The 60,948-nt window shown below is 51.9% G+C and overlaps 1 protein-coding gene across 1 annotated transcript; it reads left to right on the top strand.

The window, feature by feature from the left end:
* Positions 1-234: 234 nt before the first annotated feature.
* On the top strand, positions 235-42,183 carry LOC144728065 (insulin-like growth factor 1). The gene is made up of 4 exons (XM_078607348.1): positions 235-394; positions 35,871-35,997; positions 40,262-40,425; positions 41,820-42,183. Exons 1-4 carry the CDS (start codon positions 344-346, stop codon positions 42,054-42,056), a joined length of 579 nt encoding a protein of 192 aa, XP_078463474.1. The 5' UTR covers positions 235-343; the 3' UTR covers positions 42,057-42,183.
* The last annotated feature ends 18,765 nt before the right edge of the window (positions 42,184-60,948 follow it).

The following is a 60,948-nucleotide window of genomic DNA, read 5'->3' as shown; positions in this document are numbered from 1 at the left end:
GTCGTCTAAACTTCCCTTGAAACCCCCCCCCAACCCACTACCCCCCCTAGCACCACTCCCCTCCCACAGCCACGTCAACCCCTCCCTCAAACCATCCTCACCCTCTCTGGCCCAACTCAGTAAGCCCAACCCTCCCCCCTCCTGCTGCTGCTGCTGCAAGCACCCCCCCTACCCCCCCCCCCCCTTGGTGCACGGGGATAAAACGCGATGCCAAACTTAGATCCGCCTCTCTCTCCCCCCCGCGCTGAAAGTCCGCAAGGAGAGGGAGCAACGGCGCGTCTTCGCCGTTCTTAGCGTCACCGCGATCACGGCAGCGGCAGCAGCAGCACCGCTCGCTCGCACCATGGGCCTCCTCCACTCAAGCCGCCAGCCGCGTCCGCACCACCTCAGCCAGGTGAGGACAGGTGACACCCCCACCACCCACCCAACTCCCCGTGACCCACCACGACCTAAACCCCAGCCGCCTTCCTGCCTTAGTCTCGCTCTCTCTTCTTTTTTTTTTACGATGCAGAGGGAATAAGAAGATGCTCGGTGTAGTCGGCACTTTGCTTCGTTCATCATTTCGGGTTTTTTTTTTCAATGCTTTGCTTTATGTGCCCCCCCCCCCCCTTTCACAAGAGATTTCACGCTCTGCTCTCTCTCGCTCTCTCTCGCTCTCTCTCCCGTCCGACACGGGAGTGTCTCCAAGAGCGGTCTCCGTCTTCTTGCAACGGAGACGGCTCCCTCCAACGAGGAGGAGTTCAGATAAAGAGGCATTGAAGGGTGGCCTCGGGGGGGCGGTGGGGGTGGTGATGGGGGGGGGGGGTCTTCGTGCTATGAGAAAACTTTTCTTGTTGTTAGTTTTGCGCCATGAACGCATCTGCTCACCGGGTCCCCTTCGGTAGTGAAGGACCCGCTGTGTATCACGCAGACCCCAAGAGGGACCCCCTTTGCACCGGGCTCCTTCTAAAACGGGGCAACATTCTCCTGCCCCCCCCCCCATCCTTTTTAACGGGGGGGGGGGGTCACCGACCAACGCCCCCCCCCCCCCTCCCCACACCTCCGAGTGGAACATTGTGCGATCCTTTATCAATCCACTGCTTGACCAAGCCCTGCCCCCCTCCTACCCCCTTCCATCCCCCAAGACCCCGTGCCAGTTACTGCAGGGGTTGTGTTGTGTGTGTGTGACCAAGACCATACTTTAGCACTCTGGTCAGTGTGAGTTGGTGAATGGGCAGGGTGGAGGTGGAGAAGGGGTAGAAGGGCACGGGCACCCACTCCTACATCGCTCGCCCCCTAGACGTGGGTCCTCGCTCTGTGTCGTGAGCCTCCCACGAGCGCCAAGCGACGGCACCGGCGCGAGACACGTGGGCTGCGCGCTCTGTTGGGAATCTTCACATCATCAGATTGTGCTTCTGCCGAAGAGGCATGCACACAAACAAAAATTAACCCGTAAAAACAAAGTTTTTCACTATAAATCCTTTTTATGCGTGGCATCGGTTTTATTTTATTATTCATTTCTGTTTTTCTTGAGTAAGAGTTTCATTTTTATCACATTGGTATTTTTAATTAAATATGAAAAACATTTTTTCCTAAAAAGTGGAAAATTTAGGAATTTGTTTTTCACGAAAATAAATTGTCACGCACAACGAGTCTGTGTGCAAAATGTCAGCTCGATTGGATCACGGGAAGTGGGTTAAAAAACGACCGAAAGATTTGCACGGTCGTAAGCGCGCAAGCAAGCAAGTAAACGTAATATAAAGGATTTAAAAACGATATCGTTGAGCTTGAGCCTATTAAATGTGGGGTAGCGGGTGTGTCCACGGGTGGCTAGGAGATGTTAACTGCCTCGCCTGGTATACAGGAGGTCGTGCGTGGGTACGATCCCGACACTGACGCCTGCTGGATATTTTGAGTTTGCGTCTCTTTCTCTCTCTCCCCGTGGTCGCGTGGATTTTTCTCAGGGTCCTCCGGTTTGTCCCTCCGCATTTAGAATCGACACGCGGTTTCGAGTTTTTATCCGCTGTAAATGTTCACTTGATAACGATAATCCCACTTTGTTGAGCCATCATTTGTGATGGTCAAGTCGCTTCTGAAAAAAAAGACCGACTTTATAGCAGCTCAGCGCGGCCTTACTTGGCAAGATAAATAACTCGTTTTTAGTTGGTAATTACAGCAGCCCCGCCGTGTGTGACGGCGTATTAAGGTTATTAAGGAAGTCTTCCCATTGATAACAAGAATGTTCGCGTGCCGCGGTTCGTTCTGACGAGGGGGTCGCCTTATCGGAGACTCGATCAGTCGGTCCGGGTCATGGGTCTTCTCTGTAAATAGTTGCCCTACCAGATCGATACTGCGCCGCGCGCGCGAGTGTGTGTGTGTACGTGTGCGCGTGTGTGTTGTGTGGATCAAACTGGTCCAAGGCAAGATCTGTAAGGCAAGATTATAAAGCCCTCTTACGCGTGGTTTCACATCAGCACGCGTACACGCGTTGACTTCTCAAGACGAGGTGTACAATGTGCTGTCACCATGAGTTTCCACCTGCTCATGTGAAGACCAAGAAGAAAACAACCTCCCCCCCCCCCCCCCCATTGATCTGATGGTATAACACAAATAACAACTTACGACCCCTTTCGCAAGACAACCCCTCCAAGCCGTGTCAAACTATGTGTTAGTTGACCATACTTCACCACGCTGGTCAATGCGAGTTCATGTACCCTAGACGGGAGAGGTGGGCGAGGAGGAGGAGTGCAAATAACCGGCTGCGATATCACAACACGCCCCTGGCGTTTATTCATCCGTGGCCGACGATCCAACTCGGCCGAGCCGCTTTCCGACACTTGCAGTGACGCTAACCGTTGCGCCACCGCTCCGAACCCACCACCGGTGTCCATTGCCTCCCCCTAAGTAGGCAGTACCCGGGCGCCCGATGCTCTCCCCCCCCCCCGCAACTGGCAGGAGCTGCCCGAGGGAGCAAAGCGGAGTTTGTCCCGCACGTGGTGAACCTCTCGCTTCCCGCTGAGACCCGGCGTCTGTCCGCTCCGCGCGTACGAGCTCCGTTACGCTGCAACTTGTTCCGTGCCCGCCGCCGCACCAAGCCGAAACCGCGTGCCGCTCGTCCAGAGCCGCTCGCGTCTCGCTCGCTGCGGTAAAGGAAACGTTTTGTCTCGAGGTTCATGGAATTCATAGTTTATCTGTTCCTCCACCAAAAATGCCCCGAACCCCTCTACCCCACCCTCCCCCCCCCCTCTCTCCTTACTCCCCCCCCCGCCCGCCCGCCCGCCCGCCCGCCGCGTTCATACGAACAGCGGCACAATATCAACACGAACCGATTTCTCTCCAACAATATTTGTGCGAACAGCGGTCGTCCTCCTCCCTTCTGCAGACTCCGTTAAACGTGGGAGAAACCCTCTTGCATTTCATGCCTTTTTCCCCCGTGTTAGTATCAAATGAATAACAATCATTTTTTGCAGCACCACCTCCCCCCTCCCCTTCGTCAATTTCACTGCTGGACGAGGGACTCCCCCGACCACGCAGCGTAGGTCACATGCCGGAAGTGGGGGTATAGGGGGGCGAGGAGGGGGGGCTGATGGAGGGGGGGGGGTTGTTTGACCATACTTCACCACGCTGGTCAGTGCGTGTTCGGTGAACGAGAGGAGCAGGGGGACATCTTTCAGCGAGAGCTCGCCACTCGCAGGATTTGCCGTCGCCCAGGAATCTAACTCGGGTGGGCGGGTGTGTAACCCAGTGCGCTAATCACTGCGCCACTACTCCTTCCTTCCTGCTCATGATTATTTTACTTAAATTCAGAACGACATCGCCGCCGTCCGCTTCTTCCTGCCTTCCCAAGACACCGCAGAGCCTCGTGAGAGACCCAACGCAGAAGATCCCTCTGGGTTCGATCTTCCACGAAGCTGACGGTCCACCCTAAACCGCATCCACTGCACAAAACCATGGCAGATGCTGCACGAATGGAACATGAAGACAGCTCTCCAGTCGTAGGGGTGGTGCGACTCTGGTCATCCAGGACAGACCGTGGTAGTGCAACGTGTAAAGACGCTATAATTTCCCCAATCTACAAATACGAAGGAGACATCACAGCGATGATGATGACAATGCACTCCGCTGGTTATCTGGGCTTGACTACTTGAATGTGAAATTGTAGTTGCTGCTCTGCATCTACATCAGCCGCATGGAAGAAGAACGTGGACTCAGCACTGCACCATAGACTCAACACTGAAGTCCATAGACTCAGCACTGCTCATGACTCAGCACTGAAGTCCATAGACTCATCACTGCTCATAGACTCATCACTGCTCATAGACTCAACACTGCTCATAGACTCATCACTGCCCATAGACTCAGCACTGAAGTCCATAGACTCAGCACTGCCCATAGACTCAGCACTGCCCATAGACTCAACACTGAAGTCCATAGACTCAACACTGCTCATAGATTCATCACTGCTCATAGACTCAACACTGCTCATAGACTCATCACTGCCCATAGACTCAGCACTGAAGTCCATAGACTCAGCACTGCCCATAGACTCAGCACTGCCCATAGACTCAACACTGAAGTCCATAGACTCAACACTGAAGTCCATAGACTCAGCACTGCCCATAGACGCAGCACTGCCCATAGACTCAACACTGAAGTCCATAGACTCAGCACTGAAGTCCATAGACTCAGCACTACCCATATAGACTCAGCACTGACCGCAGTGCAACGTATAACGACGCAACAAAGCCCCGATCCACAAATACGAGGGAGACATCACAGCCGATGATGATGATGACGATTCACTACTCCTGCGCTACTGCTCCTGACGCGGTTGGCTGGGCTTGAGCCACCACCTGAAATGTGAAATTGTCGTGTGTTGCCCTCCAACTACATCGTCAGCCGTACGACAAGAATACGACGAAGAAGAAAACCCAAGAAGACCGCAGAGGCAAAGTTCTCCGTACGCGCCCTCTGTGCAATGCCCCCCGTGTCTGGGCGAACCGATGTGTAAAATGTACAACGCCCTTTTGTAAAAACGTTGGAGGGAAAAAAAAGCCACGTTTTGTATGGAAGTCTCGGTCCGCGGACTTTTTTTTTTAGCCTTTAATCCCACCCAGCCCAGTCGCGAACGCACACACACACACACCACCGGCTCTCATACCATTCCGCTGTCTGCAAAACCGCCGAGATTTGCATACAGCTGTACACCGCGCGGTTGTTTCAGTTTTATTATGAAGTCGCCTGCGAGCTAGGAAGCTCTGCAAGTCGGGGTTACATAAATTGAAAAAAAAAACTCACACGGACCGTGACAGACGCAGCAACAACGTCAGAGGAAGAAGAATTAATGATTGAGGCAAATTATGTTTTTTTATTTTAAAAGGTAAGAAATCATAGAATTTCAAATATAATATTTGTCTTTTAGAAGTTTTGAGCCAATTAAGGAATTTAAAAAAAAGGGCAAGATTCGCGCACAAAAAGTGGCAGTGGTGAAGCACACCGTGTCCCAAGAAACACTAAACGTAGAAAGCACAAAGACAAAGATCTCCCATATAGCCTTAGCAGACTGAAGGGGCAAGTGCTGTTAGCGAACACCTATTAAGGCCGCAACGGTGCACGAGGGGGTGGGTGACCAGCACCACGCCCGACCGCCTTTATCTCCCCGGTGGCGATGTTTACACACCGCACCAGGTACTTATTTGAGGCTGAGTCGACCTACGGGAGGCCCAGGACCGGTTCAGATAATCGTCACTGATGTTGGCCGTGAGCGGGAATCGAACCCGGGTCGCCGGGTTCATAGCGCAGCGCGCTAACCGCTACAGTGCACACACACCGCACACACACACCGCACACATACACACTCCGCGCATACACACACTGCACATACACACACCGCACACACACGCACACACGCACACACCGCACTCACACACACACACACCGTACTCACACACACCTCACACAAACACACACCGCACACGCACACACACACTGCACACACACACGCACACACACCGCACACACGCACACCACACACACACACCGCACACACACACCGCACACACACCGCACACACACACCGCACACATACACACACCGCGCACACACACACTGCACATACACACACCGCACACACACGCACACACGCACACACCGCACTCACACACACACCGTACTCACACACACCTCACACAAACACACACCGCACACGCACACACACACTGCACACACACACGCACACACACCGCACACACACACACCGCACACACACACCGCACACACACACCGCACACACACCGCACACACACATACGCTGTGTACATTTGGAAACCACTGGAACTACGCACTGTGAAACAATCTCGATCGAAAACTCATTTCTTTAGAACTCCTTTTTGTGTTTGCTGTGTTGTCCTTCCACCCTGCCCCGCACCTCCGATTAACACGGTTGGCTACGTACGGTGCGAAAGAAGTTGAACGTAAACACATACATTACATACTCAACTGTTTCAATAAAAAAAAGGAATAATATCTCTCTCTCTCTCTCAGTTTCTCTAATCTTGTCTCTCCAGTCGTTCGACTGGACTTCTGTGATAAAGAGCTTCACAGCTCATCGGATTCCTCCAGAATGAAGTAAATAATTCTAGATTTGAAGCTTTCGTGACTGCAAGGATTCATATGCTTAGGTTTTTTTCGGTAAAGTCACGTAGGTAAAAAATTTAAATTAATAGAAGTAAAATAAAAAAATAAAATAAAAATCACGACGCTTCGGAGGCAACACAAGCTTCCGTCTTCAGGTGGAACCGTCACAGCACGATAGCTGTATCAAGTAATGTCATTCTGTCCTCTACCCAAGTCACTTCTCACGCAATGCCCTCCTGTGCACGCGCAGCGCTCTGTGCGTGCACTAACACCTAAATCATTATCATAATTACGATCACATGACCCTGTATTAACAAAAGAGCAAAACGAAATTCAACGCATTTGGGAACAATACCGCGTGGCCTCAAACGAAAAAAATATAACATGCGACGTTTCGGGCAATGACCCTTTTGCTTACTGAGCACACAGTAAGGTCGTTGCACGCGCTGCAAAGAAGCGTCGCTTGGCACACCCTCGAGGAGGTGTGGATCCTTACTCCTTTTGTAAAGCCACGCTGGTCAGTAATTATTGGAGGTTGCGTTGACGATTGTTGTCGGCGTTATCCACGCTCTCTGCGTGCGCCGCTTGCAAACGGATCGTCCTTTGCGCTCTTCGATGGGCTTCCCTGCACCAGCGCGGTTCTTGCGCGGAAGAGCCACCAGCATCCTCGGCAAATTTGGCGCTCTGCGGAACACACTTTCCCCTGCCGATAAGAGCCAGGGGGCAAGGTGTCTGTGGCGTTATTATTGATGGCTTAAAGCCAGCCGTTCTTAACTGTTGCTGCACCCTAGCACCCCCGCCCCCCCTTTGATTCTCAACCGTCACAAAATGTGTAACGTGAATAAATACAGAGAGAGGGGTTTGATGAAACAACCATTTGTACTTATGTGTCCGTGCTTAATTTGTGTTTTCGATGATTTACCTTCTAAACAAAACAAATCTGGCCCACGTCTCGCACCCCCAGAAAAGGGCATCTCGCACCACGCATGGGGGTGGCGTGATGCACCCCCAGGTTAAGTAGAAAAAGAAGAACCACTGGCTTAACGCGTTGGTGGAACACGTAGATATTTACGAGAACTTCCAACCTCGCTGGGCTGTGGTGGCCAGCAGATGGCAGTACAGCAAATTGGTTGTTAACCCCGCCTTTAACATGTGTTCTTTCTTCTTCTTCTTATGCGAGCCGAGGTCTTCTCCCGTGTCGTTTTTTTTTCCCGCTTGCAAATAAGTCACTTGTCAACACGAGAACAGCCCGCAGAAGCGGATATCGCAGAACTACGTTTGAGATCCCTTCACGTGACCTCTGATCCACAAAGTGAGGGCGTAGGCACTCTTCCCCGTCCACCCACTCTGCTGTAGACGAATGCTCGTCACGTGACAGTCAAAGTGATGTGCTTGCATTATCAGAGCTGGAATTTTGCCAAATTGAGTGCAGAACAAAATGTTATGTACTGGGATGGGATTTGTTTTCGTGCGGTTACTGGTGACCCGGCTGAGACCATGTATGTATGTTTAACTTCTTTCGCACCGTACGTAGCCAGCCGTGCTAACCATCAACGCACTACAGCTGAGACTGTGGTCTAATCGCAGGCGGCTGCCTGGCTATCAACCTCGGCTCCCAGCAGTGCCAGCTCTGCCCAACCCATCCAGTCCCGTGGCGGGCATCTTTAGAACAGCAGCAAATGAAAGAATATGGAAATAACCATCTAACAAAGAAGGGGGGGGGACTGCCCCGCCAGACAAGGCTGCTGTGAGCCATTCTACAGACGAGACAACCTGCGCTTCTGCGGCCGTCTGGAACGCTCTTCTTCCTTCCGCTATTAGGAAGCCCACTGGGAGCGATGCACTTTTGAAACCATGTCGATTGACTACGTACGGTGCGAAAGAAGTTCAACGTACGCACATACTGCATTGCGCGCTTTCAGATGCGCTCCTGGGGCCGTCTGGAACGCTCTTCCTGTAAGTAGGAAGCCGTTACTGGAGCTACGCACTTTGAAATCTAAATTTGCAAACTATTTTCTTGAGAACTGCTTTTTGTGTTTAGTTTGTTGTCCTTCCCTCGCGCCTCCGATTAGCGCGGTAGGCGACGTACGGCGCGAAGGAAATGACGTATCCAGTGACTCCATTTGATATAGGTGAACACAAACCCTGAGCGGATTTTCACCGGATTCAGTCAAAAGAAATCTAAAATCATGTCCAGCCAGTGGATGTGAACCTCCGCACCCTACAGGCGGCCGTGGTGTTGAAGGCACCAGCGGGGATGTGACAGGAGCGACGAGGGGGGGAGTGGGCGTGAGGTTGTAACGGGGGCGGGCAGATTAAGTCAATGGGGGGAGTTGAGGTTGAGGCTGTGGTGGGGGTGGTTTTCTGTATTTCGGTGCAATTGTCTCGGCAATTGTCTCAGGGGAGCTCGGGAGAGCCGCGTGCCGCGTAAGGCGCGTGGCAGAGGGAGGGCTCACCTGGCAGGCTTGCCCAGGGGCTCAGCGCAGCGTAGCGTGGACGGTGACCGTGCATACGTGGAATCACCGTGGTGGCGGTGGTGGCGGTGGTGATGCTAATTATTATGGGGACGCGCTTGTGCAGCGGTGAGCGCTACTCTGCGCTACGAACGCGGCGGGCCGAGTTCGATTCCCGCTCGAGGCCAACACCGGTGGCGATTGTCTGCACCGGTCCTGGGCCTCCCCTAGGTCGACTCGGCCTCGAATGAGTACTTTGGTGCGGTGTGTAGTAAACATCGCCGCTAGGGGAGACAAAGGCGGCCGGGCGTGGTGTTGGCCACCCACCCCCTCGTGCCGCCGTGCCGGCTTTCGCTGACAAGCACTTGCCCCAACAGTCTGTTGAGGCTATACGAGGGATCTTTGTCTTTTTTTGTTTGTTCTAATAATTATTATTAATATGCAGCCCTTTGTCGAAGCTCTGCGATGACGACGAAGCGTGTCCGCCTTGAGGCCTGTTGACTCGTGCCCACTTCGCCGAGATTTGTCAGAACGGCTCAAATGTCACTCGTTGCGAGCGTGAATTCATATAGCCGTGGTCGCGAATTGAACTCGGGTTGCTGGCTCCGTAGTCGCAGTGCGTTGTCTGCATGGCATCAACAATAGGTGCTCGCTAACACAATAGGCGCTCGCTAACACGGTGTTTTACACAGGTGTGTGGGAGTGTGCTGTGGGGAGCGGTGGTGCAGCGGTTAGCGCTACGCTGCGCTACGAACCTGGCCACCCGGGTTCGATTCCCGCTCACGGCCAACACCGCCAAGTGACGATTATCTGAACTGGCCTTGGGCCTCCTCTAAGTCGACTCAGCCTCAAACTAGCTACCTGTTGCGGTGTGCAAACATCGCCACTGGGGAGACAAAGGCGGCCGGGCGTGGTGTTGGTCACCCACCCCCACGTGTGCCGTGCCGGCTTTCATAGGTGCTCGCTAACAGCACTTGCCCCTACAGTCTATGTACAGGCTACACGGGAGGTCCGTGCCTTTGTCTTTGGGTGGGTGGGTTGGGTGAATCTTCGTCTTTGTCACGAGAGTTCAGTCGGTCCGCACTGCGCTTCCAGTCTCGCCGCTCGGGTTTCTCTCTCTCTCTCACTCTCTCTCTCTCACTCTCTCTCTCTCGCTTCCCTTTGGCAAAACAACGAGAGAGATAGAGGGTGGGAGGGAGAGCAAAAAAAAAACGATTCTCTCGGTCAAAAGAGCAGCAGCGGTGGTCTTGCATTGTGGTCAAATTTCAGAACATGTCGCGCTACTGCTGTTTGTGTAACGCGGTTATCCTGGGGCACAAATGTGCGGGCAATAAAAACAACAGCAGCAGCAGCAACAACGAATCAATGTCGACGATATCGACAAGGCGCAAAGAAAGACGTGAGCATGAAACGACCAGAGAGAAATACGAATTATTTTAATAGTGGTGGGGTGGTGGGGGTGGGATTGTGGTGATTTTGTTAAGGAAGTTTTAACCGCTTGCACTCGAAAGTAATGACCGCAATAAGTATAACCCGTAAAAACAAAGTTTTTCACTATAAATCCTTTAATGCGTGGCGGCTAGAGTCCTCTCGTCCTCTGGCTTGAGATGGCTGCCACCTATGGGTCAGATGATTGCATTGCACCATTAAGCAATTGGTAATTAAATATAATATTTTTGTCCTAAAAAGTGTAAAATTTTGGAAAAACATTTTCACGAGCATTCATTGTCACGCACAACGAGTCTGTGTGGAAAATGTCAGCTCGATTGGATCACGGGAAGTGGGTTAAAAAACGACCGAAAGATTTGCACGGTGATAAGCAAGCAAGCAAGTGAACTTAATATAAAGGATTTAATAAGTATAACCCGCAAAAACAAAGTTTTTCACTATAAATCCTTTATATGCGTGGCAGCGAACTTAATATAAAGGATTTAAAAATATATTCGCCTGTGGAGGACGCGGGGATCGATCCCGCGACCTTTGGCATGGGAAGCGAGGGCGCTACCAACTGCGCTACTCCGCCACGGCCTGTGGAGGGGTTACGCTCTGGGCACTTACACTGTTACGTTCAGCCAAAGCCATGAATGAGTTCTATTTGAATATATGTAAAATCATTTTTTTGCCTAAAAAGTGTACAATTTTGGGAATTTTTTTTCACGAACATTCATTGTCTCGCACAACGAGTCTGTGTGGAAAATGTCAGCTCGATTGGATCACAGGAAGTGGGTTAAAAAACGACCGAAAGATTTGCACGGTCGTAAGCAAGCAAGCAAGCACGCAAGCAAGCGAACTTAATATAAAGGATTTAAAAAGCGTCGAACCTTTATTGTTTTGTGGTTTTCTCGAGACGCGGTCTACGAAAGGTGCGCGCGTTTTACGCGAGCGACGCATTCACGAATACCCCGTGGGGTTTGTGGAGGTGCTGTGTGTTTGTTTGTGTATTTGTGTGTGTTTGTTTGTGTGTTTGTTTGTGTGTTTGTGTGTGTTTGTGTGTGTTTGTGTGTGTTTGTGTGTGACTAATTAATCTGGAGTCATTCTCAATTGCACCTACTTACTGGATGTTTATGCACGCGTGTGTGTGCACGTTGGGTGTGTGTATGTTGTGTGTGTGTATGTTGTGTGTGTGTGTACGCTGTGTGTATGCTGTGTGTACGCTGTGCGTATGTGTGTGTGTACGCTGTGTGTATGTGTGTGTGTATGCTGTGTGCGTGTGTGTGTATGCTGTGTGTGTATGTGTGTGTGTGTATGTGTGTGTGTACGCTGTGTGTGTGTATGTGTGTGTGTACGCTGTGTGTGTGTTTGTGTGTGTGTGTACGCTGTGTGTGTATGTGTGTGTATGCTGTGTGTGTATGTGTGTGTGTGTACGCTGTGTGTATGTGTGTGTGTGCACGCTGTATGTGTTCACGCTGTGTGTGTCTGTGTTGAACTTATTCACACACCGCAGCCGTGCACCGGTTAGCGCGCGGCGCTACGAACCCGGCGACCCGAGTTCGACTCCCGCTCACGGCCAACACCGGCGACGATTATTTGAACCGGTCCCGGGCCTGCCCTAGGTCGACTAGGACTCAAATGAGTACCAGGGTGCGGTGTGCAGTAAACATCGCCACTGGGGAGACAAAGGCGGCCGGACGTGGTGCTGGCCACCCACCCCCTTCGCGTGCCGTGCCGGCCTTCATAGGTGCTGCTCGCTCACAGCACTTGCCCCAGCAGTCTGTTAGAGTGCGTTTGACCATACTTCACCGCTCTGGACAAGTATGCGGTTATGTCACTTTTTTAAAAAGAAAAAAAAAACCGGGACTCTGTCCGGAGATGATTCGGTTTCACCGCGGAACAACTTTGGCGACTTTAAATCCAGAGGCGTACCCAGCACGCCTCTGAGCCCGGCTGATAACGTAACAACAAACCCCAAAAAATTGTTGCGAGAGGGGGGGGTGGTGGTGGTGGTAGGGTGAAGGGGGTTTGTGGGATTTAGCACCCACCCCTCCGATCTCACGCAAACACTGAACGCAGAGGCAGTGACCCGTGCCCCCACACCAGAAGCCGTTGTGCCCGGACTGGATTCCTGTTTTGTTGGCTCGCCGCTCGCTCGCCGCCGCCGTCGTCCGCTGTGGCCACTTCGCACAAATAAATAATGCCGCCCGCGATGTCGTCTCTCTCTGTCTCTCTGTCCCTCTCTGTCTCTCTGTATGTGTCTCTCTCTGTTTCTCTCTCTTAGTCTTTCTATCTGACTCTCTCTGTCTCTCGCTGTCTCTCTGTCTCTCTCTGTCTGTCTCTCTGTATGTGTCTCTCCCTGTCTCTCTGTCTGTCTCTCTATCTGACTCTCTCTGTCTCTCGCTGTCTCTCTATGTCTCTCTCTGTCAATCTGTCTCTCTCTGTCAATCTGTCTCTCTCTCTGTCTATCTGACTCTCTCTCTCTCTGTCTCTCACCCTGTCTCTCTCTGACTCTCTCTCTTTGTCTCTCTATCTGACTCTCTCTGTCTCTCGCTGTCTCTCTGTCTCTCTATTTCTCTCTCTGTCAATCTGTCTCTCTCTCTCTGTCTATCTTACTCTCTCTCTCTCTCTCTGTCTCTCACCCTGTCTCTCTCTGACTCTCTCTCTTTGTCTCTCTATCTGACTCTCTCTGTCTCTCGCTGTCTCTCTGTCTCTCTATTTCTCTCTCTGTCAATCTGTCTCTCTCTCTGTCTATCTGACTCTCTCTCTCTGTCTCTCACCCTGTCTCTCTCTGTCTCTCTCTCGCTGTCTGTCTCTCTGTCTCTCTGTCTGTTTCTCTCGCTGTCTCTCTCTCTCTCTCGCTCTGTCTATTTGACTCTCTCTGTCTCTCGCTGTCTCTCTGTCTCTCTATGTCTCTCTGTCAATCTGTCTCTCTCTGTCTATCTGACTCTCTCTGTCTCTCACCCTGTCTCTCTCTGTCTCTCTGTCTCTCTCTCTCTCTGTCTCTCCGTCTGTCTCTCCACCTGGGGCAGGAATAATAATAATAATGATATAATCATCATGTGCTGAGCGGTTACAATCAGAAACCTCGCGCAACGCGCCTCTCAATGCCGCCGCGTTCTCTCTGCAGAAGTGAACTTCTTTCGCACCACACGTAGCCAACCGTAGCTAACCGAAGCTGCCATAGCGTCGATGCCCCCCCCCCCCCCACGTGTGCTCCCCCATCCTCTCCTCCGTGCCCCCCCCACTCCACTCCGTGTCTCAAACCCCGGCGTCACCGCTCGCCAGACGAATCCCCAGAGCGTTGCCACCCATCTCGGAATTTTCTGACAATTTCCTCTGCACGACAAAGCGACTGGGGCGGAGGGTGCCCCCCCCCTCCTCCTCCCTCTCACCCCCCCCCCCCCCTGCCCCCCCCCTGCACCCGCTTGCCCCCCGTCTTATATAACCCGCGTGGCTCGGAGCCAGTGCCAACTCGGCCAGGGCAGGGCCGGGGCGAGCGGCCACGGGGGTTGGAGGGGGGGCAGCGCTCGGGCTGCTGCTGCTGCTGCTGATGATGATAATGCTGCTGCTGATGATGCTGCTGCTGCTGATGATGATTATGCTGCTGCTGATGATGCTGATGATGATTATGATAATGCTGCTGCTGATGATGCTGCTGATGATGCTGATGATGCTGCTGGTGATGATGCTGATGATGATGATAATGCTGCTGCTGATGATGCTGATGATAATGCTGCTTATGATGATAATGCTGCTGCTGATGCTGCTGATGAGGATGCTGCTGCTGATGATGCTGCTGATGATGATTATGATGCTGCTGCTGATGATGATAATGCTGCTGCTGCTGATGATGCTGGTGATGATGATGATGCTGCTGCTGCTGATGATGCTGCTGCTGATGTTGCTGCTGCTGCTGATGCTGCTGCTGATAATGATTATGATGCTGCTGATGATGATAATGCTGCTGCTGATGCTGATGTTGCTGGTGATGATGATGATGCTGCTGATGATGATGATGATGCTGCTGATAATGATAATGCTGCTGCTGATGATGATGATAATGCTGCTTATGATGATAATGCTGCTGATGCTGATAAAGATACTGCTGCTGATGATGATGCTGCTGCTGATGCTGCTGCTGATGAGGATGCTGCTGCTGCTGATGATGCTGCTGCTGCTGATGATGATGATGATGCTGATGATGATGATGCTGCTGCTGATGATGATAATGCTGCTGCTGATGCTGCTGGTGATGATGATGATGCTTCTGATGATGATGCTGCTGCTGCGGATGATGATGATAATGCTGATGATGATGCGGCTGGTGATGATGATGCTGCTGCTGATGATGATGCTGCTGCTGATGGTGATATTGCTGCTGATGCTGCTGCTGATGATAATGCTGCTGCTGCTGCTGCTCCTGTTGATGATGCTGCTGCTGCTGATGATAATGCTGCTGCTGCTGATGATGATTGAGCCCGCGGTGAGATTGAGTAGCAAGACGTGCAACTGTTTGCAATGCATTTGGACAACCTGCTCGCCTCTGTGGGCGAGATGCGATTACGACTCCAACCCTCGCCCCGTCCAGCGCACAGCCACTAGACTCTGAGACACAAATTGCATTGCAGCCTTCGGCTCCGGTCTAAGTGACCGCGCCGACTCAGCAGCTATAATCCTAAGCCCCAAACCCCGAAATGCCAAAGCTTCAATCCTTGCAACCACCCACAACAATTAATCCTGACTTTCGCTCCGACCCTGAATGCCGTGGTGGGGGGGGGGGGGTGGTGGGGGGGGCAACTTAAAATAGTAGGGTCACAATGCCCCCATTGGGGAGTAGAAATCCACTCGCTCACAAAAAAACAGCGTGTTCCATGGGACGGTCTCCTTGTCTCGGTGTCGAGCGGATGACCGGTGACGGTTTCGCCGTTTCTCTACGCGACTTTACCGAAAGAACCAAAGAGTATGGATTTCCTGCAGTCACGAAAGCTTCAAATCAAGATTGACGCCGTTTCTCGTCCAGATGAGTGTGGGCAGCGGAAGGGAGGGGGAGGGCAGAGGAGGGGTCGCGGCGGTGGGGGGGCTTAGTGGGTGATCCAGGGAGAGGGACAGGGGGCAGGGCCCGGCAGCAACGGCCTCTTGTCGCCTCGGTGACCCCGTGACCCCGGTTCGCACGTCCCACACCCCCGGCCCACCCGGGACTCTGCTGGGCCGAGGGGTCACAGAGGGTGGCCCACTCTGTCTTGAGACTGAAGCTCACAAACAGAGCCAACCACGCCCACCAGTCTCACCCCACACACCCACCCACCTGGCCCCCCCACCCACCCACCCACCCCCCCCACTTCTCGTCATTCTTCCCGTGGCTAAGACTCGCTGTGTCTTGTCACGCCGCTCGCGCGCGCCTACATCGTGCGGAGCGGTGGCGGAGTGGTTAGCGCGCCTCGCCACGAACCCGGCCACCGCCGCCCACCGCGTTAGAGTCCACGGCTCGCGGACAGCACCAGCGAGCGAACGTCCGAAACCGGGTCCAGTGCCTCCCCCTAGGTCGACTCAGCCTTCGGTGTGTGACTTAACCAACACGAGCACTGGGGGAGACAAAGGCGTAAGCACGTGCCGCTCGCTGACAGCACTTGCCCCAGCAGTCTGTCGAAGGCTACACGGGGGATCTTTGTCTGAGCGGACGTAATGATTGTTCTTGTACCCCAACTTCACCCACCACCCCTCCCAATCCCAACGACCCCCCCCCTCCAACCCACCACCACCACCCCACCCCTTGCTCCAAAGCCCCAACACCCCCCGCCCCCCCCCCCCATCATTCCTAAGTAATTAAAGATTTGGTTCAATTGGCAGTACATCCCGCGACCCTTGTTGTTCAAGAATGTTTGTAAAAAAAAACGAGAGAGAGACGGGGAGTGCGGCGGGGGCGGCGAGGGTGAGCGGGGGGGGGGAAGAGAGAATAAATAAGTCAACTTTTGTCCCAATTTTCAAAGTAACAAAACGTCTGTGCGGCAATGTGGGCCTCGGGGTTTGGTTTGCGTTGTCTCCGCCTGCAGCGGCGGCGGCGGTCGGAATGGGTTCATCGCCCGTTTGTGTGTAAGGCGACTGATGGTGGTGATGATGATTGGTGGTGGTGGTGATGTCCACACAACCCCCCGACCAATCCAGGGTTGCTTGCTTCTCTAAGCGGCGCTGCGGCTGCCTCCTGGCCAACTGGCCAGGAGGCAGCAAAGGGGAAGGGGGCCCTCCCCTGTTGCCAGCTTTCGGGGCTTCTCAGAGGCGAGGGCACTGCAAGAGGGACGAGGAGGGAGGGAGGGAGGAGGAGGAGTTGATGGAGATGCCATCTGTTTGCGAGTCTTGTCAACAGACCCAAGGTTTTCGTGCTTTCTGCACGGGGTCGCGCTATCTAATTGGACGGCTGCTCTGGCTCTGAGGTCGACTCAGCCTCAAATGAGTACCTGGTGCGGTGTGTAAACATCGCCACTGGGGAGACAAAGGCGGTCGGGCGTGGTTCTGGCCACCCACCCCCTTGTGTACCGTTCCGGCGTTCATAGGTGCTCGCTAACCGCACTTGCCCCTACAGTCTGTTAAGGCTATACGGGGGATCTTTGTATTTTGTTTGTGTCTATGTGGGGAGCGGTGGTGTAGCGGTCAGCGCGCTGCGCTACGAATCCGGCGGCCCGAGTTCGATTTCCCGCTCAGGGCCAACACCGGTGACGATAGTCTGAACCGGTTACTGGGCCTCCCCTAGGTCGACTCAGCCTCGACTGAGTACCTGGTGCGGTGCGTAAAAACATCGCCACGGGGGAGACAAAGGCGGTCGGGCGTGGTGCTGGCCACCCACTCCCTCGTGTGCCGTGCCGGCCTTCATAGGTGCTACTCGCTAACCACACTTGCCCCAACAGTGTGTTAAGGCTATATGGGGGATCTTTGTCTTTATTGTAAGAATAGTTAAGTTACTTAATCCTCTTCATTCCCTCTGAGACATAAGGCAGCACCTTATCAAAATAAATTAACATATATTAACATATTATAATATATAATAGGCAACGGTAATTTTTTGCATAGCATGTATGAATAAGGGCCATTAGCCGCAGTGTTTCCGATTGTATATTTGTTTCGTCTTTGAAGACCACAAATTTTAGGTTGACGAATGCGCTGTGGGTATTTGTTAGTTGATGATGTTGTTGTTGTTTTTGCTAGTTGGATTTGCATGAAAGTGCCATTACCGTTTCCCGTGTGTGACGATTTGTTAACAACAACGACGACGGCAACGAGCATCACGCTCACTGAGTCGTGCTCTCTTTCGATGTGGCAGCCTTGGTGAGCCAGCCGGCTCAAGTGTTGTTTTGTTAGTTACGTTCCTGTCGCAGGAGTCAGTGTCTCCACGGACACACACACACCGCTGTTCACGTCTTTGCCTCTTTTTACAACGCGGCTGCACTTTCATGTGATATTAACGAAACTACATTTGTTTGACTTCACCAGGTCAGACCCACCAGGGGCGGTTTCTTCATTAGGGCGATTGGGCGATGCACCACCAATGTCATTCAACCACAGAGTCACGCTAGCCGTCACTGTGCCTCTGGATATAGTCCAATCAGCGTCATGCTACGTTCTGTGGAGTACCGCCTCTTTTTGGGCGATTTCCCTCCGGCTGAGAATCGCCCCGAGTGGCCCCATAGACTTACATTCAAAGATGTTTTTTTTCGAACGGGGGCACTGCAATGCATTCTCTATGGCTTCCGGGAGGGCTCGCCCTAACGTGTTTACGTCATCATACGTGCTTACGTCATCATACGTAAGCACGTTTCATCCAACAATATAATTTGTCGCCACCTAGTGGAATCTTTAATAAAAGAAACTTGAGTGGTTTGTTTTAATAGTGAGTATAGAAACAAACAAGATGTATTGTAAGAGTCACTTTATTTTTCATTAATATTAAAGAAGTGAAGTTGCCTTTACATGCTTAAGCTGTTAATTTATCCATTGCATGGGTGGACCTTATCCTTATCAATCATCCAGACATTTGCCCCCCCTGAGAGATTTTGCAGGAGCCGCCACTGAGACCCACTGAGCTGTATCGCTCGTTTTTTTCATAAGCCACATACGCCGCAAATGATAGCTCAGCGATGGAAATTCATCGCAGCAGAATGCTCTGAACGCACAACGATTCTGAATGTGCAGGGGGGACAAAACCGACCACGGGGAGAAAGACACACAAACTCAAAATATACACTTTAACACGTAGGCTTTCGCGACCAATATCATCTATAGTATAGGGTTAAGATAAGCTGTCGCCTGATGCAGCTAGTTGTAATTACCGGCGAAACGTCGTACTCAGGTTGTAAATGTTGTGGATTTGCTCTCCAACACACCGGCGTGCTGAACTAGTAAGGAATTGGCCACGTTCTGTGTACGTGACAAACCTTACTAGTTGGCTGTGTCGGGTGGTGGCGGGTTTAACGACACATTTATATATTTACTCGATCTAACCCAAAAAACTTTTTTTCCAAATATACAGCAGGCGCCAGAGTCGGGAATCGAACCCACGACCTCCTACATACCAGGCGAGGGAGTTAACATGTTAACATCTCACCATCGAACCATCCCGTACTCGTTTTCTGACCAGAAAACTTTTCTGTTTGTGCTGCTGCTCATACCTGTGGTCACGCGGCACCACAGATATCGCGTGTAAGAAAAAAAAGTGACAATAGCTAAAACGGTGGACCTCCATCACGCGTAACAAATCAAATGAACTTAAACTTGTTTTACAATCGGTCTCAATTTTGCTTGACGTTGCCACTGTGTAAAAGCAGTGTCGGGCTGGCACTTTCGCCGATAAGACATCGTCAGTGTGAGAGCCGCCACACGTTGTGAAACCATTGGGGGTTTGACAGCAGCATGACGATGATAATGATGATGGGGGGGGGGGGTGTCACTCTTTGTGTCTTGTCGAGGGGGGGGGGGGCGCTAATGGCCACCAGGGGGATGCCAGTGACCCACGGGGCTATGCAATGACTCGAAATTCCGTAGGTTGCCGCTTCGATCTCCGGGCGCGGCGGTTGAGACGAATGTGGCAAGTTTCTTAAATCTCTCTTCGCCGTTGTTCCACCCATCGGCGTGTGTGAAGTAAGCACCTTCACCAGACGTCATCCACCCGGCAGGTGCTTCCACCGCTTCCAAGACGTCTGACCATCGTGGAAGAGTAGGCCAAATCACCCTCAGCACTAGAGGGAACTCTCTGGAGCTCCCTCTAGAGTGGAGGGACCTTCCGCCAGCAGTGACGCGAGCCGAGCAGTTGCAGGGCTGCGCCTTTATCCGCTACCTAGTATTTGAAGCAGATGCAACGCTTTCCGAGGTGAACTCTCTCTCAATCCGCACATTCTTTTCCCAGCTGATGATGAAAGTGTCTCATCGTCTGGAAGGAATGTTGGGTTTGAATGTCGGCGGCTGCCAGCTTCGTGCGGATTGAATGCCAAGTGAAATGCGCGACGTATGGTTATGTGTGTTGGACTTCTTTTGCACCGTACGTAGCCGACCGTTGCTCATCGGAGGTGCAGGGGGGGGAAGGACAACAACCCGAACACAAAAAAGACATACTCTTAGGTGTTTTCGGTAAAGTCACGTAGGTAAAAAAATAAATATTAAAAATACAAAATACAAAAATAATAGAATAACTAATAGAAATACAATTAAAAAATAAAAAATAATAGAAAAAATCATAGAAATAAAATAATAAATATTTTATTTCTATTATTTCTTCTATTATTTTTATTATTTATTTGTATTATTTATTTATTTACCTACGTGACTTTACCGGAAAAAAACCTAAGAGTATGAATCCTTGCAGTCACGAAAGCTTCAAATCGAGAACAAAAAAGGCAGTTGCAAATAAATTAGTTTTCAATCTTGATTTAAAAGTGCATGGTTCCAATGGCTTCCTGATGCCGGACGTGTTTTCAGTGCCCACTTCTTGGCCACAAATGATGGCTGAACGAGGTGGCCTGTCACGTGGAAATGTACAGCAGACAAATACTCTAAAACGCGTGATGTTGATTCTAAATGTGTGTGGGGGGTGGTGGTGGTGGGGGGGGGGAACTGAAGGACCACGGAGAAAAATCCACGCGACCACGGGGAGAGAGAGAGACACGCGCAACCTCCAGATATACAGCGGCAGGCGTCAGGGTCGGGATCGAACCGACGACATCCTGCGTACCCAGCGAGGGAAATAACATCCCAGATTTGAAGCTTTCGTGACTGCAAGGATTCATACTATTAGTTTTCTCGGTAAAGTCACGTAGGTAAAAAAAACGAAATTAAAATTCATCAAAATAAAAGAATAAAAATCTTGATTTTTATTCTTTTATTTTTATTAATTTTAATTTCATTTTTTTTACCTACGTGACGTTACCGAAAAAACTAAGAGTATAAAAATAACATCCCGTCACCGCGGTGGCCCATTTCTTCCGTGAGCCCACAGTTCACCTGCAAGCGACGCAGGGCCACAAAGCGTGCGAGAGAGATAAACAGATGACATTTAAGGCCAACTTTATATCAGCAGACACGGCGTGCTTGGCAGAGGGGGGCGCATTGTGAGGATAGTTGGCACGGCCGACAGGGTTTGCAAGACTGTTGTTGCTCACGGAAGCACGAACAGAAAAAATAAAATACTTTCCATAGCATCGTGGTTAGAACATTACCCGCGGTTTTAAAACGGCGAACAACCGTTTAATAAACCAGCCTCCCCGTTGTAATTATGGTAAACAGTGGCTCCATTTGCGCGACACGCAAGGCCCAAAGGACATGTTTAAATTACATCGGGTGAAACGACGCTGTACGTGCAAAATAACCGCGGCGAATATTTTTTGTGAAGTCAACAGCCTTCTGCGTTTGGCAAATCGCTCCGAATCATCATACTTGCGATGGAAGGCCGCAGTTAATTACGCGCCGCGCTAAAGTTTATATGGCGTGCACAGCGCAGACACGACAAGCCACCTCTGATGCTACAGGCACAAAAAAAGCAAAAAAAAGCCAACTTGCACGGCGTTGACTAAAGCCAAGTTCAACATCGCGGGCCTCCCTGCAAGCCGAGGAACAGTGAGGTGAGCGTGGTCCGCGTTTGCATCCTCGCTGGCGGCAGGGGAGCAAACACAGCCCGAGGAACGGAACGTCGCTGCTGCTGCTGCTGCCACCTTGAAGAGCTCGTTAGAAAAAAACAAATCTTATCCCAACCCGACGAGACATGCTGATGCTGCTGCGGTCTAAACGTGTGCGGAAGTTTACGACTCGGTTGCGATCAATCGAGAGTTTTGCGTTTCACGTCACCCGTCCGCCAAGAAGCCGCGACTTTAAATCCCGGTGCGAATTTACAGGGTCGGCGGGCCGAGCGCGTCAATTTGGTCCTGCGCTTTAAAGATGCGTTGTATGTTGAACTTCTTTCGCGCCGCACGTAAGCCCACCGCTTTCATCCCGAGGTGCAAAACTCGGCTTCGGGTGCGCAATCGAGAGCATGCACGCAGGTAGCGAACACGTTGCGTCGTCATCGTCGACGTTGTTTTTTTATTTAATTTACAAACATTTACGTTGCCCTGCCAGCCAATCGACTGTTGCGGTTTTGAAGACCGTGGCCTCTTCGTCCGTTGTGGCAGTCGTTGTTTGAGCCGCACCTCGCCGCGCCGTTCGTCGCGGGTTGCCTCCGACGTGGTGTTCGGGCGGCGTGCAAAGATCGGTTCCGACGTCGCTCGCCACTGACGATTGCCGATGGGCATGGGCCGGGGTCAAACCCAAGTTGGCCGGGATTCGTAAGTGGAAATTCCCGCTGACCGACTGTGCCACCTTTCCCATGGCAAAAATTTGTCTCTTGTAAAATGCGCCCGTCTCTCCACGAAGCGAATACGTTCTTGTTGTTGTGTGTCTGTAAAATGTGCCCAAGCTTAAGTATATGTATGCATGCGCACACGTAAAGGCAATGGTCCCCCGTATAGCCTCAGCAGACCGTGGGGGCAAGTGCTGTTAGCGAGCACCTATGAAGGCCGCCACGGCACGGCACGAGAGGGGGTGGGTGGCCAGCACCACGCCCGTCCGCCTTTGTCTCCCCAGTGCTGATGTTTTATACACACTTCGTCGGGTGCCCATTTAAGGCCGAATCGACCCAGGGGTAGCACCGAACCGGGTAAGATATTCGTCAGCGATGTTGGCCGTGAGCGAGAATCGAACTCGGGTCACCGGGTTCGGAGCGCAGAGAAGCTTGCGGACACGAGGAGGGTGGGTGGCCCACACCAGTGGCGATGTTTCACGACACACCGCACCAGGTACTAATTTGAGGCTGAGTCAACCTAGGGGAGGCCCAGGACCGGTGCGAATAATCGTCGCTGGTTGTTTCGGTGGCCGTGAGCCTGGAATCGAACTTGGGTCGTCGGGTTCCTAGCGCAGCGCGCTAACCGCTACACCAAGACAAAGATCCCCCGTGTAGCCCGTAACAGACCGTTGGGGCAAGTGCTGTTAGCGAGCACCTATGAAGGCCGGCACGGGCACACGAGGGGGCGGGTGGCCAGCACCACGCACACGCACGGCACTGTATACGTTCCGATGGAAAGTGGCTTCTGTCGTGCGAGAGTTAGGGGGCAAAGCGTTTCACCCCACGTCGCGTTCCTGGAATTGAACAAAGGCCTTTATGATCAACAGCGCCCTGCCTTCATATGTTCTCAAGTCATCGCCGCGTTGATGCCTCCATACATTGGATGCGAGGCGAGCGCGGGGGGATGGGCGCTTTCCCACTCTCTTTATGCCTTCACCCCCCGTTTGATCAAACGCACGCGAGCACGCACATTCGTGGGATGCTCCCCCCCTCCCTCCCCTTCGAATCAGAGATTTGCACGCGATGCTCTTGAACGCACGCACCCACACACACGTGCGGTGTCAATAATAACAGCAGGCGGATCCAGTGTACGGCTCTCTCTCTGTGTGTGTGTGTCTCTCTCTGTCTGTCTTTGGTCGTGAGTATAATTCACTGGAGCACGGAGCAGACGAATGTTGACTACCCCGCCCTCCTCCTCCCCCGCCTTCGTTGAATCCGAGTGAAGTAACTTTCTGAATGCACAATTGGGAATTAAAATACACAATTGGGAGTTCAAACGACGCATATGCTCGCGCCGTTACAATTAGATCGCAAGTTTTTGTCTTTGCGGTCCACACTTTAAAAGCAAACAAACAAAAAACCAAAAAAAACCGCAGGAATTCATATTATTTGGGTCTTTCGGTAAAGTCACGTAGATAGAAAAAATAATAAACAATAAACAATAAAATAATTTAAAAAATCTTTTTTTCATTCACCTTATTTGCATTTTTATTTTTGTTACTGTATTGTTATTGGTTTTTTCTATCGACGTGACTTTACCGAAAGACCCAAAGATCACAAAAACAAACTAACCAGAAAAACAAATAAACAAGAAAATAAACACAAACAAACAAAGACAAGCACGCGCCCCGACTTGGAACATCCGCCATTCATCTCTCACGTGGCTGCCGTCGTCCCATTCACGTTACGCAGAACTCGTCGCTTGTCGCACCGTGCGTAGTCCAAGCCACGCGTCACGCTGAAGTGCCGGCACCGTGCAGCAATATAACCCCCCCCCCCCCACCCCGGGCAGTCGGGGGGGCACGGCCTTTTTTTCCGTGCAGCAGTGGATAGAGCATGGCCGATAACGGCGACGAACGGCGGCTTTTTTGTGCCTGTAGCATCAGAGGTGGATTTTCGTGTCCGCGCTGTGCGTGTCATCGAAACTTTATTGCGGCGCCAAATTAACATAATTAACTGCGGCCCATCCATCGCAAATATTTTTTTTTCTGGAAGACTTTGCTGCTGTTTTTTCCAGGATTTTTCTGCTGCGTGTAGTCACTTTAAGATGTTTCCCTGCAGTCACGAAAGCTTTAAATCGAAAAATGTTTATTGTTCATGTTTTTGTTTTGTTGCGGTTGCACCCGAGTCAAGAGCCGCACGGCTCACGGGGTTATATACCGAATCCATGAAATGAACGAGAGACGGCGATTGTTTCCGCGTCGCCGTCTCGGTTGCGCGACCGACGACGACGCAACTTTGGCACAAAGTCCGCGGGGAAGTTGCCCTCGAGGCCCTCTCGCCGTGGCCGCGTGACGCGGGTCGTGTCCATGCGGGGTGCTTTAAAAGAAAAAATTGTTGATAATTGTTTTTTTACCCTTTTATCTGGCAACAAAACTGACACTTTTTTTTACAAGGAGCCATGTTTGCATAGACCACAATACCTGCAGTCGTAATGCAAACAAAAAACATAACTCTGATAATGTATGCACTGTCCTTGAAGTTGATTGGTCCACACCCGAGACAGCTTTCCTTAGAGCCTAGTCTCACATGGTGTTGGACCAGATGACGCCAAAAGGCGCACAACTCAAAGACAATGCACCATCAGAGTATGAGAGCTCGGGGTAAGCATTTACACCATTGGAACCTCATTTGCCTGTAAAAAATATGATAATAGTTTTTTTACCCTTTTATCTGGCAACAAAACTGACACCTTTTTACAAGGAGTCATGTTTGCAAAGACCACAATACCTGCGGTCGTAATGCAAACAAAAAACATAACTCTGATAATGTATGCACTGTCCTTGAAGTTGATTGGTCCACACTCGAGACAGCTTTCCTTAGAGCCTAGTCTCACATGGTGTTGGACCACATTTTGGCTATTTCTAATCAAAGCACACTTGAATATGAACGATACCGGTAAATTATATTATTCACGGCACATTCATTGTAGAGACTGCATAGACTCGTCTATATTCCTTCCTAAATTCACTGATGCATGCTGGTCTCCCCCCCCCCCCCCCCAGTGCTGTGTCACGGTCGGTGGAGTCGTTAACCATACTTCACCCCGCCGGTCACTGAGGATTGGTGTAGGTGGAGGTCACTAAGGGCCCACTGAGATCCACAGAGCTCTTCTTCAGAAGTGACCTGGCTCTCACAAGCGACAGACCAAATGAAGCGGTGTATTCCGTGGAAATGTACAGCAGCCAAACACCCTAAACGCTTGACGTTGATTCTAAATGTGCAGAGAAAAACCCGGAGGACCCGGAGGAAAATCCACGCGACCACGTGGAGAGAGACACGCAAACTCCAAATATACAACAGCAGGGATCGTCATGGTCGAGATCGAACCCACGACCTCCTGTACACCAGGCGAGGAAGTTAACATCTCCTAGCCACCGTCATGATCTTCAGAGAGAGAGACACGCAAACTCCAAATATACAACAGCAGGGATCGTCATGGTCGAGATCGAACCCACGACCTCCTGTATACCAGGCGAGGTAGTTAACATCTCCTAGCCACCGTGCTGATAGAAAGAAAGACGCAAACTCCAAATATACAGCAGGCATCGTCATGGTCGAGATCGAACCCACGAATTCCTGTATACCAGGCGAGGTAGTTAACATTTCCCCACGATTATAAACCGCGGGGTCGGGGAATCGAACTCAGGTGGCCGGGTGATGCCCGGGGTACTTCAAACAACGGTCTTGTCGTGGTCGTCGTAGAAGCGTGCGCAACCGCTGCGCCACCGCTCCACACTCCGGGGTGTAGCGGCGTGTGTCACCGGGTCGGCTGCGGGGTCGCGGTTCGGATCGTGGGCCGCCCTGGCATCGTCGTGCGGGACGGGATTCGGGTCACGGTCGACTTGCAACAAAAAAATTAACCCGTAAAAACTAAGTTTTTCACTATAAATCCTTTACATGCGTGGCGGCTAGAGTCCTCTCGTCCTCTGGCTTGAGATGGCTGCCACCTATGGGTCAGATGATTGCCTGCCACCATTAAGCAATTGGTAATTAAATATATTTTTTTTTTTCCTAAAAAGTGTAAAATTTTGGAAAAATTTTTTCACGAAAATGCATTGTCACGCACAACGAGTCTGTGTGCAAAATGTCAGCTCGATTGGATCACGGGAAGTGGGTTAAGAAACGACCGAAAGATTTTCACGGTCGTTAGCGCGCAAGCAAGCAAGTGAACTTAATATAAATGATTTAAAAAAGAGAGTCTAGGCGGAGCGGCAGTATCGCTGGGAGATGATTGGGCGATGCTCACTGGTAGCGGTGCCTGCTTCTTCTTCGACTTCTTCGACTTCTTCATCTTCGTCTTCTACTCCCCTTGTTTGGTTTCCCTCCTGGGGGAAACGTGGAATCTCTCCGTGTCCGCTGGCCGTGCACCAAAACCAACGCGCGCGCGAGTGGGGGAGGTAGCTTCACCCTGACGCACGCCGCGTTCGACGGCGCGTCACGTGGCACAAAAAGCATCCACAGCGTTGCGTGCGGAGACAGCGACCGCATTAAATGCATTCACGCTTTTCGCACACAAGACGCACACTTGATGGCAGCAACATCGCGATGCTGGTGCCAGGCTAGGTGCACTTCGAGGCCACGAGAGGGTGGCAATGCCACCCCCCCCCCCCTCTCCCCCCCGTGGAAGGTCGTGGGTTAGAAGACCCTCGGTTTCGTAATCAAGGTTTTTGGGTTTCATCGCGTGAATATAAATGCGAACGTTAAACCCCGCCACCACCCGACACAGACAATTCGTAAGGCTTGTCACGTGATCAAAACGTGCCAATTCGTTACCAGTACAGCACAGTAAAACCCACAACATTTACAAATCGAGTAACGACGTGTCGCCAGTCATTACGAAACACGCCTCTATTACGGACAACAAGTGCCCGCGAGAGCCTGCGTGATAAACAGAGCCTCACAAGCCGTCAGGGTTAACGGACTGGCGTCCGTCACTGGCAGATCCGGCGTGGCAACCTGCCTTGCTTCAAGCCGTTCCTGCCACCAGCCGGCTACCCAGCCACAACGTGAGCCTCCTCCTCCTCCTCCCCACGCTAGGGACACCGATCCTGACAATTGCTGGAATCGGCCATCGACAAAAGTCCACTCAGTTCAAGGTCTTCCGTTATGAAATCAGCCTCCCCCCCCCCGCCCACCCCCCCGTCTTATTTAACCTGCCGCTGTGTTTGTTTAGCACTTATCTAGCCAAATAAAAGAAAGCTGATTGGACATCGTGCGCGGTTGGTGGTTGTGCGATGCGCTCTCAAACTGGGCCAACAGCATCTGGGGCATGCCAGAGAAAGGCCCCTACCACCACCACCACCGCCGCCGCCATCACCGCCGCCGCCACCACCACCGCCGCCACCGCCACCACCACCATCACCACGACCATCACCACCACCACCACCAGCACCACCACCACCACCGCCGCCGCCACCACCACCACCACCACCGCCGCCACCACCACCACCGCCGCCACCACCACCACCGCCACCACCACCACCGCCACCACCACCACCGCCACCACCACCACCACCGCCACCACCACCACCACCACCGCCGCCACCACCACCACCGCCGCCACCGCCACCACCGCCACCCCCACCGCTACCACCACCACCACCACCGCCACCACCACCACCACCGCCACCACCACCACCGCCACCACGCTGATGGGCAACGCTGTCCAAATGTTTGAAGGAGAAGTATTTGTCGGATTGTTTTCACGCAATCCACGTGGACGAGTCCAAGTCAGATCTCTAGCGAGTTTGCCAAAAATGTTCACGCGAACAGCAGGTGCTTGTGCATCGTGCAGTGAGTGGGGGGGGGGGTTCTGGAGTGGTGGAACATATTTTGCAAGCATAGAGAAAATAAGGCTTGATATCCACGATAGAGGGTTTTTTTGGGGGGTTAGATCGCGTAAATATGCAAATGTATCGTTAAACCCGCCACCACCCGACACGGCCAATTAGTGAGGTTTTGTGTCACGTGAACGGAACGTGGCCAATTCGTCACTCGTACAGCACACCGGTGTGTTGGAGGGGACATCCACGACGTTTACGATCTGAGTACGACGTTTCGCCAGTTATTACAACCAGCAACATCAGGCGGACATCCAGATTTGTGGAGAAATCCTCCTCCTGTTTCGTTCCATTCGTTAATCTCTCCCCTTCGCGCGTGAAGGGCTCCCAAGCGACGTCTCACATCTACCCCTCTATTCAAGGAAGGAAACAGGAGGAAGGCTTGATAATGAATGGCAGGCCAGGTAGATTCCAGACGTACAAAGCATTGCACAGCTAAATTAAACCACCGGTCATCAATCCAGATCCGGCCACGGGCACACACACACACATACAAACACCGCCTGCCCAAATGCAGGAAATCGTTCATTGTCAGAGACCACCGTGTAACCTATACACTGGGGGGAGAAAAATGGTGTTTCTCTATTAACTCCAAAAATATCGAGGGGCATGTACGCATGTATGTTGAACTTCTTTCGCGCAGTATTCTGCTTTGGTCCAGCTGAGGGTGAGGCACCAACGTCCTTGCAACAATCTCAAGGAGCGTAAAACCCACCATCACGCCAAACATCCTCGCAGCTTTTGGCTTAAGCCATCGGACAGAGACGGCGGTCACCGCACCGCGTGCCTTTGAACGCGCTTCTGCGGCCGTCTGGAGCGCCGTTCTTCCTTCCGACATTAGGAAGCCGTTGGAGTTGCGTGCACTTTGAAATCGTCGTCTGGATTGTCAGCTCATTCCTCTAGAACTGCTCCGATTAGCACGGTTGGCGACGTGCGGTGCGAGAGAAGTTCAGCATACGTACAGGCACGATAAGCCACTTCGTTGAGCTGTCATTTGTGGGCAGGTCGCTTCTGAAAAAAAACTTGCTAACTCAGTGGGTCTCAGCTGGTAAAATAAATATATTTTTAGTTTTTTTAAGTTCATCTTCTGGCATAAGTTGCTTCACTACTCGCCGAGTGTTCCGAAAGGAAATGTTCTCCGTGACGGGTTGCCGATAGGACGATTGTCAATATCTTCTGGGTGAAACGTTGGGATGTTCATTGGCTTGCTTGTTTGTGTGTATGCAGCTAAGCCGACTTCTTTGAGTGCACACACACGTGTGTGTGTCTGTGTGTCTGTGTGTGTCTGCGTGGGTCTGTTTGGGGAGCGGTAGTGCAGCGGTTAGCGCGCTGCGCTATGAACCTGGCGACCCGGGTTCGATTCCCGCTCACGGCCAACACCAGTGACGATTATCTGAACCGATCCTGGGCCTCCCCTAGGTCGACTCAGCCTCAAATGAGTACCTGGTGCGGTGTGTAAACATCGCCACTAGGAAGACAAAGACGGTCGGGCGTGGTGCTGGCCACCCACCCCCTCGTGTACCGTTGCGGCCTTCATAGGTGCTCGCTAACAGCACTTGCCCCTACAGTCTGCCCAAGGCTATATGGGGGATCTTTGTCTTTGTGTGTGTCTGTGTGGGTGCGCGTCTGTGTGTATAGCGTTGGGATTATTTGCTTTACAGCTTAAGCATACGTTGCTGCCAGTACATATATTTGTTCACGATTTAAATCTATAAATAACCACTTAGTACGAATTCGACTGCGACCATTGGACAGACCGCGTTATGCAGTTCCTACTGCAGCGTAGGTTATTGGGGGTGGGGGGGGGTTCGTCCTGCGGGAGTGTTGCCTCTGCGTCTCCTGCCCCTTCGCTGGCGAGGTTTGGCAGGATATGTTTTACTTGTCGAGGACGCTGTCCTCTGGACGCTCGCGTTCCTGTGCAAAGGTACAACCAACCCCCCCACACACAAACACACGCGCGCGCGCGAGAAAACAAACACCCCGACTAAATTCATCTTCTTGGTTCTTTCGGTAAAGTCACGTAGAAGGGAAATTATTGCATTTTATTATGTTTTACTTTTATGATTTTATTATTTCCCTTCTACGTGACTTTACCGAAAGAACCAAGAAGATGAATCCCTGCAGTCACGAAAGCTTTAAATCGAACCCCCACTGAATCTTACGAACATTGTATTTGTATTTGACCAGGTTAAGGCCGCACTAAGCTGTGTAGCTTATTCTTGGTTCTTTCGGTAAAGTCACGTAGATGGGAAATACAAATAAAAAGTTTAAAAAAATCCACGACGTTTCGATCGCAACACAAGAGGTCTTCATCAGGCGGAGAGAAAAGAGGCGAAACGTCGTGGGTTTTTGTTTATTTTCTATCTACGTGACTTTACAGAAAGAACCAAGAATATGAATTCCTGCAAGTCACGAAAGTTTTAAGTCAAAATGTGAGCTGTGTAGCTCTTTTTCAGAAGCGACCCGGGCATCGCAAACGATGGCTCAACGAAGTTTGGCTCCTCGCCACGTGGAAATGTATCGCAGCCGAATGCTCCAAACGCGTGATGTTCATTCTGAATGTGGAGGGGTAAACCCAGAGGACCCGGAGAAAAATCCACGGGGAGAGGAGAACACGCAAACTCGAAATATACAGCAGCATGCGTCAGGGTCAGGATCGGAACCCACGACCTCCTGTACACCAGGCGAGGTAGTTAACATCTCCTAGCCACCGTGATGATGATGATGATGATGAGAGAAAGAGAGACACGCAAACTCGAAATATACAGCAGCATGCGTCAGGGTCAGGATCGGAACCCACGACCTCCTGTACACCAGCCGAGGTAGTTAACATCTCCTAGCCACCGTGATGATGATGATGAGAGAAAGAGAGACACGCAAACTCCAAATATACAGCAGGCGTCAGGGTTGCTATCGAACCCACGACCTCCTGCATACCAGGCGAGGTAGTTAACATCTCCTAGCCACCGTGATGATGATGAGAGAAAGAGAGACACGCAAACTCGAAATATACAGCAGCAGGCGTCAGGGTTGCTATCGAACCCACGACCTCCTGCATACCAGGCGAGGTAGTTAACATCTCCTAGCCACCGTGATGATGATGATGATGAGAGAAAAAAAGACACGCAAACTCCAAATATACAGCAGGCGTCAGGGTTGTTATCGAACCCACGACCTCCTGTACACCAGGCGAGGTAGTTAACATCTCCTAGCCACCCTGGCGCTCCACGCACATAGACACGCAACCTACGTGTTGTCCTTGCCTTCTGTCCGTGCACCACGTTTATCCCTGGCGGGTGTGTGTGTCTCAAGCGTATGATCCCAATGTGAGCCACCAACCCCACCTCGGTGGCAATAAATCGGTAGGCAGAGTTGGCTAGTCACGGCGCGAACGAAGCTCAACGCACACATTACATGCACCGCGCGGGCTACTCGCTCTGACATCACACCGAATATTCACTGTTTAATTATGATCATTGTTGTTGCCTTCAACTCGTCGCAGCAGGCCTCCGTTTCCCACGACCAGCGCAAAGGGGCCGTCCATAAATGACGTCACGCACCTGGGGGGGAGGGGGCAGACATTTGTGACGATGTGTGACGAAGGGGGGGAGGGGGGTTTGAGAAATGTGACGTCACATCAAAATGCGCAACTTTAAATAAATATAGACAACACGTTCTACTTAATTAAGTAGACTTTTAATTAAATGTTTTCTCCTACAACATCAGAGTGCAGTTGCACATTAAATACGCACTACAATAACAATAGTTTAAAGCGATTTGAAGCATGTGTTTTTTTTTTTGGGGGGGGGGGGGCAGAGCTTTGTGACGTCTTATTAGAGGGGGGGTCTGACTTTTTGTGAAGCCGTGTGACTAGGGGGGGGGGTCAAAACTCGTCCAAAATCGCGTGACGTCATTTATGGACGGCCCCAAAGAGAATCCACCTGCTTTGACTGCTTCTAGCAAACACGCAGAACGGGCCAGACGCGCGGAGGAGTGGGGCTGTGAACCCGAGGAGAAACTCGGCTGATTAGGAAGGTGCACGCACACCGGCAGTGTTCTTCACTCACTCGCAGAGAGAAAGAGAGACGGGGGGGGGGGGTGGGGAGGAGGGCACACTTGCACCGATAAGACATCATCAGTGTGGGTGAGGTTGCCGCCACATATTTGAAAGCGTTGGGGGCTTGACAGCAGCACGATGATGGGGTGGGTAGGTGGGGGGGAGGTGTTTTTCAATCTTTGTGTATTATCGGGGTGGCCGCACGTTAGAGGCCCTCACTAAAGGCCACCAGTTGGGCCACCAGTGGTACAGCGAGGCCTTGCCATGAAGAACCCTGCTATATGTGCTGCTGCTGCTTACTTGCAACTATATTCTTAGGTTTTTTCGGTAAAGTCACGTAGGTAAAAAATTAAAATTAATAAAAGTAAAATGAAAAATAAAATAAAAATCACGACGTTTCGGAGGCAACACAAGCTTCCGTCTTCAGGTGGAACCGTCACAGCACGATAGCTGTATCAAGTGAGAGAAATTCCAAGAACACAGTATTTGTATATATATACTGGTTGAGGGTGGGAGGAGCCAAGGTAGGCCCTGAATATTATTTTTGTGAGTTTCGGTGCGGCTGAAACACGCTGTTAGGAATGGGCCTTTGTTGTGTAAACTAGGTGCGAATGATGTAAAGGTATTTTACTTTTATTAATTTTAATGTTTTACCTACGTGACTTTACCGAAAAAAACCTAAGAATATGAATCCTTGCAGTCACGAAAGCTTCAAATCTAGAATTAACTTGCAACTGTTTGTGAAGCGCATCTTCCTCCACGTGTTAATATTACACGCGTCTATTCATTTCCTTCTTCTGTGTTCTCGACCCCCGCGCGTGTTTAGTTTTGTTGGGGTGGGGTGGGGGTTGGGGCGAGGTGTTTTTCAATATTTCTGTATTGTCGGGGTGGCCGCACGTTAGAGAGGCCCTCACTAAAGGCCACGTGGGCCCTCACTAAAGGCCACCAGGGGCCGCCAGCGGCACACGTGACCTTGCGACGAAGAACGCTGCCAGAGAGCATCATGGGAAGGGGCCCGATCCCAAGGGTCGGCATCGCGCCTTTTCGCTGTCTAGGAATCACCTTTTGATGTGATAATTGGGTTTTTACCCTTTTATCTGGCAACAAAACTGACACCTTTTTTTTACAAGGAGTCATGTTTTGCATTGACCACGATACCTGCAGTCGTAATGCAAACAAAAAACATAACTCTGATTATGTATGCACTGTCCTTGAAGTTGATTGGTCCACACTTCAAGGACAGTGCATACATTATCAGAGTTATGTTTTTGTTTGCATTACATTATGACTGCAGATATTGTGGTCTATGCAAACATGACTCCTTGTAAAAAAAGGTGTCAGTTTTGTTCCCAGATAAAAGGGTAAAAAAACAATTATCATATTTTTATTTTTTCTACTGCCAAATGAGGTTCCAATGGTGTAAACCTTTTGATGTCTTCTTCGAATTCACGTTTTAATTTGTTTCCAGTGAATGTGCGTGGCGCCTTTTTGGTACAAATCTGCCACCCGAATCGCCACTACACCGTTAAACGTACACGGGAAAAATTGCAGTTTAAATAGTTGTTGAGCCGTTCCAAGGCATACGGAGTGGTAGCCGAGTGTATTAAGAAAAATAATAAAAAGTGTTTTACCTTTTCTGGCAATGAAACAGGTGTAACCCCCCCCCCCCAAAAAAAAACCCCTCTATTAAGGAGGCGTTATGATGTTCAAACACCAAATAGATACATTTTGCAAAGAACCGAGTACTGCATTAACCACACAGTACTCGTGGTGAACGTGCAAACAAACATGCCTCTGGCAATACACTCATTCTCTTAGGTTTTTTCGGTAAAGTCACGGAGGTGAATTTGTTTTTATTACTAAAAGTAATAATAGAAATAAAATAAAATAATACATTATTTTATTTCTATTATTACTTTGAGTAAATTTTTTATTTTATCAATAATAAATTATTTTATTTCTATTATTACTTGTAGAAATTTTTTCTTTTATTAATAATAAATTATTTTATTTCTATTATTACTTTTAGTAATTTTTTATTTTATTTTTTTCACCGACGTGACTTTACCGAAAAAAACCTAAAAGTATGAATCCTTGCAGTCACGAAAGCTTCAAATCTAGAATTAATAAACTCATTGTCTTTTCAAAGACAAACATGCCTCTGACAATACACGCATTTGCTGAAGGCTCTCACCTGATGACGATTGCTTGTGTTGCGATCGAAACGTCATGATATTGTGATTATTTTTTATTATTTGAATTATTTTTTTATCTACGTGGCATTACCGAAAGACCCAAAGAATATGAATCCTTGCAGTTACGAAAGCTTCAAATCTAGAATGAATAAACTCATTGTCTTTTCAAAGACAAGCATGCCTCTGACAATCTGCGTATTTTTTCGATTTAAAGCTTTCGTGACTGCAGGGATTCATATTCTTGGTTCTTTTGGTAAAGTCACGTAGAAGGGAAAACAATACAATAATAAAAATAAAACAATTAAATTCTCGCACGTTTCGATTGCAACACAAGCAATCATCATCAGGTGTGAAAACCAAAGCAATAATTAAAGATTTTCTTGCTGTGATTTTCACTCATGATGACGATTGCTTGTGTTGCAATCGAAACTTCGTGAGCATTTTATTGTTTTATTTTTATTATTTTATTGTTTTTTCCCTTCTACGTGACTTTACCAAAAGAACCAAGAATATAATATGCGTGTTGTCAAAGGAAATATGCGTATTTTCTTTTCAAATTATTTTTTGAAAAGACAAACATCGCTCCGACAATACACGCATTGACTTTTCACGCCTCGTCTCCTCGGCGCCCGTCTTTACCCCACGAGTCCCCAAGTTCTGGTTGTCGTAGTCCCCCACCCCAACTCCCCCCCACCCCGCCCACCCCAACTCCCCCCCACCCCGCCCACCCCAACTCCCCCCCACCCCGCCCACCCCAACTCCCCTCCACCCCGCCCACCCCGCCCAACCCGCCCACCCCAACTCCCCCCCACCCCGCCCACCCCAACTCCCCCCCACCACGCCCACCCCAACTCCCCCCTACCCCGCCCACCCCAACTCCCCCCCAACTCCCCCCCACCCCGCCCACCCCAACTCCCCCCCACCCCGCCCACCCCAACTCCCCCCCACCCCGCCCACCCCAACTCCCCTCCACCCCGCCCACCCCGCCCAACCCGCCCACCCCAACTCCCCCCCACCCCGCCCACCCCAACTCCCCCCCACCACGCCCACCCCAACTCCCCCCTACCCCGCCCACCCCAACTCCCCCCCAACTCCCCCCCACCCCGCCCACCCCAACTCCCCCCCACCCCGCCCACCCCAACTCCCCTCCACCCCGCCCACCCCGCCCAACCCGCCCACCCCAACTCCCCCCCACCCCGCCCACCCCAACTCCCCCCCACCACGCCCACCCCAACTCCCCCCTACCCCGCCCACCCCAACTCCCCCCCAACTCCCCCCCACCCCGCCCACCCCAACTCCCCCCCACCCCGCCCACCCCAACTCCCCCCCAACTCCCCCCCACCTCGCCCACCCCAACTCCCCCCCACCCCCCAACCTCCCCTTACCCATCGCCGATGGTCTCTCCGTGCCGGCTCGCAGGCTCTGCTGTGGCTCGTGATGGCGCTGTGCACGCTGTGGAGTGAACGCTGCTCGGCCGAGACGCTCTGTGGCTCCGAGCTGGTGGACACGCTGCAGTTCGTGTGCGGCCCCGATGGATTCTACGTGGGTACGTGGCGTGGCGCGCGACGACGACGACGACACACAAAGATAAACATAATTAATTAAAGAAAAGAATTCGTTACACAGTGTAACGATGCAGGTTATTTTCTAGCGGGTTTTGCGAGCTCCTCTTCTGGAGTTGACGAGCTCCTCTTGAGTTCAACACGGCATAGAATTTGCGCTGTCTCGCCAGAGACCTTCCCTGGCTATTAATTCTAGATTTGAAGCTTTCGTGACTGCAAGGATTCATACTCTTAGCTCTGGCTTGATGCAGCAAATCTGGCTGTGACGGTCCCACCTGATGACGGAGACTTGTGTTGCCTCCGAAACGTCGTGATCTTATTGTTTTATTTTTATTAATTTTAATTTAATTTTTTACCTACGTGACTTTACCGAAAGAACTAAGAGTGTACCTTCCCTGGCCCCACCCAACGTCTGACTTAGCAATTCTGCTGAATTGACCTGAGATAGAGGTTCAGGTGTAACCGGTGTGAATGGGCAGAAATTAACGTCATGTTGAATTTCAGGACCTTAATAGGATGCTAATGCTCATCAAGCGCCCACACTCACAAATACGCAAACACACAAAATGCACAGATAAAGAACCCCCGTATAGCCTTAGCAGAATATAGGGACAAGTGCTGTTAGCGAGCAGCACCTACAGTGAGGGAAAAAAGTATTTGATCCTCTGCTGATTTTGTACGTTTTAATGAGGGAAAAATACGTGTTTCCCTCATTAAAATACAAATCAATTTATAACATTTTTGACATGCGTTTTTCTGGATTTTGTTGTTGTTATTCTGTCTCTCACTGTTCAAATAAACCTACCATTAAAATTATAGACTTATCATTTCTTTGTCAGTGGGCAAACGTACAAAATCAGCAGGGGATAAAATACTTTTTCCCTCACTGTAATAAGAACGACACGGCACACGAAGGGGTGGGTGGCCAGCACCACGCCCGGCCGCCTTTGTCTCCCCAGTGACGATGTTTACACACCGCGCCAGGTACTCATTTGAGGAAAAGCCACGTACGCACAGACACGCACGGTAACGCACTGTCCTGAAAGGCCTATCCGTCACTTTTTTTAAAAAAAAAATTCTGGTGAGCGTACACCCTGTGTTTACCTAGCCGGGTCACCAGTGGATTTGAGAGGTGAGTCGGGGTGGTGGGGGGAAGTGGGGGTGTGTGGGTGGGTGGGTGGGGGGGCTTGCTGATGTATCTATGAGGGGGTTTGTAGGGTCAAGAGGAGAAGGCGGAGGCTGCGGTGAGGAGAGGGGGGGGTAAGGGGCCAAGGGTGGAAGTTGCCACGGGGCATGAGAGGCGGTCAGTAAACAGGGCTTCTTTTGGGCAACAGCTCACACACTACTGGCTGACTCGGCAAATTCTATCTGAATATCTCACTTTATCTAGTGCACAAACCTTTTTTTTGTTTGTTTGTTTTCTGATAAAAAAAAAATGTTTCGTGGGTTTATCTCTTTTTTTTTTGCTTCCCTCTCTCTCTCCATTTTTTTTTACTTATGCGTTTATTAGTGGTTTTTTAAAATTCATATTAAGTAATCTATTGTTGATACAACAAAAGTTCGTTGTGTGATCATGTTCGTTCATTATCAACGGGCTGCTCGGTTGTAACATGACCCGCGTCTGTGCCAAGTGGCCACAAGACCATTTGTTTTCATTCCCCGGACAATGAACGTGGTTTTGGAGTGTTCTGCTCCTTTTGGAATGTTGACTATAATTTTTTCGTGTGCGTGTGTTGTGGTCTGCAATCGCTATTTTTATCAATGCGAAAAACGAACAAAAATGCACGCACACAGCCCCGATGGTCGATCCTCTGCTGGATGATGGCCTCCACATTATCTACTCGTTTACATTTCAGAGTTTATTTTGTTGAACTGGAGCGGTGGGGCGTGCGGGGGGGGGGTCATCAAAATGACAAAAAAATCTCAGCAAATAAAATAGAAAATACAGCAACGCAGCAAATAAAAAAATCAGCGCAAAAAGAACCGTGGCACATGAAGGCATGGAAGATATTGCACACACTCGAATCAATGTTCTTAACCGCCAAATAACTCTTCAGTGCGACATAATATAATAATAATAATTTACATTTGTAGACGATGTGGTGGGCTCTTGACAAAATAAAATTATGACAGTGGTTAGAGTCCAGCAAGTGTGATCAATCCATGACGTCTAATTTTTTTTCAGAGCTGCCTCAATGAGAGACGGTGTCTCTGTTTCAGGGGAGGATTACTGATGTGCCGTTATTATCTTTAACAATTTTGGGCGCCACGGTGGCTGGGATATGTTAACTACCTCGCCCGGTTCCCAGGAGTTCGTGGGTTTGATCCCGATCCTGATGCCTGCTGTATATTTGGAGTTTGAATGTCTCTCTCCCCGTGGTGGTGTGGATTTTTCTCCGGGTCTTCCGGTTTTTGCTATAAACTCTACGTGATGGCCTATCATTTGCGGCCAGGTCGCTTCTAAAAAAAAGAGCCATTTAGCTCAGTGAGCCTTACCTGGTAAAATAAAAATAAAAGTTTTAGACAACCCAGTAAAACGTGGAGAGCTTGTGCCAAGGTTGTCCCAAGGTTCATCCAGTGGTTCTAACCGCGTGGCAATGTTTGGCCCAACATTTCTATGTTTACTTGGGAAAAGTGTGGTCGCATGACCCGCCGTGACCCATACGGCATGGATCGGGGTGGGGGGTGTCATCCAGCAGTGAATTCATAAAACGGGCTGTGCACACACGGGTACTGCAGTGGGAGGGAGGGTCGGGGGTGGTGTGGGGGGTTCGTGCCAGGCATGACGGTGAGCCGTCTCTTTCGCTGACCATGCACAAAAAAAAGATTTGGCTACGCTGGGGCTCTGTGGAGGATAATGAGGAGGATGATGAGGTGAACGGGAGGGGGGGGGGCGACGAACAAAACGCAGGGGGTTTCGGGCCGCGCGGCTGGGTTAAGTCAATATTACGACAACGAAAGGACAAATAGTGTAGGCTTCAGTGCATCGGCGCATACGCGACGGGTCTGTGTGGTTATTCATTAAGCCCTCGGGAGCAACGTCACGTGCACACCGGACCAGGAGTGCCACGTGTGTCCGTGCCCGCGTGCGAATGCCGTCCGTCCGCCCGCCTGCCCCCCCCTCAGTGTTCTTCACTCATTGTCAGGGGGGGTGGGGGGTGCCACTATCGCCGACGATAAGACACCATCAGTGTGAGTGAGGGGCCGCCACACATTCAGTGGCGTAGTGTGTAGCGTAGTGCACAGTGTAGTGTGTAGCGTGTAGCGTAGTGTAGTGTGTAGTGTAGTGTGTAGCGTAGTGCGTAGTGTAGTGTGTAGTGTAGTGTGTAGCGTAGTGTATAGTGTAGTGTGTAGCATAGCGCACCGTGTAGTGTGTAGCGTAGTGTAGTGCGAAGTGTAGTGTATAGTGTAGCGTAGTGTATAGTGTAGTGTATAGTGTAGTGTGTAGCGTAGTGCACAGTGTAGTGTGTAGTGTAGTGTGTAGTGTAGTGTGTAGCGTAGTGTAGTGTAGTGTGTAGCGTAGTGTAGTGTAGTGTGTAGCGTAGTGTAGTGTGTAGCGTAGTGTATAGTGTAACCTGAGTGGATTTGTGTGAGGAGCTCACAAATACGTGAAAGATCTGGTCACAGTCCCATCGGTGAGCTCCTCCGGCAGGCAAGGCTGCGTTGGCTGGGCCATGTAGCCCGCATGCCCAGCCACCGCATGCCTAAACAGCTTTTGTTCGGCCGGATCGAGGGGGCTAAACGGGTGCGGTACGGGCTAGAGAAGAGATGGAGTGATGTGATACGGGAGGACGTGGAGCTGAGTGCACTTGCCGATGACTGGTACCAGCGGTGTCAAGATCGGCCTCTGTGGAGGAGGCTTGTGAAGGACGCTACTGGGCAGTTTGAGGCAGTCGCCCTCCAGCAACAACGGAGGGCAGAGGAATGACGCTCACAACAACGAGTGGAACGTCGGGGGGATAAAACACAGCAAGTTGGCATATTGGGGGCCACAGGTGGTGCATCGGCCTGTCCACTTCAGTCAGTCAGTCGACCCGTGGCACCTGGGTTTTGCTGCCCCTTGACCTCCTGCCAGCGGTTCGTTCGACACTTCACGCGGCCTCAACGCGCACATGCGCCGTGGTGACGTCACCGCCACTTAGCGGCGAATGGTCCGGTGGTTGTTGTTGTTGTTGTTGATTGTTGTCGGTGCGCGCGGGGTGTGGGGGGGGGGTGAGATCATCTCTGTCTCTGTCTCTCTCGGTGCAGTGCGACCGAGCGGGCACCGGGGCGGGCTGGGCCGGCGCGCGGGCGGCATCGTGGAGGAGTGCTGCTTCCGTTCCTGCTCGCTGATGCAGCTGGAGCAATACTGCGCGCGGCCCACTCGCTCCGCCAAGCACGAGCGCGACGTGCACGCGCGCGCCTCGCACGCGGTGAGGAGCACGCACGCAAAGGCAAAGATAAACATACCCCCCCCCCCGGATAGCCTTCGCGGTCTGTTGGGGGCAAGTGCTTGCTGGCGAGCGCCCCTGTGAAGGCCGGCAGCGAGGTGATCGGGTAGTTTGCGAGCTCCTCTTTGGGAACCAACGAGGTCGTCCAACACGGCATAGAATCGTATCACCAAAACCTTCCCTGGCCCCACCCAACGTCTGATGCTCGCCCACCGCACCAGGGACTTAGCAATTCTGCTGAATTGACCTGAGAGGTGAGGTTCAGGTGTAACCGGTGTGAATGGGCAGAAATTAACGTCATGTTGAGTTTCAGGATCTTAGCAGGATGCTAATGCTCGTCAAGCGCCCACACTCGCAAGTAGGCAAACAGACAAAGGTAAAGATCCCCCTGTATAGCCTTAACGGTCTGTTGGGGCAAGTGCTTGTTGGTGAGCCCCGATTGGTGAGCACCTCCGATTTGGCTACGTACGGTGCGGAAGAAGTTCAACATGCGTACTAAGACGAACGAGATCGTCCGATGAGGCAGATATTCTGTGTGGAATGGGAAACTGAAGACTTGTCCGGCAAAAGGCAGGTGTTCACCTTTGCTCCGTCAGTCCCAGCTGCACGCAGACGAGTCATCGAATTTGTTTCTTATCAATCTTGATTTGAAGCTACTTTCGTGACTGCAGGAATCCATACTCTTTGGTTATTTCGGTAAAGTCACGTGGGGTAGAAAATTAATAGTTCACGACGTTTCGATCGCAACACAAGTGACCGTCTTCAGGTGAGAGAGTGGAAGACGTCGTGATCTATTAAATCTTCTATCTACGTGACTTTACCGAAAGAACCAAAGGTTTTGTTTCTTATCATTTGACTAAAACAAGTCCACTGCAGCGCTAGAGGCCATATGACGGCCATTCAGACGCATCTTTGGCCACAGCTATTTGTTTCCTTACTTAAATTTGAAATGTGAAAATATTGTTTTCGTAGCATTGACATCATCATCGAATGTTTCACGTTACCCGTCAAAATTTTTCAACCCAACATAAAAAAAAAGTTTAAATTCCATCTTTCGGTGCGAGAATTGTCCACTCAGCAGTGTAAAGTAACATCGGGGTGAGTCAACGATTGGCAAGATCTTGTGCGGTTGCGGGCAAAACGTGATTACTCCGCACCTCCTGCGGCCAGCGTGGAAGAGTAGACCAAAGTCCACCCCTCTGCGGCAGGCGGGCGGGCGGGCGGGGGGGGGTTGCTCTCTAGAGCCACCAGCGGTGAGCGTCGAGTGGGCCTCCACCGGCTCAGATAAAAACAGCTCGCGGTTGAACTTGTGCGCCGCGCAGTTTTACGCCACCTGCGTTGTTACCGCGCGTAACGTCCGCGTGTCAACCCGGCAGGACTTCCTGACGAGCCCTCTCACGGCGCACTACGTGTGGTCGCGGAAGGACTCTGCTGCGGCGCGCCTCGTTACTCCTCACCAGCAGCAGCAGCAGCCGCAGCAGCCGCAGCAGCCGCAGCAGCAGCCGCAGCAGCAGCAGCCGCAGCATCGCGACGACTCCCAAGGAAAGCGTTCCGAGGGCGTAGCGGATGACGTTACGCACCGGCCACTCATGACTCTGCCCAGCACGCCGTAAACAAAACAAAAAAACACAAAATACGTTGAAGTAAAACAAAAAAAATGTTCCTTCGGGAAAACACAAAAAAACAACAACAACAACAACAAAAACGTAAATAAGTAAATAAAAATAGCAGAAATCCTAAGAACGTCCTCCGCTGTTTTTCGGCCCACCGTGTGGGCAAGCGGCTTCCCGTGGAGTCGCGCGGAGAGGAGGTCGAGGGGGTGGGGGGCTGGGCTGGGCTGGGCTGGGAGGGGCTGGCGGGCACGGGTGGCGGTGACCGTGCCGCACGGAGGAAGCCGTCGGCTTCCCGTCGTCGGAGAACGCCGCTCGACCACCGACGTCCGACCGATGTTTCTCCTTGAAAATGGACAATTTCGATTGGGGCGGGCGGAGCGTGACGAAGGAAGGAAGATAAGGAGCAGGAGGAGGAGGAGGTTCGCGCTGGGAAATGGAACCACCCGGGTCGGATCGACATTACAATGAACTCCCTGCTCCACTCGCCCCTTCCAACCTGCTCGCCTGCCTGTCTTCCTGCCTGCCTGCCGCGCGCGACCTGTTAGCGCCAGCCACAGCTGCTGCATCTTCTTCGTCAAGTTGGAGGAGGGAGGCGGGTGGAGGAGGGAGGCGGCTGTGGGTGGGAGGTGGGGGGGGGGGGAAAACTTGAATTAGTTGGTTTTTTTGTTTTTTAATTATTATACGACTTATTTTATTTTTTAACAAAAAACAAAAAAACCAAAAAAAAAAACGAGGGAGAGAACATCGCCGACGCGAGAGGCGATCCGCGTGCGTCAAATTGCGTTTCGCGTCGCGTTCGCGCGGTTTCCTGCGCGCGCGTGAGGCTGTGCCTTCGATGCTCGCCAACACGGCGGAGCGTTCTCGCTTACAAGCGGATGGCGAAAACAAAAAAATAAGGAGGGATGGGGATGGGAAGAGCGAGCTTCGAATTGTTAAACAATTAGTATACAAATTTTAAACGAAACGAAATTGTCCGCAATAGAGGCTTTCGGGTTAGATCGCGTATAAAAATAGAAATGCGTCGTTAAACCCGCCACCACCCGGCACAGCCAATTGGCACCTCAACGTCAACAACAAGTGCCAATTAGTTCAGCATGTTTAGTTTCACGTGACGAACCTTACCAATTGGCTGCGCGTCGGGTGGCGGCGCGTGTGTTTAACGAACGACGCATTTTATTATTTCCCCCCGATCCGACCCAAGTGCCTCCGCTGCCGAACAACATTTTGGGTGGTCGCGTAAAGCCCCGTCCACCGCCGCACGCTCGAACCGAAACAAAATTGGCGCCTCCGCGTTTCACGCTCGGCTCCCCGTGGCAGACGGACTACGTGCGCTTTGGAATCGACACCCCCCCCCCCCCCCAAATCCGTGCCTCTCGCTCGCTCGCCAGAGGTCGCAACCGGGTACCCGATACCCGTACCCTACCTGATACCCGGCTACCCGTTTGCGACCCTGGTGCGGCCGGGTACGGGTACGGGTAGACCGTGAGTCACTGGTGAGCAACTGTTTGTCACTCATTTCCCAACGTCTTGTCTCTTCTCACAATTCAAGTTAGTTGAATCAACCCACCCGCGCCTGCAACATGGCTTCATCCCAGAGGTCGCAATCAGATACCCAATACCCGTAGCCTACCCGTACCCGGCCGGGTACGGGTAGGGTACGGGTACGGCCGGCTACGGATACAGGTACCCGTTTGCGACCCTGGTGCGGCCGGGTACGGGTACGGGTAAGGAATCAAAACCCGTTTGTGACCTCTGTCGCTCGCCCCCTGTCCCCCCCCCCCCCCGGCTGCGACACGCACGGACGTGCTGCCCATTCCGCTACTTTGACGCCGGCGAGCCATGCGGTTGAAGCCAAGCACGGTTTGTGTCGGGACTATAAACGTTATTCGTAAGAAGCGGGGGGCGGGGGGGGTCGCTCTGGTGGAGTCAAGAAGCATCGCTAAGTGATGACATTCATTTAGCTCTCTCTCTCTCCGTGCTTTAAATCGTTTCGATAATTCGCATTCCGATTTATAGCCTGAGTGAGAGGAGCCCATTTGACGGCATCGTCTCTTTTGGCAAGCGAGAAAGACCGAGGCTTGCTATCACGTGTGCTTTCTAAGAGTGCGGCGATTTAAAACACATTATTATTATATCTATAAACTACGAGTCTCGAGTGAGATGTGTTCGTGTTTAACGATTGAAGGAAGAGCGGCGATTTGGATTTTAACGAAGCGCGGGCTGGGGGGGGGGAGTTAATGACCATTTCACTTGTTTTTCTAGTCGAGGTCGAGTCAAACTTAATTTTAGTTTTTTTTGAAAACTGCCACTTTAAATTGTATTATCGTGCAAATCGTTGTGCTCCTCAGCAATCGACGGTGAAGGGCGCCGTTAGTTCCAATTGTTTTGCTACTTGAAACTTGAAAAAAAAATATGACAAGGGCTGAGTACTGTTTCTTTTTGTCTTATTTTTAGGGTTTTTTTTTTTTTAGACGTATTGCTCACGACGAGTGTGGAGGAGGAGGAGGGGGGAGGAGGCTACTTGGGTGCACTATGTTATTAAAAAAAATAAGACCCCAAAATATTCTGCAATGCACGCGCACACAACGTCTTATTTATTCTGCCGTTTGTCATGAGAATAAAGGGTATTTGTGTGAATCTTGACAACATGTGAAAGAATTGGAGTTCTTAAAGGGGATGATTTTTTTTAGGGATTTTTTTTTCAAAGGAATACCAAATGTGTGGAGCGTACCACCGCAGCGATGGCGCGTTCCAGTCCCCTTGGTATTTTGCTCGTGCGCACGTTTGCGTGTGTGTTCGTGTATGCGTGTGTGTGTGTACGCGTGTGTGCGTTTACGCGTGTGTGTGCGTGTACGCGTGTGTGTGCGTGTACGCGTGTGTGTGAGCAGTGCGTGTGTGTGCGCGTGTGTGTGTGTGCATGTACGCGTGTGTGCGTGTACGCGTGTGTGTGTGCGTGTACGCGTGTGTGTGTGTACGCGTGTGTGCGTATGCGTGTACGCGTGTGTGTGAGCGGTGCGTGTACGTGTGTGTGTGCGCGTGTGCGTGTACGCGTGTGTGTGTGCGTGTACGCGTGTGTGTGAGCAGTGCGTGTGTGTGCGCGTGTGTGTGTGTGCATGTACGCGTGTGTGCGTGTACGCGTGTGTGTGTGCGTGTACGCGTGTGTGTGTGTGTACGCGTGTGTGCGTGTGCGTGTACGCGTGTGTGTGAGCGGTGCGTGTACGTGTGTGTGTGCGCGTGTGCGTGTACGCGTGTGTGTGTGCGTGTACGCGTGTGTGTGAGCAGTGCGTGTGTGTGCGCGTGTGTGTGTGTGCATGTACGCGTGTGTGCGTGTACGCGTGTGTGTGTGCGTGTACGCGTGTGTGTGTGTACGCGTGTGTGCGTGTGCGTGTACGCGTGTGTGTGAGCGGTGCGTGTACGTGTGTGTGTGTGTGTGCGCGTGTGTGTGTGCGTGTACGCGTGTGTGTGTGTGCGTGTACGCGTGTGTGTGAGCAGTGCGTGTGTGTGTGTGCGTGTACGCGTGTGTGTGCGTGTGTGTGAGCAGTGCGTGTGTCTGCACGCGTTGGGAGCGGTAGTGCAGTGGTCGGGGCGCTGCGCTGAGAAACCCGACCAGCGACGATTTTTCTGAACTGGTCCTCCCCTAGGTAGACTCAGCCTCAAACATCGCGAGACAAAGGCGGCCGGACGTGGTGCTGGCCACCCACCCCCTCGTGTGCCGTGCCGGCCTTCATAGGTGCTACTCGCTAACAGCGCTCGCCCCAACAGTCTGTTACAGGCTATACGGGGGGGGGGGGGATCTTTGTCTTTGTGTGTGCAAGCGCGCGTGTACACATGAACACACACGTGTATCACATGAAATGGTGCAAAGTGGGCTGCCGTACGCGCCTCCGATCGGCACGGTTGGTTGCGTACGGTGGGGTTTCTCGAGTCCTCATACCTCGATCCCCCACCACCATCCCCCACGCGTGCAGTGCGTTAACGGCGGCTTCGTTAATTTTGTATTCGAGTGGAGAATATTGGGGAGGGTGCGAGGGCCCCACCCCCACACCCCTCTCCCGCCTTTGGCGTATGTCGGGGCCGTGGCAGACAAGGGGCCAAGAGTTGTGGCGCTTGAGAAAGTGTTATCCTGCACGTGCGCGCGTTCGTATACATGGCGTGTGCGTGTGTGTGCGCGCGCGTGTATGTACTCGCTGCGAGAGTGCACATTTGCAGGCTCTCTATGTGTATATATTGGTAAGTCGCGGTGGCTTGTCGAGATTTTTGGTTTCCTGGTGCATTTCTCCACCACTGGGTGGTGCTTCCGCGGATTTATACCGACCCTGCACCGGTTGGCGGTGCGTGCTGTGTGAATAATACGTAGTCAGCGCGCTCGCTGTACGAGCGCTCGCGGTCCCAGCGCTCGCGGTCCCAGCGCTCGCGGTCCCAGCGCTCGCGGTCCCAGCGCTCGCGGTCCCAGCGCTCGCGGTCCCAGCGCTCGCGGTCCCAGCGCTCGCGGTCCCAGCGCTCGCGCGCGTAGGAGAAGAGTCGGATGCGTTCGTCCGCTTTGTCAGCGTCAACACTCGCGTGAAGCGAAGGCGCAAGATTGCGCATTTCTTTTTTACGCACCGAGTTGCCATTTACCCCTGGACGGACAGGCTACACTGCGGGGGGGGGGGGCACTCTCCACCCAGCGCCGATGACGACCGCGCTGCCTCGCGTTACGGTAACAAACTAGCCGGTTGCGATCTCCGTAATGCCCCGATGGACAGCAACGGTGAGGGCGGCGGGAGGGAGAAGTGTGGGAATCCCGCGTTCCGCTTTGTGGCCACATTCCGTCCGCCCCTGTGGTCCGCCTGCAGTGTGACGTCACGGTGGCTAGGAGATGTTAACTACCTCGCCTGTCACGCAGGAAGTCGCCGGTTCGATCCCGACCCTGACGCCTGCTGTGTATTTGGAGTTTGCGTGTCTCTAGCTCCCACGTGGTCGCGTGGATTTTTCTCCGGGTCCTACTGGTTTCCCCTCCCCCGCCCTCCGCGTTCAGAATCGACGTCGCGCGTTCGGAGCAAATTTGTCCGGCTTTACATTTTTGTACCACGCGACAGATTAAGCCGCTTCGCTGAGTCATCCTTTGTGATTGCCAGGTCGCTTCTGAAAGAAACGAAAAAAAGCAGCTCAGTGGGGCCTTACACCTGGTAGATTAAAAATGTGCCACCGAGTCGTGGTCCATATTTCACACGCGTGGAAATGCAGGAGAGCCGGGGCGGGGGGGGGTGGTCAGAGCCCACGTTTAATGCACGAAGCGGAAAGCAACAGATGAAGTCCATTGCGGTTATCCGCTCGTCTTAACAACCATCGTCACAATTACACTCGAGAAACATTTGATCCTCATGGCGGTACCCCGGGGCACCAAGTAATGCAAAATTGGCCGAGGCAATTAAATGTTTTATTTCTGCGACACTAATTTTTTTCCAGGGCTGTTACTTAAACTCCGCGACTGGGGTAACCAATCACTCCGCGATGTCGAAACGCCAAACATCAGCATAAAAAATCCGTTATCGAAAAATTCAACTCTGAATAGTGCATCGTGTACAGCTCGTCGAGATGAGTCGATTTGCCGCATCGCCGACTCATCAACACATACTAAACATGACCGCATCACGAACATTACGCGAGAGCCGGGGTACTATGGTACCCCGGGGTACCGCCATAAGGTTCATTTGAGCGAACCGGCAGCGGCAACAGCAGCAGCAGCAGCAACACGTGGACCGGTTTCGTTCTCATTAGGACTCACCAGGACTAGTCAGCGAAGCTCTCCGCTGCCAAGCCTGCCGCTGGAAAACACGCAGCGTGGAGTCGCCACTTGCACACTATTGGGGCCCGTCAAGCTTGGCCAATGGCAACACCATCGGAATTTCCCGTCATTTTGAACCGGCCGCTGAAAAAGAAAGGATGTGGCCGGACACGAGCCACTGTTCACGCTGTTCGCGCCGTTCGGCATTCTCTCTCTCTCTCTTTTTACAATCAGAGGAAACAAGAAGATGCTCGGTGTAGTCGGCACTTTGCTTCGTTCATCATTTTGTTTTTTTTTCAATGCTTTGCTTTATGTGCCCCCCCCCCTTTTTAAATGAAAGATTTCACGAAAGATTTCACACTCTGCTCTCCTCCTTCTTACCCCTTCCCCCTCTCTCTCTCTACCCCCTTTCTCTACCCCCCTCTCTCTCTACCCCCCTCTCTCTCTACCCCCCCTCTCTCTCTACCCCCTCTCTCTACCCCCCCTCTCTCTCTACCCCCTCTCTCTACCCCCCCCTCTCTCTCTCTACCCCCTCTCTCTACCCCCCCCCCCTCTCTCTACCCCCTCTCTCTACCCCCCCCTCTCTCTCTACCCCCCTTTCTCTACCCCCCCTCTCTCTCTACCCCCATCTCTCTCTACCCCCCCCCCCCCTCTCTCTCTACCCCCTCTCTCTACCCCCTCTCTATCTCTACCCCCTCTCTCCCTACTCTATGTCTCTTTCTCTCGCGCTCTCTCTCTCCCTGATGGGTGGAGTTAAAAACGAATAAAAGCGGTGAGAAATTCACGACGAACCTCCACTTGCAACCTACCCACCTGGTGGTGGCTTTGTTCCCGCGGCATCGGCCCCCCACGCTGAACGCCGTGGACAATTCCCGCGGTCGGCGGTAGCCCGGTCGACGTTTTCGAAGGGTGGACGCGGACCACTGGCCGCTCTTCCTCTGTCTCTCCCACACCGCACCGCGCGTGTTGACACACACACTCGGTACGCACCGCGCGTGTTCACACACATGCGGTGCGTACTGACCGCGAACGCATCCAAACGTTTCTACTGCATGGCGCGCGCGCGCACGCACATACACGTTGCGTGCAATATGCACACACACACACACATTGCGTCGGATACATTACATGCATGTGTATATGTGTGTACACGCGTGTACATATTCCGTATGGATACGTGTGCATTCATACGTGCATTCACGAAAATCTACATGCCATGTACGTATGAGTATACGTGGGTGCGGCGGTGGTGTAGCGGTTCGCTCTGAGATCTGGCGGCCTGAATTCAATTCCCGGCTGAAACCAACGATACTTGAACCGGCCCTTGGGCCCTGCCTTCACCAACGTTGGAGTGAGATGGCGAGATGTTAACTACCTCGTCTGGTCTACAAGAGGTCGATGCATTCGATCCCAACCATGACACACACGTATATTTGGAGTTTGCACGCCTCTCTCTCTCTCTCTCCGCGGTCGTGCGGATTTTTCTCCGGGTCTTCCAGTTTTTTCCTCCACATTTATAATCAACACGCGTTTAGAGTATTTGGCTGCTATAAATGTCCACACGATAAGCCACTTCGTTGAGCTATAATTTGTGGCCGTGTCACTTCTGAAAAAGAGCTGCACGGCTCGGTGGGCCCTTACCCGGTAAAATAAAATGTTAAATGTTTAAATAATTTAGTGTCGGTGAAATAACTCCTTCATCCAGCAGTGGATTGACATAGGAATGAGGATCAGGATGAATCTTATACATGAGAATCATGGACGGCATCCCAAAGAAAAGTGTGGAATGGTTTAATCTGCCACCGTTATACACACGCGGAAGTGTGTGCGCGTGTGCGTCAGGCACTATGTGGAGCCATGGCATCGTGGTTCATGGCACTGTGGTACGAAAGGTAGAAATTATCTTTTATCAGCCATATGGACCTTCACGCGCATTGTATAAATGAGAAGCTGGCGCAGCGTTTAAACTTAGTACCGGGGAGATGAACGTTGCTGGCTGTGGTTACTGATAATTCGTGCGCTGTGCGGACCTTACTAAAGTTAATTCTTGCCCCAACAGCCCGTCAAAGGTCAAAGGTTATACAGGAGATGCAGAAACAGTAGCCCAGCGAATGGAACTCCGTGCGTTGTGTGCACGGGAAGGAATTGTGAACCTGAACCTGTATCACTTTATCCATCACCCCTGACCACACATTTCACTTGTGCGTACCACCTGAGGTGGAATCACCGCAGCGGTTACAAAATCTCAATTTGCAGCGAAATATGTGATGACCACCTGAAACGAGAGGCGTTTTCGGGTAATTCGCTTTTATTGACCGCGCATATTGATCGGAAAATAACTAAATTGTCGTTACCGTGAACTAAGTGGGTCATCGTGCTGTCGGGTCAACCCCTCAGCCGCCCCCCGCCCCCGCCCCCGCCGCCACCTATAAATCCTGAAAGTTAAACTTGAGATCAATGTGTGCCCGTGGATTTACACGCGTCAAAACAAACACGTGCACACGCGCTCGCCTGCACGCGCTTGCGCAATCCCCTGCACGTAACCCCCGTGGTGCCCTGCCCATCAGTGGGGGGATGACGCCCACGTGGGGAGTGCGCTGTGTGTGTTTGTACCTGTGTGTGTGCACCTGTGTGTGTGTTAGTCTTCGTGTGGGGAGCGGCAGTGTCGCAGTTAGCGCACCGCGCTACAAACCCGGCGACCCGGGTTCGATTCCCGCTCACGGCCAACACCGGTGACGATTGTCTGAACCGTTCCCGGGCCTCCCCTAGGTCGACTCAGCCTCAAATGAGTACCTGGTGCGCTGTGTAAACATCGCCACTGGGGAGAAAAAGGCGGCCGGGCGTGGTGTTGGCCACCCACCCCCTCGCGTGCCGCGCCGGCCTTCATAGGTGCTCGCTAACAGCACTTGCCCCAACAGTCTGTTAAGGCTACACGGGGGGTTCTTTGTCTTTGTTAGTCGTCGTAGACACGGTAGCAACCTCACGCTTTGCGCAGGACAATACATGCGCCGCCGTCGTCGTTGTGAATACACAAACACTGTAAACGAAGTTATTGTGATATTTTTTTTGTAAAAAAAAAAACGTTTTTATTAACGTTGTAAACTGACACACACATACACGCAAAAAAAAAGAAGTACGTTGTTTTTTTGTCGTGCTTTCGAAAAGAAAATAAACGGCAATCATGAGCCCGGTGTGTTCCAAACGAATGATTTGGTGATGCTGTTGCATTATGGGGCGGTGGTGCACAAATAACAACAACATATTAGAGGGGATTTTTTTGGGGTTAGATCGCGTAAATATAAATGTGTTGTTAAACCCTCCACCACCCGACACAGCCAGTAAGGTTTGTCACGTGAACAAAACGTGGCAAACTCGTTTACTAGTACAGCACACACCCGGTGTGTTGGAGAGTAAACCCACCACAACGTTTACGATTCGAGTGCCGCGACGTTTCACCAGTAATTACAACAACAACCACAACAACCAGCATCATCAGGCGACAGCCAGAGCAGTAGAGAAATCCTCCCCCTGGTTCGTTCTTAAATAGACTGGGGGGGAGGGGGGGGGGGTAATTGTGACGTCATTACTTGTGAGCCAATCAGGTGCGAAGGCCAGAGGGGGGGGGGGGAGTAAATGCGATGTCACTTAATTCTAGATTTGAAGCTTTCGTGACTGCAAGGATTCATATTCTTAGGTTTTCTCGGTAAAGTCACGTAGGTAAAATAAATAAATTAATACAATTAAAATTAAATAATAATCACGACGTTTCGGAGGCAACACAAGCTTCCGTCTTCAGGTGGAACCGTCACAGCACGACTGCTGCATCAAGTGAGAGTCACTTGTTTCAGTTTCATGTATTAGGTATATAACCCTGTGAGCCATCATCAGCCATGCGGCTCTTGACTCGGGTGCAACCGCAACAAACAAAAACATGAACAAGAAACATCTTAAAGTGACTACACGCAACAACAAAAATCCTGGAAAAAACAGCAAAACTTTCCAGAAAAAAACGCCAATCAGGTGGGAAGGCGAGGGGGGGGGGGTGGTGGGTTTAACGACAGATTCATATTTACGCGATCGAACCCCCCCCCCCCCAAAAAAAAAAACCCTCTATTATGGACAATATTGGTCGTGAAAGCCTCCTACGTGTGAAACTCAACAAGAACAACAGACAAACAAAACTCAACGCATTCGTCAATGACACTTGTGCCCTTAAAAAGGGAAAAAAGTATAATGAGGCGACGTTTCGGGCAATTGCCCTTTTCTCAACAGTGCCGTGCAAACGTGACGTCTCTCTCTCTCCCTTATCCACCGGGAGAAGCTCCATCACTCCCCTCACCGCCATTCAAAGTGGCGCCACAAAGCCCCTTTCTGGACCCGCGCGCCTAAAATTCGGCAATGTCATCTGGTGTGGGTACTTAATGATGATGGTGATGGTGGTGTGGATACTTAATGATGATGGTGGTGTGGATTCTTCATGATGATGATGTTGATGGTGTGGATTCTTCATGATGATGATGTTGATGGTGTGGATACTTAATGATGATGATGGTGGTGTGGATTCTTCATGATGATGATGTTGATGGTGTGGATACTTAATGATGATGTTGATGGTGTGGATTCTTCATGATGATGATGTTGATGGTGTGGATACTTAATGATGATGGTGGTGGTGTGGATACTTAATGATGATGGTGGTGTGGATACTTAATGATGATGATGGTGGTGTGGATACTTAATGATGATGATGGTGTGGATACTTAATGATGATGGTGGTGTGGATTCTTCATGATGATGATGTTTATGGTGTGGATTCTTCATGATGATGATGTTGATGGTGTGGATACTTAATGATGATGATGGTGGTGTGGATACTTAATGATGATGATGGTGGTGTGGATACTTAATGATGATGATGGTGATGGTGTGGACACTTAATGATGATGATGATGGTGTGGATACTTAATGATGATGATGGTGATGGTGGTGTGGATACTTAATGATGATGATGGTGATGGTGGTGTGGATACTTAATGATGATGATGGTGATGGTGGTGTGGATACTTAATGATGATGATGGTGATGGTGGTGTGGATACTTAATGATGATGATGGTGATGGTGGTGTGGATACTTAATGATGATGATGGTGATGGTGGTGTGGATACTTAATGATGAAGATGATGGTGTGGATACTTAATGATGATGATGGTGGTGGTGTGGATACTTAATGATGATGATGGTGGTGGTGTGGATACTTAATGATGATGATGATGATGGTGTGGATACTTAATGATGATGATGGTGATGGTGGTGTGGATACTTAATGATGAAGATGATGGTGTGGATACTTAATGATGATGGTGGTGTGGATTCTTAATGATGATGATGGTGATGGTGTGGATACTTAATGATGATGATGATGATGGTGGTGTGGATACTTAATGATGATGATGGTGATGGTGGTGTGGATACTTAATGATGATGATGGTGATGGTGGTGTGGATACTTAATGATGATGATGGTGATGGTGTGGATACTTAATGATGATGATGATGATGGTGGTGTGGATACTTAATGATGATGATGGTGATGGTGGTGTGGATACTTAATGATGATGATGATGGTGATGGTGTGGATACTTAATGATGATGATGGTGATGGTGTGGATACTTAATGATGATGATGGTGATGGTGTGGATACTTAATGATGATGATGATGATGGTGGTGTGGATACTTAATGATGATGATGGTGATGGTGTGGACACTTAATGATGATGATGATGGTGTGGATACTTAATGATGATGATGACGGTGTTGTACTTAATGATGATGGTGTGGATACTTAATGATGGTGGTGGTGTGGATTCTTAATGATGATGGTGGTGTGGATACTTAATGATGATGTTGATGATGACGATGCACAAGTGGGAGATTAAACACCGTCTCGTGTCTAGTTCAGGGGTCCGAACCAAAAAAAACGAGAAGAGACATTTTTTTCGAATTCTATGAAAAAACAAACCCCATCAATATTTCAAGAGCCCGCAATGCAATGTGAATACGAGACGGAGATTGTCCTTAATAAATGGAACTTGTCACAACAGACTCAGTGTCTCGATTCACAAAGACGGAGGAGGAGGCATCATCATCATCACCATCATCACCATCGCAGCAGCAGCAGTGATACCTCCCTCCATCACTCTTGACGCGTTTATCTGACTCAACAACCTCAATGTAGGGGCGCGACGGTGACGCAGATGTTAACTACTTCGCCCGATATACTGGAGATCGTGGGTTCGATCCCTACCCTGACGCCTGCTGTATATTTGGGGTTTCGTGTCTCTCTCTCTATCATCATCATGGTGGCTAGTAGATGTTAACTACCTCGCCTGGTGTACAGGAAGTCCTGGGTTCGATCCCGACCCTGAAGATGCCTGCTGCTGTATATTTGGAGTTTTCTCTCTCTCTCTCTCGCGCGGATTTGTCTCTGGGTCCTCCGGTTTTTTCCCTCCACATTTAGAATCAACATCGCGCGTTTTGAGTATTCGGCTGCAATAAATGTCCACACGGCGATAAGCCGCTTCCTTGAGCTATCTTTCGTGGCCAGCTATGCTTCTGAAAAACATTTACGTAGCTCAGTGGACCTTACCTGGTAGGATAAAAAGTGACTCAAATTATAATTTCTGCTCTACATGCTATGACATCACGGTGTGTGCGATGTGTCAAGGGTGTCGTCACCCCTGGGAGCGAGTTGAACTTGCACGCACGGGGGTGGACCATTGCACGTGGGAGGCAGTTGGCCGTGTCACGTCGAGTTTGCTGCAATAACATGCAGCCGCGTGGCATTGATACGTCGAGTTTACTACCCTCCCATGCGTCACGGTCCACCCCCGATTGGCTACACGCAAACTCCAAATATACAGCAGCAGGCGTCAGGGTCAGGATCAAATCCACGACCTCCTGTACACCAGGTGAGGTAGTTAACATCTCCTAGCCACCATGCTGTGAAGAAGGTCCCATTGCCCGAAACGTCAGCCATCAATTACTTACGTTCTCACACCTTCCCTTCGCCCAACCCCCTCGCGCTGACGGGCGCGCGGCAAAGAGCGCGGACCGACAAAGGTGCGGGTGAGACATTCATCCGGCAGCGGATGAATGAACGCGTCCGCCAACGTGGAGGACTCACAATGGCGTCAACGTCGTCGTGCTATCGTGGCTTGGGTGACGCAGCGGACGCCGTGCCAATTTCCGACGACGACGAGACCGAGTGTCAGAGCGCCCCGCTGCTGGGCTCTTATCCATTTGTCGGGGCGTGAATCGCCCGTGGATCACTGAGGAAGCCGGGGTGGGTGGCTGTGGCTTGGGGCTTAATCATAGCGGGGGGAAGGGGGGTGCGTGGGGGGCGGATTAATCCACGCGGACGGTGGTGGAAGGTCCAGTGGGCGGTCTGACGTTAGTCACGGGTCGCATCCCATTTAAGGCCTCGTGGCTTTCATCTCGCGCTTAATGCGAAACACAACAGGGGCACGCGGCGCGGAGAGGATGGGGAAGATGCACGCTGGGTGAACACGCGGGAGACGCTGAGGGGAGGAGAGAGGGGAGACGCTGAGGGGAGGAGAGGGAGACGCTGAGGGGAGGAGAGGGAGACACTGAGGGGACGTGGGGGAGACGCTGAGGGGAGGAGAGGGACGCTGAGGGGAGGAGAGGGAGACGCTGAGGGGAGGAGAGGGAGACGCTGAGGGGAGGAGAGGGAGACGCTGAGGGGAGGAGAGGGAGACGCTGAGGGGAGGAGAGGGAGACACTGAGGGGAGAGAGGGAGACGCTGAGGGGAGGAGAGGGAGACGCTGAGGGGAGGAGAGGGAGACACTGAGGGGACGTGGGGAGACGCTGAGGGGAGAGAGGGAGACGCTGAGGGGAGGAGAGGGAGACGCTGAGGGGAGGAGAGGGAGACGCTGAGGGGAGGAGAGGGAGACGCTGAGGGGAGGAGAGGGAGACGCCTGAGGGGACGTGGGGGAGACGCTGAGGGGAGGAGAGGGAGACACTGAGGGGAGGAGAGGGAGACACTGAGGGGACGTGGGGGAGACGCTGAGGGGAGGAGAGGGAGACGCTGAGGGGAGGAGAGGGAGACACTGAGGGGAGGAGAGGGAGACGCTGAGGGGAGGAGAGGGAGACACTGAGGGGAGGAGAGGGAGACGCTGAGGGGAGGAGAGGGAGACGCTGAGGGGAGGAGAGGGAGACGCTGAGGGGACGTGGGGGAGACGCTGAGGGGAGGAGAGGGAGACGCTGAGGGGAGGAGAGGGAGACGCTGAGGGGAGGAGAGGGAGACACTGAGGGGAGGAGACGCTGAGGGGAGGAGAGGGAGACGCTGAGGGGAGGAGAGGGAGACACTGAGGGGAAGAGAGGGAGACGCTGAGGGGAGGAGAGGGAGACACTGAGGGGACGTGGGGGAGACGCTGAGGGGAGGAGAGGGAGACGCTGAGGGGAGGAGAGGGAGACGCTGAGGGGAGGAGAGGGAGACACTGAGGGGAGGAGAGGGAGACGCTGAGGGGAGGAGAGGGAGACGCTGAGGGGAGGAGAGGGAGACACTGAGGGGAGGAGACACTGAGGGGAGGAGAGGGAGACACTGAGGGGAGGAGAGGGAGACACTGAGGGAAGGAGAGGGAGACACTGAGGGGAGGAGAGGGAGACGCTGAGGGGAGGAGAGGGAGACGCTGAGGGGAGGAGAGGGAGACACTGAGGGAAGGAGAGGGAGACACTGAGGGGAGGAGAGGGAGACGCTGAGGGGAGGAGAGGGAGACACTGAGGGGAGGAGAGGGAGACACTGAGGGAAGGAGAGGGAGACACTGAGGGGAGGAAAGGGAGACACTGAGGGGAGGAGAGGGAGACGCTGAGGGGAGGAGAGGGAGACACTGAGGGGAGGAGAGGGAGACACTGAGGGGAGGAGAGGGAGACACTGAGGGGAGGAGAGGGAGACACTGAGGGGAGGAGAGGGAGACACTGAGGGGAGGAGAGGGAGACGCTGAGGGGAGGAGAGGGAGACGCTGAGGGGAGGAGAGGGAGACGCTGAGGGGAGGGGAGGAGACGCTGAGGGGAGGAGAGGGAGACGCTGAGGGGAGGGGAGGGAGACGCTGAGGGGAGGAGACACTGAGGGGAGGAGAGGGAGACACTGAGGGGAGGAGAGGGAGACACTGAGGGGAGGGGAGGGAGACGCTGAGGGGAGGAGACACTGAGGGGAGGGGAGGAGACGCTGAGGGGAGGAGAGGGAGACGCTGAGGGGAGGGGAGGGAGACACTGAGGGGAGGGGAGGAGACACTGAGGAGAGGAGAGGGAGACACTGAGGGGAGGAGAGGGAGACGCTGAGGGGAGGAGAGGGAGACACTGAGGGGAGGGGAGGAGACGCTGAGGGGAGGAGAGGGAGACGCTGAGGGGAGGGGAGGGAGACACTGAGGGGAGGGGAGGAGACGCTGAGGGGAGGAGAGGGAGACGCTGAGGGGAGGGGAGGGAGACACTGAGGGGAGGAGAGGGAGACACTGAGGGGAGGGGAGGGAGACACTGAGGGGAGGAGAGGGAGACACTGAGGGGAGGAGAGGGAGACACTGAGGGGAGGGGAGGGAGACACTGAGGGGAGGTGAGGGAGACACTGAGGGGAGGGGAGGGAGACACTGAGGGGAAGAGAGGGAGACACTGAGGGGAGGAGAGGGAGACACTGAGGGGAGGGGAGGGAGACACTGAGGGGAGGAGAGGGAGACACTGAGGGGAGGGGAGGGAGACACTGAGGGGAGGAGAGGGAGACACTGAGGGGAGGGGAGGGAGACACTGAGGGGAGGAGAGGGAGACACTGAGGGGAGGAGAGGGAGACGCTGAGGGGAGGAGACACTGAGGGGAGGGGAGGGAGACACTGAGGGGACGTGAGGGAGACACTGAGGGGAGGTGAGGGAGACACTGAGGGGAGGAGAGGGAGACACTGAGGGGAGGAGAGGGAGACACTGAGGGGAGGAGAGGGAGACACTGAGGGGAGGAGACACTGAGGGGAGGGGAGGGAGACACTGAGGGGACGTGAGGGAGACACTGAGGGGAGGTGAGGGAGACACTGAGGGGAGGAGAGGGAGACACTGAGGGGAGGTGAGGGAGACACTGAGGGGAGGAGAGGGAGACACTGAGGGGAGGAGAGGGAGACACTGAGGAGAGGTGAGGGAGACACTGAGGGGAGGAAAGGGAGACACTGAGGGGAGGAGAGGGAGACACTGAGGAGAGGAGAGGGAGACGCTGAGGGGAGGGGAGGAGACGCTGAGGGGAGGAGAGGGAGACACTGAGGGGAGGAGAGGGAGACGCTGAGGGGACGTGGGAGACACTGCGGGGACAAGAGGGAGACACTGTTAGGATGTATGGAAGACACTGATGGGACAAGAGGAAGATGCAGCCTGAGTTAGCACTGCCCAAGGCGTGCGCACACGCACAGGTGTGCACTTGGGAGCTAATCCCCCGTCCGTAGCCCGACCAAATCCCTTTCGAGAGGAGCGTCCATTCATCTCGGACCCCCCCCCCCCCCCACGGAGGCCGCTACCAGCCGGAGATTATTCACCGAAAAATAAAATCCCCCAATGGTGGCACTAATCACGACTCGAGCAAAATTACAGGAAATGAATTTTTATTTTCTGTTAGCTCTTGGACGCAAAAAAATATATATCAGCGTGTGGCCGTAAATTATTTTTATCAGAGACTGAATAACAAAGGTTAGCGGCGAGCACGCCACCACACGCTGAGAGAGCCTTTGTAACGGAGCGTTGTGTCCTCAGGCAGGTAATTCGTGCCTTTTGTCTTTGCACGTTGGTGGGATTTAGTGTTGTTTGTTAACGGGAGCAGTGGAGTGTATATGTATATACACCTCATATATATAGAGACGCCACTCGTCTTCAGTCCAAGCAACCAGTTGGGTCTTCCTGCAATTTAGCCAACAGCCAACAAACGTCTGCAGGGAGAATCGAGCCCGTAGCCACATCGCGACCAAACGATCTGACGCGAGCATAGTCGATTTCAACGGAAGGAGTCCGTGGTTTGCCCGAGCAGCACAGGGCATCATCGTGCAACGAGCCAGTATAACGAACCGGTGCCGATTTGTCAAAAAAGAAAAAAAGATGTTCCGAATCACGACCCTCTGCAGCATCTCCCTCTCTTTGCTCGCCATCTCGGCCTCGGCGTCACGGCGAGGAGCAAGTCCGAGCCGGGAGTTCGGTGCCCTGATGCAAACCAGGAGTCAAGCCCGGTCAGGTTCCTCTCCGGCATGGGTCGATTCGGAGCCCTTCCTGGGCTGGCCGGCCTCCGCCTCCAATGCCGGAGTCGAACGCGGTACCGCGCCCCAGTCGGAGTTCGAGTTCGAGAGCGGAACCGAAGCCGCAGCCGGCTCAGCGCTAGCGCTCGGCTCGCGTGGAGATCCGCTCGGCCAAGTTGGTTCCTTTCCAGACATCCTGGTGGAAGAGGAGAATTTCCGACAAGCCAAGCAACCCGTAAGAGACATCATCATCATCTATGCCACTCTCATCGTCATCGTCGTTATTTTCTTGGTTCTTTCGGTAAAGTCACGTAGAAGGGAAATAATAAAATAATGAAAATAAAACATTATGTTTTATTTTTATTAAGTCACGTAGAAGGGAAATAATAAAATAATAAAAATAAAACATGTTTTTTTTTATTTCCCTTCTACGTGACTTTACCGAAAGAACCAAGAAGATGAATCCCTGCAGTCACGAAAGCTTTAAATCGAAAAAAAATCGTCGTCATTGTCATAATCGATGAGCCTTTCGGCCTCTTTGTCATCGTAATCGTTATTAATCATGACGTTACATCCATCATCGCACTCACGTCATTCATCGTCATCAGATCCATTACCATCATTGCCATCGTCATATTCTCATGAGATCCGTGGTCAAGTCTGCAAACAACATCATCAATGTCATCGTCAGCTATCGTCATCGTCATCAGGTCTTACCGCAACCACCCTCAATCTTCACTTTGTTTTTGTAATCACGAACACCACCACCAACTCCACCACCACCACACAACATCATCACACCATCAACATATCACCACTATCCCTAGCACCACCACCAACAACCACTATATCACCATCATCGTCATTATCATCACCACAACCTGAAGTATGATTTATGAAATGTTGTGGATAGACTCAGCACCGCCCATATACTCAACACTAACCATATATCTTCTTGCAGTCATGAAAGCTTTAAATCGAAAAAACTAACCATATACTCACACTGCCCATAGACTCTACACTGCCCACAGACTGAACATTGCCCATAGACTCAACACTACCCATAGACTCAACACTGCCCGGAGACTCAACACTGCCCATAGACTCAACACTGCTCATAGACTCAACACTGCCCATAGACTCATCACTGCCCATAGACTCATCACTGCCCATTGACTCACACTGCCCATAGACTCAACACTGCCCACAGACTGAACATTGCCCATAGACTCAACACCGCCCATAGACTCAACACTGCCCATAGACTCATCACTGCCCATAGACGCATCACTGCCCATTGACTCACACTGCCCATAGACTCAACACTGCCCATATACTCAACACTACCCATAGACTCAACACTGCCCATAGACTCACACTGCCCATAGACTGAACATTGCCGATATACTCACACTGCCCATAGACTCACACTGCCCATAGACTCAACACTGCCCATAGACTCAACACCGCCCATAGACTCATACTACCCATAGACTCAACACTGCCCATAGACTCAACACCGCCCATAGACTCACATTGCCCATAGTCTCACACTGTCCAGACTCAACACTGCCCATAGACTCAACACTGCCCATAGACTCAACACTGCCCATAGACTCAACACCGCCCATAGACTCATACTACCCATAGACTCAACACTGCCCATAGACTCAACACTGCCCACAGACTCAACACCGCCCATAGACTCAACACTGCCCATAGACTCAACACTGCCCAGAGACTCAATACTGCCCATAGACTCAAAACTGCCCATAAACTCAACACTGCCCATAGACTCAACACTGCCCATAGACTCAACACTGCCCACAGACTGAACATTGCTCATAGACTCAACAC

This window comes from Lampetra planeri, chromosome 27, assembly GCF_965212315.1.
Source record: "Lampetra planeri chromosome 27, kcLamPlan1.2.h2, whole genome shotgun sequence".
Taxonomy (NCBI): Eukaryota; Metazoa; Chordata; class Hyperoartia; order Petromyzontiformes; family Petromyzontidae; genus Lampetra; species Lampetra planeri.
Note: the sequence above shows the minus strand (reverse complement) of the source record. Positions and strands in the feature narration are given on the sequence as shown.

Excerpts from the sequence above, each read along its gene's own strand:
- LOC144728065 (XM_078607348.1), top strand. The coding sequence starts at position 344 with ATGGGCCTCCTCCACTCAAGCCGCCAGCCGCGTCCGCACCACCTCAGC. Across the intron at positions 35,998-40,261 it reads CCCCGATGGATTCTACGTGG|TGCGACCGAGCGGGCACCGG; the intron begins GTACGTGGCGTG and ends CTCTCGGTGCAG. Across the intron at positions 40,426-41,819 it reads ACGCGCGCGCCTCGCACGCG|GACTTCCTGACGAGCCCTCT; the intron begins GTGAGGAGCACG and ends TCAACCCGGCAG.